This window comes from Nicotiana tomentosiformis, chromosome 7 (genome assembly GCF_000390325.3).
Source record: "Nicotiana tomentosiformis chromosome 7, ASM39032v3, whole genome shotgun sequence".
NCBI lineage: Eukaryota > Viridiplantae > Streptophyta > Magnoliopsida > Solanales > Solanaceae > Nicotiana > Nicotiana tomentosiformis.
Window position 1 is genome coordinate 95,346,095 of NC_090818.1, and position 72,089 is coordinate 95,418,183.

Genomic DNA, 72,089 nt, shown 5'->3' on the forward strand with positions numbered 1-72,089 from the left:
AATAGGCGAGGGTCATGGACCCCTGTAAATAAGTACCGCTTTGAGATTTTGACCATCACTTTATCTCCCACTTGGTATTCAACAAAGCGGCGATTCTGATCAGCATGCTACTTCATCCGCTTTTGGGCTTTGACAAGATAGCTCCGCACTATCTCCAAATTTTGCTTCCATTCTTTTGAGAAGCTAGCAGCCTGAGGAGATTTTGACATGTTTGGTGCATTCACTGTGTGTGGGAGTAGCGGTTGCTATCCAGTAACAATTTCAAAAGCGCTTTTGTTGGTACTTGAGCTCTTTTGTGAATTGAAACACAGTTGAGCAGCATCCAGAAGCTTCACCCAGTTCTTCTGCGATCCGGTCACAAAGTGCCGGAGATATTCCTCTAGCATGCCATTGAATCGCTCCGTCTGGCCATCAGATTGCGGATGAAAACTTGAGCTATGACTCAATTTTGACCCGAGACACTTAAAGAGTTGGGTCCAAAAATTGCTAGTGAAGCGTGAGTCGCAATCACTAACAATGTCTTTAGGTAGGCCCCAATATTTGACGACATGAGAGAAATTGTATCTTCTACTGATATATATTGTGGGGCTGCTATAAAGGTAGCATACTTGGAAAATCGATCCACCACAACCAAGATAGTTGTGAGATCTCTGACTTTGGGCAATCCGGTGATGAAGTCCAGGGAAACGCTTTCCCAAGGTCTTTTTGGGACAGCTAGTGGTTCCAAGAGCCCTGCCTGTGTCAAGTAGTTTGACTTATCCTTCTGGCATACTAGACAAGTCTTCACACACAGAGCGACGTCATCGACCATTTGAGGCCAATAATATGCACGGCGAAGCAATGCCATGGTGCGTTCCTCACCGGGATGACCGGCCCACAAAGTATCGTGGCATTCCGCCAGTAGAGCCCTTCGCAAATCTCCTCCTTTAGGAACATATAGTCGGTTCCCTTTCACTTTCAGGAAAACATCATCGGTGTAGAACTGGCGAGTCTTGCCCTGTCCTACCAAATCAACCAAATACTGTGCAGCAGGGATCCTTGATGAGTAGATCCTGTATCTGGTCTTTTATGGTGGTGGTTACTTCGCTTCCCTTTAGGGCGGCGAGTACACACCGATGCTAGATCAGCTCTCCGACTGAGTGCATCCGCAACATGATTGGTCTTCCCACTTCGGTACTCCAGGTTGAAGTGAAATTCCGCTAGGAGTTCCTACCACCTAGCCTGTCGACCATTCAGCTTTGGCTGGGTCATGAAATGGCTAATGGCTGTGTTGTCTGTCTTGACCACGAATGGGGCTCCCAGTAGATAATGCCTCCAAAGGCGTAAGCAATGAACGACAACCAATAATTCTTTCTCATGGGCGGTATAGCGCCGCTCTGCATCCTTCAGTTTCCGGCTCTCGTACGCTACGGGATGCCCTTCTTGTAGCAATACTCCACCAAGTGCATAGTCGGAGGCATCCGTTTGCACTTCGAATGGCTTGGCCAAGTCAGGGAGGGCCAAGACTGGGCTACTAGACATAGCCATCTTCAATGCGTCGAAGGCCTCTGCCCGCTTGGGGCCCCAATCCCACGGGGTGGCCTTCTTGAGAAGTTCTGTTAGCGGCACTGCAATGAGGGAGTAACTTTTCACAAAACGCCGATTGAAGTTGCATAGGCCAAGGAATGACCTCAAGGCATGGATATCCTTAGGAGGCGGCCATTCTGTAATGGCCTGAATCTTCTGCTTGTCCATCTTGATCCGCCCTTCCTCGATGACATGTCCGAGGAAGTCAATTTGTTTCTGAGCAAAGGAGCACTTGGATAGCTTCGCTTATAATTCGTGCTCCCGCAATCGGGCTAGGACCTTCCACAAATGCTCCAGGTGTTCTTCCAGTGTCTGGCTATATACCACAATGTCATCCAAATAAACCACGACGAATTCATCAATGTATTCTCGGAAGACTTGATTCATCAAGGTGCAAAATGTGGCTGGCGCGTTAGTCAAGACAAAGGGCATAACCAGGAAGTCGTACGACCCTATCTTGTCACACAGGTCGTCTTGTGCTCATCACCCTCTGTAATCCAAACTTGTCAATAACCTGTCCTCAGGTCTATTTTTGTGAATACCGTCGCACCACCCAGTCTATCAAACAAGTCTACCATTAGCGGAATAGGGTACTTGTTTTTCACGGTAATTTTGTTTAGAGCCCGGTAATCCATGCAGAGTCGTAAACTACCATCATGTTTCTTTTGGAATAGAACAGGGGACCCGTATGGGGACTTGGAGGGCACGATGATCCCTGTGTCTAGCATTTCCGTCAATTGTCTCCGAAGCTCGGTGAGTTCGGGTTGTGACATTCTGTACGGCACCCGGGCAGGTGGCTTCGCACCCGGCACCAACTCAATCTCATGGTCCACAGTTCGCCTAGGCGGAAGACGCTTTGGCATGTCTTGTGGCATGATGTCTTCAAATTCCAGAAGCAACTCCTTCACGGGTGCAGGAATGGGACCCGAGGAGCGTTCTATATCTTCCATGCAGAGGGTAGCCAGGAACGTGGGTTCATGTCTTTTTACCCCCTTCTTCAACTGCAAGGCCGAGATGTTCTCGGCTGCCATCTTCATGGGAATGCACGGAATAATGCAGGGCTTGGCCCCATTTGCCCCCATCATCAGCAGCATGTCTGCATACGGTGCGGGCATGGTATTGGTCTGTCTCAGGAATTCCAACCCCACGATTAACTCAAAGTCATCTATGATCACTACGCGCAGGTTGAACTTTCCTTCATAAGGGCCAAGCTTCACTGGTACTTCTTTGGCTATTCCACCCACTGGTTGAGGTGGTGAGTTGATAGCCTTCACACGACCTTTGCCCTTTCCTACGACTAGTCCAAGACGCTCCACCTGAGTCGAGGCTAAGTAGTTGTGGGTGGCACCTGTGTCTATCATTGCCCGAATGGGCTTGCCATTTACCTTCATGTCAACGAACATTAGGGTCCTCTCTTGATGAGGAGGAGTCCTCAAATTCGCCTTCTTATTTCCTTTCCTGGCAATTGGACAGGGGTCCTTCTTCTTGCGGATACCGGCACTGGTACCCGCTAAGGGCTCAGAAATGGAGCCAACAATTGCATTGAATGCACCTACTGGCTCGGTCTGGTCCGCATCATCGGCGTCGTCATCCGTCCCATCCTCAAAAGCTTGATGGGCATTCATCTGTGCATGTGGACATTCATTATTCCAATGTGGTCCGCCGCAATGGCGACATCCTGAGGGGGGCTTCCTCCCCCGATCATTGTTGTTAGATGCAGCACTAGTACTGCCGGAAGAGGGAGTCTTGGATTTGGGTGCACTCCGGTCTCCTCCACTTCTGCTAGGGCCACTAGTGTTTGGTTGGCCCCCTTTGTATCCTCCTCGGACAGGCTGTTGAGGCCTATCCTTCCGGGCTTCCACTTGGTAATCCCCAAGGCACTCTGCTGCTTGGATTGCCTTAGGCAACGTGTCTACCCTTTGTCTCTGCAACTCCATCCGGGCATAAGGTTTCAACCCTTCCAGGAAGGTGAAGAGTTTGTCTTTGTCCCCCATGTCCCGGATGTTCAGCATGAGCGCGGAGAATTCCCGCACGTAATCTCGCACTGATTTGGTCTGGCGGAGCTCCCGCAACTTTCTCCTGGCATTGTACTCAACATTTTCGGGGAAGAACTGTAGGCGTATGGCTGCCTTCAGTTCCGCCCATGTGTCGAGGGCATCTTCACCTGCCTTGATGGCTTCGTACTTCACCCGCCACCAGAGTTTGGCATCACCCTGAAGATACATGGCAGCAGTTGCTACCTTCTTAGCTTCTTCCAGGCTTCCCACGGCATCGAAGTATTGCTCGATGTCGAAAATGAAATTTTCCACTTCTTTGGCATTCCGAGCTCCACTGTATGGCTTTGGCTCAGGAATTTTCAGCTTTTGTGCCATGGGGGCGAGGTTCACACCACCCCCAAATTGGTTTCCGCCTCCTCGAAGTAGGCCTTGTAAAGCAGCATTGACAACGTTGAGCTAGCCTGTCAAGTTGTCTATAGTTTGTTGCATGGCAGTCACCCTGTCTGCCTCTTGTGCCCTGCTGGCTAAATCCTCGGCACGCTCTTGTTGGAGGACCTCAAATTTACCAAAACTTTTGGCTGCCTCTGTGGCTGCCGTTTGCCGGTCTCCTTCAGAGTCGCGACTGATGTTTTCTATGTCAACTTCGGCCTGGATCAGTCTGCGGTCCAGGTCATCCAACCTTTGCAATAGGCTGGTCTTTAGGTCAGGCACCATTTCCACGATGGGCCGTAATGCGTCAACCGTTCCCTCAAGGGTCGCGATGCGATCCCCATAATTCACCATGGTTAGAAATGGTGGTAATTGCAATATAATCTCTCGTCCGTTGTCGAGCCTAGGCTCTGATACCAACTGTTACGTGGCGCCTTCCTGAAGTTCCTTAGAAGGGCGACGTAAGGCTAAGCAACCGATGTCAGTTCGATTGTTGTCCGCCAACTGAGGTCCCCTCCGTACGCTAGACTAGATTGTCAGTGCCGTACGGGAAAATCAATGTCGTGATCAATTGAAAGAGAGAGCAGAAAAGAGAATTGAGAATGAAAGAAAGCTTGATTGCATTGAATGAAAGCTATTACAGAAAAACAACACGGTGTCGGGGGGGAGAGACACTAGTACAGAGAATTGTTTGCTTGCTTGAAAGTTTGATTGCTTGGTCCCCCTTAATAATGCTTAGGAAAAAAAACCAAAGTTACATGACTAGACCTATGAAAGCTGAAAAATCACACTTAAAGAAAATACAGCAAAACTACTATATATTTACAATAAAAGGACTTAGTCTTCTACAAAGCAGAAACAAGTCCGTTTGCAGCAACTTTGTATTTAGCATCAGGGTCTGCGCGCGCGGCGCTGTTGGCATCTGCCTGTGGCTGGGCGCTGGCGATGGCTATCGGTGGGACGACAGAGGCACATGCGCGCTTGTCACTTGGAGCTGCCGAGATCACGGGGCCGACCGTAGCGACGGGCATTGGGAAGCTGGCCAGGACGCTACGGGGCGCGTCCAAGGGGTCATGGGGCATGGTTGGAAAGCCGCCCATGACATAACGCATGCATGGTGCTAGGCAGGGGACCCACATGGTGTCAAGAGGGTTCATCGAAAAATTATACCGGGTACAGATACAAATGTCATCTAAAATAGAGAACAATACAATAACAACAACAATCATCCAGTATAATCCCACAAGTGGGGTCTGGGTAGGGTAGAGTGTACGAAGCCTTACCCCTACCCTGGAAGGGTTCAGTGTTCGATCCTGCAGCACAACAATTTTCCTTGCTTTTGGGCAGTTTTTTGGCGTTATGTTTGAATGGCGCTTGATGTTTGGCATATTTCGATATGTGTTGATGTTACTTTGCCCATGTTTTAACCACTTTTTGATGTTATTTAATCTTTAAAACACCCAACATGGTGTAATTATTGGTTTGATGACTAATTAAGTTATGTGTGATGATTTAAGGTGTTCGGAGTGCAAAATATGAAGAAAAGGTGGTTTAGCCAGAGGAAGAAGGGTTGGATGCGTCGCATCCAACCTAGGAAAACATCATCCTGCATGCAACCTTAGCAGTGAAGTTGGGCCATAGCGTCCGCCATCGCGTGCGAAACTGGGAAGTAGAAGAGAAGGCTGGATGCGTCGCGTCCACCATCGCGTGCAAAGCTGAGAAATAGAGGACAAGGTGGATGCGTCGCATCCACCTTCGCAGAAGAAAAATTGAAATGGAGGACAAGGTGGATGCGTCGCATCCACCTTAGCATCAATCCCTGAAGCCGAATTGGACTAGGAATAGGAGAGCTTTGGCCCACGACTTTTGTACGCAATATATAAGCTAAAAATGCCTCTTTTAGGTTATCAAACATATTGGGAAGAGGGAAAAAGCCACGACAAAGCTGTGGAGGCCGGAATTCATCGAGTTTCATCTTTCTCCCACCAAATTTAGTAATTTTTATGTTTCTTTATATGATTTGTTGTTTGGCTACCATGTCTATGTGGAGCTAAACTTCACGTTCTAGGGTTGTGGGTCTTTCATGACTATTGTTATTCGGATATTGATTTTGACTTCTTGATTTATCATATTAGTTTATTTATTCAATCTTGCACTTAATTATTTAATTGCTTGATCACCAATTGAATACTATCTACGAATCTAGAATTGAACTCGAAAGTGGGAATTCTATATTGCATATAGGATTGAGTAGGGCAAGTTCTTGAACTCGGGCATCGGGGAACGGATTCGTAGTTAGGATAGACATATACCTAATTGCCTTGCTTGGTTGATTTACAGAAATTATAAATGCGTTCTTGTTGATTCTAACTCCATAGACATATAGGCGTTAGGTTAGCTTGAATAGGCGAGTAAGAACTCGACAGATTCTTATGAGCATTAACCCTGTCAACCAATAAGCTAGATAAATTAGTCGGTCAATTCAATTGAAGAATACAATAGGATTGTTAGATAGCCCATAACCCTAGATCGTTTTCATTACATTGATATCATTAAAATCTGCTCTTTCTCTGTTCAAAGTTTATTATTTATATTTTTCTTATTTAATTAGTTTAGAATAAAATATTTTTGGAGTTAATTCTTGTTTAGATAATTGGGATAGTCTAATTTAGTTAATAGTTAATCATAAGTCCTCGTGGGTTCGACATCCGACTTTTAGTCACTTTATTACTTGACGACCGCGTATACTTGCGTGAGTGTGTTTGGTCGCAACAAGTTTTTTGGCGTCGTTGCCGGGGACTTAGAAATTTGCTATTTTTCTAGATTAGACATTTTTTTTATCTATTCATGTTTTTTTTATTATTTTATTTTAGTTAGTATTTTTTATTTATTTTAGCATGGCATCTTGGAATAAAAATTGTTCGAATGATGGTTATTCTTATTTTGATGATCCTTGTCCATATTGTGGAGGACCCCACTGGTGGAAAAATTGTCAGAATGTTCCCAGGAGCGAGTTGTGCGCACAATCTCAATCCTTTGAGTGGAATATTTGTAATATGTGTGGTGGTCAAGATGGCCATTGGGATGGTTGTCCTAATTTTGTTCATCCTTCTCTGAGCCCTTATTATGATCTTTCTAATGATATTTCTGAGTTTGATAGGGGCAATGAAGTGCAGGATATGGAACCTGATGCATATATTAGGGATATTCTGAGGCAAGTAGCAGAGCAACAGGATAAACTCAAAAAAGATATGAAAAGAATGAGGGCAGCAATCACAAGAATGAAGGCCAATATGGAAGAATTGAATGAAGAGAGCGAGTACCAGCAAGAGAAAATTTTTGAAAAAGAGGAGATTTTGAGCCAAACTTGGCTGGCAGAACAGGCTGAAAAGTTAGAAATATATGAAGCTCAACATGAGGAACTTACTGATGGGATGAGACACTTTATAGAGGGAAGATCTAAACTGGGACAAGGGATCTATAAATTTGTCACTACTATTCACGACTTGCAAGATAAATTAAATGCAAAGGTTGTTGCGTCTATCGCCCAACAAAATAGTAATGAGTTGTCAGAAGCTGAAAAGGAGCTTATACGCCAAATTGAGGAGCTAAAAGTGGAGAGCCAATCATTCGAGCATATTTCTGTTGATGATGCCCATGTTGAGAAAAGTACACTAGAGCCATGCGAGGTAGCAGATAATGTTATATTTGAAGACTCTAATGTGTGCACATATGAGGATATAAATAGTAATACAATTCTAAAGTTGGGGCGTGTTGGTCCTCATTCTAAACATTTTTCGACATTGTATTTGGATGATGACATGGAAATCGAGTCATCTAAGCCTTTGGAGGAGTCAATGGAAGAGGAACATGATGCCTATATTTTTGAATTTGTCATGCCAAAAAGCAAAAAATACATTCCTCATCTAAAGGCCGAGAAGTGTAGAGTGAAAAATTTATTACTTGGCCTGGTTATCTTTGTAGCCCCACCACTGGAGCATAGCCGCAAACTGGATGCCATGTTAGGGGCTCAATTCATAAGTTCGAGGTGGAGGCAAAAAGTGGTTCACGTCATGCCGCTACGTTAAATCAGGCGCTTGTTGGGAGGCAACCCAGCGTTACTGCTTTCTTTTATTTTTGTTTACTTTTTATTTTATTTTATTTTTATTATTTTGTAGTATTTATTTTTGTTTTGTAGGATTATGAGCATAGGAAGCAAAGCCATTAGAAGAGTGCAAAAGCGAGCTAGATGGTGAGGACTAAGTGTGGGGTGCCCACACAAAGGACGATGCCTGGGAGAAGTCTGAGTACCTCGTGAGCCGCTATTGCTTCGGCCTTTGGCCTACCAGGGAGTCTCGTTTACCCTCTTATTATTTATAATGTGCATTGAGCACATTGCAAAATTTTAAGTGTGGGGTGAGGAGATCGTTTGGATGAGTTTCTGTGCTATTTTAGCTTAGTTGTAGTACTCATTCTTAAGTGTAGTAGCTTTTGTGAAAAAAAAAGAAAAAAAAAAAGAAATTTTAAAAAAAAAAACGAAAAAGTAGAAAAATTAGACTTTTCCCGACGATTGATCTCCTAGACAGTTTTCTTGAGGGATTAAAGTCTAAACAAAAATTCAAAATATGTCTTTTAGCTTTCTTTAGGTAGTAATAATCCCCTGTGGTTTTTTTTTGTGCCTCGGTCCTTTTCCATGGGATGTAGTTTGAACCGGGTAGTTTTTTTCTTTTAGAGTAGAGTAGGAATGTAGGGAATAAAAGGAGGAAGAATGATGATGCCTTGTTAAAATGGATAGCATGTTTTGTGGCGCCTATTTCTCATTTTCTTGACTTGTGTTCACTTTGCGCTTAATGCTTAATATCTCGTTGCTCCGTGAATACTTGCATTGTTTGAGAGTCGAAATGTGACCGTCCTTAGCGAGTCATGTGCCATGTGTGGTGAGGTTTTTGTGTAGTCCATGTAGTGTACTTGTGTCTAGAACTTGCCCGGTATGTGAGTTGAAGCGAAATTTTAGGTGATGCTCGGTTTGAAAAATGATTTTAGGCTTTCTTTGATCTTTTTGAGCTTATTGCTTATCACAAATAAAATCTATCCCTAGTTAAACCTTTTGAGCCTGTAGACCTTTTATTTGGTACCCACATTACAAGCCTATACCCTTTTTATTCTTAATTGACATTGTTTTGATCCTTTTACCTCTTAAAGCACTTTAATTGTTAGATGAGCGCTAAAAGAAGTAAGAAGGGAATAAGTGTGGGGTGACTTTTGAGTGAAACCAATGAAAGAAAGAAGGGTGCACTTATTTTGTAAAATAATACACCACTAGCGGAAATTAAAAGAAAAAAAAAGAAGAGAAAAATCTGGAAAAAAAAAAAAGAAAGAAAAATATAGATGAATAAATTGTTGTCTTGTTCTTGCTAGTGGGTATGAATTAAAGTAGTGCTTAAAGAAAGAGGAAATATTGTTGGGGTGATATTATTTGTGAAATTGAAGTGGTGTTGAAGAATTTGCGCTTAAGTTATTTGATGATGTGTTAAAGTGCTTAGGAGGGTGAATCACTATTCCTTAAATATATCCTACCCGTCCCTTAGCCCACATTACAACCATGAAAAAGTCCTAATTGATTTTAGATCGAGCGAGCTTACATTAGTAGAGATTTACATTAAGGGCAAGCCTATGGTACCAACTGCATGCATGTGACTTCTTTTGTGAGAGTGAGCGATTTTCTTTGTGAGCATGAGATTCGAATGTGTGGATTGATTCTACTCTCTTTGCTTTTGTTGTGAGGGCACATGGTTTCACGAGGGATAGGTAACGTTACTAGACTTCTCTATGATGTTGGTTGTTCAAGCCATGAGTGCATTGTGACATTGAGTCGGTTTTTGAGGTTAGGATTGTTGTGAGCATGTTGTCTTTGTTCGAATATGTTTAAAGAAGGGCATAAGAAAAGGGAAGTGTGTTGATGCATAGTCTAGAGCCTAATTGTAGCAAATAACCATGGTCATAGATGTAGTGTGCTTTGAATGATAAGAGCTTAATTTTATTTTGTTTACTATAGTGATGGTTTGTTCGAGGACGAACAAAGGTTTAAGTGTGGGGTAGTGATGTTTGGCATATTTCGATATGTGTTGATGTTACTTTGCCCATGTTTTAACCACTTTTTGATGTTATTTAATCTTTAAAACACCCAACATGGTGTAATTATTGGTTTGATGACTAATTAAGTTATGTGTGACGATTTAAGGTGTTCGGAGTGCAAAATATGAAGAAAAGGTGGTTTAGCCAGAGGAAGAAGGGTTGGATGCGTCGCATCCAACCTAGGAAAACATCATCCTGCATGCAACCTTAGCAGTGAAGTTGGGCCATAGCGTCCGCCATCGCGTGCGAAACTGGGAAGTAGAAGAGAAGGCTGGATGCGTCGCGTCCACCATCGCGTGCAAAGCTGAGAAATAGAGGACAAGGTGGATGCGTCGCATCCACCTTCGCAGAAGAAAAATTGAAATGGAGGACAAGGTGGATGCGTCGCATCCACCTTAGCATCAATCCCTGAAGCCGAATTGGACTAGGAATAGGAGAGCTTTGGCCCACGACTTTTGTACGCAATATATAAGCTAAAAATGCCTCTTTTAGGTTATCAAACATATTGGGAAGAGGGAAAAAGCCACGACAAAGCTGTGGAGGCCGGAATTCATCGAGTTTCATCTTTCTCCCACCAAATTTAGTAATTTTTATGTTTCTTTATATGATTTGTTGTTTGGCTACCATGTCTATGTGGAGCTAAACTTCACGTTCTAGGGTTGTGGGTCTTTCATGACTATTGTTATTCGGATATTGATTTTGACTTCTTGATTTATCATATTAGTTTATTTATTCAATCTTGCACTTAATTATTTAATTGCTTGATCACCAATTGAATACTATCTACGAATCTAGAATTGAACTCGAAAGTGGGAATTCTATATTGCATATAGGATTGAGTAGGGCAAGTTCTTGAACTCGGGCATCGGGGAACGGATTCGTAGTTAGGATAGACATATACCTAATTGCCTTGCTTGGTTGATTTACAGAAATTATAAATGCGTTCTTGTTGATTCTAACTCCATAGACATATAGGCGTTAGGTTAGCTTGAATAGGCGAGTAAGAACTCGACAGATTCTTATGAGCATTAACCCTGTCAACCAATAAGCTAGATAAATTAGTCGGTCAATTCAATTGAAGAATACAATAGGATTGTTAGATAGCCCATAACCCTAGATCGTTTTCATTACATTGATATCATTAAAATCTGCTCTTTCTCTGTTCAAAGTTTATTATTTATATTTTTCTTATTTAATTAGTTTAGAATAAAATATTTTTGGATTTAATTCTTGTTTAGATAATTGGGATAGTCTAATTTAGTTAATAGTTAATCATAAGTCCTCGTGGGTTCGACATCCGACTTTTAGTCACTTTATTACTTGACGACCGCGTATACTTGTGTGAGTGTGTTTGGTCGCAACAGCGCTCAAATTTATTTACTTCAAGTTAAAACTTAATTCAAACTTAATTTTTTCTCTCACTGATTTCTAGTAAAACATGCAAGAATATTTGTTGAAATGATTTATTATTTTGTAGTTTACTTTAGTTTGGTCTATATTGAAACGTTTATCTGTTCTATATTGTCTTCTTGGTTTATATTATTATTATTATTATTATAATTTTGCTTATAAGCTTTCTTTATCTAATTATTTGTGTTAATTTAGTTTATTTCACAACTCATTCGTTACGATTTTTTTCCTTGTAAACAACAACTTTATTTTTGTTATGTAACAAGGAAAGGAATTCAGATTTTAATTTGTTATATGTTGCAGAGTTTAATATACTTTTAATTTGTTAACCAAGCTTAAAATTTTTAAAGAAAAATTTGTCGAATTAAATAGATAAATTTAAATTGATCTATAGTTCTGTAAAAAAAAATGCACTACTTGTTAAGAAAAAAGAGTGCCGACTTAAAAATGATGACTTCATTTTGAGGTGAAAAATAAAAAGAAAAAAAATAGAGTAAGTAGCAAATCTTGCTTGCTATGGCTCATACTGGCTGAGGTGGTGAGTTGATAGCCTTGACACGACCTTTGCCCTTTCCTACAACTAGGCCAAGGCGCTTCACCTGAGTCGAGGCTAAGTAGTTGTGGGTAGCACCTGTGTCTATCATCGCCTGAATGGGCTTGCCATTTACCTTCATGTCAACGAATATTAAGGTCCTTTCTTGATGAGGAGGAGTCCTCTCGTTCACCTTCTTTTTCCCTTTCTTGGCGATTGGACAGGGGTCCTTCTTCTTACGGATACCAGCACTGGTTCCTACTAGGGGCTCAGAAATAGAGCCAACAATGGCATTGAATGCACCAACGGGTTCGGTCTGGTCCGCATCATCGACATCGTCATCTGTCCCATCCTCAGAAGCTTGATGGGCGTTCATCTGTGCATGTGGGCATTCATTATTTCAATGTGGTCCGCCGCAATGACGACATCCTAAAGGGGGTTTCCTCCCCCGATCATTGTTGTTAGATGCAGCGCTAGTACTGCTTGAGGAGGGAGCCTTAGATTTGGTTGCACTCCGGTCTCCTCCACTTCTGCTAGGGCCACCAGTGTTCGGCTGGCCTCCTTTGTATCCTCCTCGGACAGGCTGTTGAGGCCTGTCCTTCCGGGATTCGACTTGATAATCCCCAAGGCACTGTGCTGCTTGGATTGCCTTAGGTAACGTGTCTACCCTTTGTCTTTGCAACTCCATGCGGGTATAAGGTTTCAACCCTTCCAGGAAGGTGAAAAGTTTGTCTTTGTCCCCCATATCGCGGATGTTCAGCATGAGCGTAGAGAATTCCCGCACGTAATCCCGCACTGATTTGGTCTGGCAGAGCTCCCGTAGTTTTCTCTTAGCATTGTACTCAACATTTACGGGGAAGAACTGTAGGTGTATGGCTGCCTTCAGTTCTGTCCATGTCTCGAGGGCATCTTCACCAGCCTTGATGGCTTCGTATTTCACCCGTCACCAGAGTTTGGCATCACCCTGAAGATACATGGCAGCAGTTGCTACCTTCTTAGCTTCTTCTAGGCCCCCACGACATCGAAGTACTATTCAATGTCGAAGATGAAGTTTTCCACTTCTTTAGCATTCCGAGCTCCACTGTATGGCTTTGGCTCAGGAATTTTCAGTTTTTGGGCCACAGGGGCGAGGTTCACAATACCCCCGATTTGGTTTTCACCTCCTCGAAGCAGGCCTTGTAAAGCAGCATTGACAACGTTGAGCTAGCCTGTCAAGTTATCTATAGTTTGTTGCATGGCAGTCACCCTGTCTGCCTCTTGTGCCCTGCTGGCTAAATCCTCGGCACGCTCTTGTTGGAGGACCTCAAATTTATCAAAACTTTTGGCTGCCGCTGTGGCTGCCATTTGCCGGTCTCCTTCAGAGTCGCGACTGATGTTTTCTATGTCAACTTCGGCCTGGATCAGTCTGCGGTCCAAGTCGTCCAACCTTTGCACTAGGCTGGTCTTTAGGTCAGGCACCATTTTCACGATGGGCCGTAATGCGTCAACCGTTCCCTCAAGGGTCGCGATGCGATCCCCATAATTCACCATGGTTAGAAATGGTGGTAATTGCAATGTAATCCCTCGTCCGTTGTCGAGCCTAGGCTCTGATACCAACTGTTACGTGGCGCCTTCCTGAAGTTCCTTAGAAGGGCGACGTAAGGCTAAGCAACCGATGTGAGTTCGATTGTTGTCCGCCAACTGAGGTCCCCTCCGTACGCTAGACTAGATTGTCAGTGCCGTACGGGAAAATCAATGTCGTGATCAATTGAAAGAGAGAGCAGAAAAGAGAATTGAGAATGAAAGAAAGCTTGATTGCATTGAATGAAAGCTATTACAGAAAAATAACACGGTGTCGGGGGGGAGAGACACCAGTACAGAGAATTGTTTGCTTGCTTGGTCCCCCTTAATAATGCTTAGGAAAAAAAACCAAAGTTACATGACTAGACCTATGAAAGCTGAAAAATCACACTTAAAGAAAATACAGCAAAACTACTATATATTTACAATAAAAAGGACTTAGTCTTCTACAAAGCAGAAACAAGTCCGTTTGCAGCAATTTTGTCTTTAGCATCAGGGTCTGCGCGCGCGGCGCTGTTGGCATCTGCCTGTGGCTGGGCACTGGCGATGGCTATCGGTGGGGCGACAGAGGCACATGCGCGCTTGTTACTTGGAGCTGCCGAGACCACGGGGCCGACCGTGGCGACGGGCGTTGGGAAGCTGGCCAGGACGCTACGGGGCGCGTCCAAGGGGTCATGGGGCATGGTTGGAAAGCCGCTCATGACATAACGCATGCATGGTGCTAGGCAGGGGACCCACATGGTGTCAAGAGGGTTCATCGAAAAATTATGCCGGGTACAGATACAAATGTCATCTAAAATAGAGAACAATACAATAACAACAACAATCATCCAGTATAATCCCACAAGTGGGGTCTGGGTAGGGTAGAGTGTACGAAGCCTTACCCCTACCCTGGAAGGGTTCAGTGTTCGATCCTGCAGCACAACAATTTTCCTTGCTTTTGGGCAGTTTTTTGGCGTTATGTTTGAATGGCGCTCAAATTTATTTACTTCAAGTTAAAACTTAATTCAAACTTAATTTTTTCTCTCACTGATTTCTAGTAAAACATGCAAGAATATTTGTTGAAATGATTTATTATTTTGTAGTTTACTTTAGTTTGGTCTATATTGAAACGTTTATCTGTTCTATATTGTCTTCTTGGTTTATATTATTATTATAATTTTGCGTATAAGCTTTCTTTATCTAATTATTTGTGTTAATTTAGTTTATTTCACAATTCTTTCGTTACGATTTTTTTCCTTGTAAACAACAACTTTATTTTTGTTATGTAACAAGGAAAGGAATTCAGATTTTAATTTGTTATATGTTGCAGAGTTTAATATACTTTTAATTTGTTAACCAAGCTTAAAATTTTTAAAGAAAAATTTGTCGAATTAAATAGATAAATTTAAATTGATCTATAGTTCTATAAAAAAAAATGCACTACTTGTTAAGAAAAAAGAGTGCCGACTTAAAAATGATGACTTCATTTTGAGGTGAAAAATAAAAAGAAAAAAAATAGAGTAAGTAGCAAATCTTGCTTGCTATGGCTCATGTTGATTTCATGTCGGCTACTGTTGTGTTAATTTGAACCCGTTTATATAAAATTTTGGATCCGTCATTGGTGTCGGGTCAGACACGGCTGTCCAAGAGACATACTTTTACCAAGTAAATGTATATATTTCGTCAACGGATAGCTACGATACTTATCTGGCAATTTATATCAATTTAAAGTGTCTACTCATGTATTTCAGATTACCAATTCAATTATTATGCACCACTTATTAGTTACATGTAGTTATCATGGTCCTGTAAACAGCTGTTAGCCTGTCACTAGCTACTTGAAAGTTAAAGTCACGGAAAAAACTCAGAAATTGTTATTAACACATCACTCCGAAACATCAACAAAAGAGTAAGTATTTTGTACCAGTGTTTTAAAAGGCGTGGGCGTAAGGCGAGACGTTTTACATATACCTCAGCGAGACATAAGCCCTGAGGCACGGGGCGTAAGCCCCATAGGTATTTAATTTTTTATATTTTATAAAATAAAATAATGACAGTAAATATTTATAAACATGTAAAATTACATAAAAATTGAAGAAAACTATAAATATGTGAAATATATATGCTCCATCCCCACAAAAAACTAGTCAAACAATCTATTATACGCTGCTTACAAGCAATATTTTAAAAGACGGGGGCGTGAGGCGGGGCATTTTACTTGATATGGGGTGATGCGTAAGCCTGGAAGCGGGGAGGGAGGGGGGGAAGGCGTAAGCCCCATGGATCTTTAAAATTTTTAATTAATAAAATAACATAATAGCACAAAAAAATATAAAATATAAATTAAAAGTTAAAAATTAAAAGAAAATTAAAGGAACTCATAGAAAAAAAAATATCTAGCATGATTGTTAAATATAACTAATCCATACAAATCACGTATAACGTCTTTAACTTTCAAATAATTAAAAACTTATAATTTCTTTAAAAAAATGATCAAACTCCACATTTTACCTTCCTAAAAGTAAATAATTACTAAAATCTTATTAGTACGATAATTAAAATATTACTCTTCATGAATAAATACAAATTAGTTTAATATATCAAATTAATAAAAGTGTATAACAAGGAGGGACAAATGAACTAAGACACGACCAATAATAAGTGAAGATATAAATTCGCAATACTATGTCTCATTATTAGAGTTGTGCTCAATCTTCATATTTCTATTGATGAATAGAAATTTTATCATTAATTTGTTAAAGAATTTTGAAGGTCAACGATATTAATTAGGAAATTCGACATGTAATTTGCGTTAGAACTGTTAGGCGAGCCCCGAGCGTTGGGCGTTAGGCGTGTTTAGGGTGCACGATCGGGCGCTTGGGGCGAAAGGCTCACAGAACTAAGCCCCATACATGAACCCCAGAGCGTTTTGCAAGTGCCCCGCCCAGGGGCGAGTCCCAAAAATACCTTTTAAAATACTGTTTTGTACATCAACTTAAATCAGGTCAGGAAACATCAAGAAAAAAGCATTGAATTGTACCCAACTACCAGCCGTACCTAAGAATGCACCTAATGAACTAATTCAAGCTAGCTTGGATCAGAATCCTTACTCCTCAGTTAGAAAACTCCTCTATATATATTAGGAGCTCTTTCACAACCTTTATGACACACCAATTAGAACTTGCAAAAATTAAACACTTCCATTGCAACACATTATCTTAAAATTAAACTAGGCTCATTCAAAAATGGCTAAATTAGCATTGTTGGTGATGGGAACCGTACGCATAGCCACGATGTATCGCGATTATGCTACAGGAATCATACGCATAGCCACGATATTATTATTAATCACGCCTAAAGCAAGTTACGATGTTTGTGATTTATTTCCTAATCTAATTTGAAATTATTGTGAGGCATAATTTATGGATATAACATTGTGGACAGAAATGGATGCGGCATGTGATGTCAAAATTCAAAAAATACAAATAAAATTATAATAAAAAGCCAAAAAAAAAAAAGTTCGAACACTTACCAATGTTAAAATTATTACTCACGTATGCTAATTTTATCTAAAGCCGCAATTCTCTTAATTCAAGTTTACGAACAAAGACCAACGCCTAACCCAACAAAACCAAAGTTTATACAAACACACACAAACCATTTAAATGCAAAATTGTTTGATCAATTCTATTTATGAGTCTAACTAAGATAAAAGTTTAACCAAAAATCAATACAACTCAATATTCTCTACTGTTGACATTACAGGTTTTATTCAATATAAGATCCCATTTGAGATTTCATCAAACTAAAATAAGATTAACTTCAAACATTAACCCAGAAAACAAAGAAATAATCAGATTAAACGACCAAGCATCAATAAAAATGAAATAATATTTTATGTCGTCTATTCATTTATGCCGACAAATAACGAGACACATAGATGAAATAACCGGTGAAAAAGATGGAAGAATATATCTTCTATTGCTGAAATTTTAGAGTGGATACAATGGAAATAGAAGCTCTAGAACAGTAATCCTCAAGCGAGCTACAGACTAGAAACTTGGACCGAAATCGATGTTGCCGAACGGACTCATCTCTACTAGGTTTGGGTGGTGGTTTCAAGCTGATTTTTGCACTGGGTTGGGGCACTTTTGTGATGATATAAGGCTGATTTTACGTGACTGAAACAAAGGATTGTTAACCGGTAATTTTCAATCAAAGAAGGAGTGGTTTTGGGGTTGGTTTTGTGATCGTTTTACTGCTGCATTTTGGGTGAATTTGAGATCCGTTTTGGGGATATATAAATGGTACTTTGGAGCTAGAGAAGGTGCTTTCTCTTTTCTCTGTATTTTGTGTGTTTCTTTTTAGTTCAGAGAAATAGATGATGGAGAGTTCTCTTATAAGGGGTGTCGGCTGGCCTTTTGTCAAGGGAAGGGGTTCTGTCCGTTCTCCTCCTCATGGGATTGTGGAGATGATGTGTTTTTGTTAGAGAGAGGTGAATGGGGGACAAGCATGGGGGACAAGGGAAAGTGAAGTGGGAATAAAGAGTAGGGGAACAAAGAGTGGGGAGCAAGAAAAAGTGGAGTGAGAAGTGAGGTATTGGTGATATGAGTGGGAACAAATTCAAGCATGGTCAAAAATTAGGTGCTCACAACATGTCCCTCTTTGTTTGGAAACACGAAGAACTTTCAGGCAAAGAAAAGATAAGCGATATGACTAATTTTTGGACATACCATTATTCAAAAAAGAAGAGATAAGTGAAAAGAGTGCGACCGAGTCTTGGTTATGGACTATAAGGGAATCATGTCGTGTGTAGCTTAAGAAGAGTGATGTAATGATGAGTTGGAGAGTCGAGTGATGTTCGGTCGAGGCTCCGGTCTATGGTCTTATTATTACATCAAAATCAAAAGAAACTAAACATGTCTTATCAGCTATGAATTACAAGATTCCTATTTATAAGTCTTCTAAAACTTGATCTTGAGTCTTCACGCAGACTCTGATCTGAACATTGATGCATGCTAGCTGCAGGTGCTAGTTCATTCCTCTGCAACTTCTTCTGATCAAAACGGGAAATTTAAAGCTCGTTACTTTAGTCATGTCTTGAGCTTTTCATATCCTTTTCATCTGCTTCTGCATTTGAATTCACTTCTTTTTCTTTTCTTTTCTTTATTTTGGATTGAGAATTCTTCTTTTGGTCATCTTAAATCCTATGCCCTGAGGTAAAACCTGTTCAGACACCAAAACAAACAAAGGAATGAAATTTTTTTGCCCCAGTGTTCACTAGAAAATTTTCGTGAGTTATTGTAACAAAATTCTAAACTACTTCTTTATTGAAAGTAATAAAAGATCGGGAATGGTGTACCCTGAAAATATCATGATGATTTTTTTTTTCAATGGTGTTCCCTTATTATCAAAAAATGTCTCAACCAAGGATTGGTGTACCTTATGTTGGAAAAATGTGGCAATGGAATGGTATACCCTATATTGGCAACGATATCAGGGAGTGGTGTATCCTGCATTTAAGATCAAATCAACTAGGGAGAGGTGTACCCTATGTTAGAGAACACAGCTAGGGATTAGTGTACCCTATACTTATAAGAAGACCGGGAGTTGGAGCCCTATATTACTGAAAAGGAAATATAACAAGGGGTTGTCGCCCTGTATTACTGAAAAAGAAATATAACCAGGGGTTGGCGCCCTGTATTACTGAAAAAGAAATGTAACCAGGGGTTGCACCCTGTATTACTGAAAAGAAAATGTAACCAGGGGTTGGCGCCCTGTATTACTGAAAAGAAAATTCAACCAGGGGTTAGCGCCCTGTATTACTAGAAAGGAAATGTAACTAGGGGTTGGCGCCTTGTATTATTGAAAAGAAAATGTAACCAGGGGTTGGTGCACTGTATTACTGAAAAGGAAATGTAACCAGGGGTTGGCGCCCTGTATTACTGAAAAGGAAATGTAACCAGGGGTTGACGCCCTGTATTACTAAAAAGGAAATGTAACCAGGGGATGGCGCCCTGTATTACTGAAAAGGAAATGTAACCAGGGGTTGTCGCCCTGTATTACTGAAAAGGATATGTAACCAGGGGATCGCTCCCTGTATTACTGAAAAGGAAATGTAACTTGGAGTTGGCGCCCTGCATTACTGAAAAGGAAATGTAACCAGGGGTTGGAGCCCTGTATTACTAAAAAGGAAATGTAACTAGGGGTTGGCGCCCTGTATTACTGAAAAATGCTGAATCCCCTAGGCGAAAAGGTTTTACCTGGGTTAAACTACGAAAAGCAAATCCGAGCGAAGAGTACTTCTACTCGAAAATACGAGCTGAATCCCCCTAGACGAAAAGGTTCTACCTGGGTTAAGCTACGTAAAAATAACCTAGACGAAGAGTACTTCTACACGAAAATATGAGCTATATCCCCTAGGCGAAAAGGTTCTACCTAGGTTAAGCTACAAAAAACAACCTGGGCAAAGAGTACTTCTACCCGGAACTGTGAGCTGGATCTCCCTAGGCGAAAAGGTTCTACCTGGGTTAAGCTACGTAAAATAACTTGAGCGAATAGTACTTCTACCCAGAACTATGAGTTAGATCCCCCTAGGCAAAAAGGTTCTACCTGGGTTAAGCTACAAAAAACAACTTTGTCGAAGAGTACTTCTACCCGAAACTGTGAGTTGGATCCCCCTAGGCGAAAAGGTTCTACCTTGGTTAAGCTACAAAAAATAACATGGGCGAAGAGTACTTCTACCTGGAACTATGAGTTGGAACCCCCTAGGCGAAACGGTTCTACCTGGGTTAAGCTACATAAAGCAAGCCTGGGCGAAGAGTACTTCTACCCAGAACTATGAGCTGGATCACCCTAGGCGAAAAGGTTCTACCTGGGTTAAGCTACGTAAAACAACCTGAGCGAAGAGTACTTCTTCTCCGAAACTATGAGCTGGTTCCCCCTAGGCGAAAAGGTTCTACCTAGGTTAAACAACAAAAAACAGCCTGGTCGAAGAGTACTTCTACCCGGAACTGTGAGTTGGATCCCCCAAGGCGAAAAGGTTCTACTTGGGTTAAGCTACGTAAAACAACTTGAGCGAAGAGTACTTCTACCCGGAAATTATGAGCTGGATCCCCCTAGGAGAAAAGGTTCTACCTGGGTTAAGCTACGAAAACTAGCCTGGTCGAAGAGTACTTCTACCCGAAACTATGAGTTGGATCCCCCTAGGCGAAATGATTCTACCTGGGTTAAGCTACGTAAAAACAACCTAGGTAAAAAGTACTTCTATCCGAAAATATGAGCTGGATCCCCTTAGGTGAAAGGTTCTACCTGGGTTAATCTACAGAAAACAACTTGGGCGAAGAGTACTTGTACCCGAAACTGTGTGCTGGATCCCCTTAGGCAAAAATATTCTACCTGGGTTAAGCTGCGTACAACAACCTGAGCGAAGAGTACTTCTACCCGGAAATTATGAGCTGAATCCCCCTAGGCGAAAAGGTTCTACCTGGGTTAAGCTACGTAAAACAACCTGAGCGAAGAGCACTTCTACCCGGAAACTATGAGCTGGATCCCCCTAGGCAAAAATGTTCTACCTGGGTTAAGCTATGAAAACATCCTGAGCGAATGACACTTCTACCCGGAACTATGAGCTGGATCCCCCTAGGAGAAAAGGTTCTACCTGGGTTGAGCTACGAAATATAACCTGGGCGAAGAGTACTTCTACCCTGAACTGTGAGCTGGACCCCTAGGCAAAATGGTTCTACCTGGGTTAAGCTACGTAAAAATAACCTAGGCGAAGAGTACTTCTACCTGGATATATGAGCCGGATCCCCCAAGGTGAAAATGTTCTACCTCGGTTAAGCTACGAAAAACTTCTGTAATAGTGATGCATGCTTAAACTAAAAGAAAATAGAGATCTTGCGAAACTCACCTTTGGTGACATTCGTTCTTTAGGAATCGCCATTTTGCACTTCTTTGTTCCTGCTGCAAACAAAGAAAAATTGTGAGTTTTAAAAAGTGGTGGTCGGTTTGTGGCCTTGATGTCTTTGGCAGCTTGGTTTTGTGCCCATCTTTTTTTATAATGATTTCCTGAATACCACGGTTGGCCGCGTGAGACATGACCTTTTCAACTTTATTTTTACTTTGTGGCATTTCACTTTCGACTTCTTTCCTCAACACTTTCAATTTCAGAGCATTGGGGAACCTTTGGCTTTTCAAACTTTGCCAAAACGGTTAGCCACCTGGGACTTAACCTTTTCAACTTCATTTTGCCCTTGTAGGCACTTTCAATTTGATTTCATCCTTATAAGAATTTTTTATTTCGAAGCATCGGCCGCCATGGCCAGTCGGGGTCAACTTGATGCCCCTGCCAAGTCTGGGTGCCTCTTGAATATTAGCTTGTATCAAACGAAAGCCCTGTAAATCAGTCTTGCTATCCCTTCTTTGCCTTAGTTTTGGAACAAAGTTAGACCGAAAGGAATTCAAAGAACAACAAACAATGGAATGGACAATGAATTAAGACAAGAGGTATCCCTTTCAGGGAAAGGAAAGAAGGACTTATCTGGAGTACATGCGGACTTCAATGAACATGACATGCCTTTTGGACGGGATGCCTGATCTGTGAAAACTATCCGACTCTTAGAAATTCCTCATAACTTTTGCCTCAAAATCGAGAAAACTTGCCCAGGACTGTGTCGATGCCAATGACTATGATGATTCTCTTTTCGATCAGTAGCTCCCTTTGTGGGTTTTCACCAGTTGACCTCCCTCTTCTCACCATCACCTTATAGTGCTCCTTGCGAGTTTTCATTAAAAAGACTCTCATTTTAGTTTCTTTACTCACCATTTCCTTATGGCGCCTATGAGGTTTTTACCAATAAGACTCTCTCATTTTATTTCTCTCATTTTGGTTGCACCAGATCCAAGTGACTGTATTCTCCAGTTTTGAACATTCTCTTTGATTGATCGAAAGGACTTGAAAAGGATTTGGGTAAAAAGGATTTGGATTGAATTACAACTTTGGAACCTTTAAGACGAAACCATCGCCGAACCAATGTAACATCTGCCTCAGTTTCAGTTTTTTTTTTTTTTTTTATGACTGAAACAAAGAGATAGGCTGCCTATATATCCATTCAGAATCAAGTTGAATGTAGTTCAAGGAACTTTGTTTTTTATTTTCTTTTATCTTTTTCTTTCTTTTTTTTTTTTGTTTTCTTCTACCATTTTTTTTAATAACATCCTCAGGTTCCAAAGAGGGTAATCAAAGAAAAGTAACCGGCTCAAAAGGGTTAGCAAAGGGTTGATGATGTTTGGATAACGAGAATGAAAGCCTTCGTCATCCCAATCAGAGAACATTAATGCTACATAGAGGGTCAAACATAGTACCTTTTGGCCATGTCTGTATTGACAACTGTCTCGGAGACATTTCCTTCGATATCTCCCAAATACAACGCTCCCTCTTGGCAGTAATCTTGTTATAATGTATGGACCTTTCCAATCTGGAGCCAATTTTCCTTTGGCTTCTTCATGATGCAGGAGGATACGTCTTAGGACGAGTTGCCCCACTTTGAACTTTCTGGGCCGCACTTTCTTGTTGTAGGCACGGGCCATTCGTTGTTGGTACAATTGCCTGTGGCAAACTGCGGCCATCCGTTTTTCATCAATCATAGTTAATTATTCCAAACCGGTTCTTGACCCAATCTTTATCCTCAATCTCGACTTCAATAATGATCCGAAAAGAGGGAATTTCAACTTTTTTCGGTTTTATTTGGACTTGGCTTAGGCCTAGTGTTCCAATTCTTTGTTTATTTTCTCACAAGCCTTATCTTCAACCCATTCTGCTTCTTGATTCATTATTTCAATGTCTGGCAACATTTTAGGATCTAGGCATGAAGTCCGCAAGCATGTCATGTCATTAAAATCTTCACTAACAGAACTTGAAAAGAGAATAAGAAAAGTGACAAGATTAAGAAAAGATATTCCTGGACAATGAAATATTAATTTCATTTGATTTTTATTTTATTTTTTTGATTTTTTTGATTCTGAATTTTAAAGATAGAATGGTTTACATTGGAAAGTAAGACAATAAAGTAAAATATCTGGATCACACCCTGAGATAATCCGGACACAGAAAGGACAGCAAGACTGGCTACCGAGACTCCCGTCTGATGCGGGACTTTCAGGCTTGGCTTTTCTTATGTCTCGGCAATGGCCTTCAGTGCCGGATCAAATTCCTCATTTTCACAGATCATTTCGACTACTGGCCCATTGGTGTGAGTAGGCAGAGGATTGTTTATCATATTAGGGGCCTCTTCATCCCTAAGCATTATTGCCTTGACCTCGATGAGGTCCTCCACTGCTCTCTTAAGAGTCCAACAATCTTCCGTATCATGTCCCACTGCTCCAGAGTGGTATTCACATCTAGCATTAGCCCGGTGCGAGGGGGACTCAGGGTTTGGACGGTTCGGGGCTACTGGTTGTCGTAGACTTAGCCTGACTAGCTTTTGGAACAAGTTTAAGTATGATTCACGAACATGGGTGAACTGATTTCATTTGGGGAGGCTCTTTTTTTTTCATATCTTGATTTCTTTTTCTTTCTCTTTTTGTTGTTTTTCGCTCTTTATTTTTCTCTGTTATTTTTTGTCACTCTTTTCTTTCTTTTTCACTCAATTGTTTTTGGTTTATTTTTTTCACTCAATTTGTTTATGACTATGATCGAATCCGATGAGGATTGCCTACGTATCATGACGCCGCATGAATCAGATCATTACGTAGTTCAGGGAAGATCAGGAATAGTAAATAAACTAACTCTTTTGTTTACTCATATACAAAACAAATCACGAAAGCTTCTAACAAAGAAAATATTTTGAAAGGAAAACTTCTTTACGAATAAAGAAAATATTTTTGAATTTTGATTTTTTTTAATATATTTGTTTTTGTTTTTTTTTGGTAATTTTCGAAAGAAAGAATATTTTTTTTTGGATTTTGATTTTTTTTTTTGAGAATTTTTTTATAAGAAAGACTTCTAACGAAGGAAAAAATATATATTTTTGGATTTTGATTTGATTTTCTTTTTCGAATGAAAGACTTCTAAAAAGAAAGAAAATATTTTTGATTTTTTTTTATTTGGAATTTTCTAATGAAAGATTTCTAAAGAAGGAATCAAATGAAAATATTTTTGGATTTTTAAAAATTGGGGTCGAAACCGATGAGGTTTGCCTAAGTATCTCATATTCGGTGAGAATCAGACCAGCATAGTTCGGTCAGATCGGGAATAGACTAACCCACTTTTCTTTTTCCATTTTTTTATAAAGACTTTTAAATATTATTTTTTATTTTTTTATGAAATTTTGAATTATTTGTTTTTAAAAGAAAGAATTCTAAAGAAGGAAGAAAATATTTTGGATTTTGATTTGGATTATTATTTTTTTTTTTGAAAGATTTTGGAATAAAAATAGGAAAATATATTTGGATTTTTTTTTTTTTGGATTTTCTTAGGACAGAATTCTAAAGAGGGAATTAAGGAAAAGAAAAATATCTTTGAATTTTATTTTTTTTTAAAATTGGGGCTGGAACCGATGAGATTTGCCTACGTATCTCACATCCGGTGAGAATCAGACCCGCGTAGTTCGATCGGTGTTGACATAACAGAAAAACATGATTTTGTTTTGTTTTGTTTTTTGAAAATATTTGGCTTATTTTTAAATGACTCTTCATTTTTTTTAAAAATATTTCGGCAGAGTTTCAGGATTTTTCAAATACCTGAATTTTTCAGAACCGGGTAAGTTTCTCTCTCCTCACTCTTGGTTTTTCTTGATTTTCTTTCCCTATTCTAAAAGATGGTCAATATTCAAGCTGAAATAAATAAGTGCACAAGTAGCACGTTAAATGCATCATGATGGTCTTTTGAATTAGGTACACCTGTCCTAGACGATCCAACCCCTGTGTTGAGTCCCCAAAGTCAAATGCACGTGATGCAAACAAACGTACCTACTAGGGATCTGACATGAGGTTTGTTCTTCTAGGTTTAAATCCTGGTGGAGAAGGTATCTAGACTGGCTTACTCGAGCGGACAACTCGAGCCGAGTAGCGTCAAGCGTCACTAGTAGTAGAACAACACTAGCTAGCTAACGGCTCTCCCGCCTAAACCTGTGTGACTAAATCCTTCACCAGAAGCTGGTAGGCTTACTGACTTTATCTCAAGACAGAAATTTTGTGATGCTGGTAAGCAAACACAACATAACTAACTATTAGAAGACTTAGAGAGAAGAATAGTTTCGTAACAGTTCTATATACAGTTCAAGCAATATCAAAGTGGTAAAAAGCGGCATTTAGCACATTAGGCTCAAACACGTAAAAAATCAGATAATAAACAAAAGCCAGGTATAAAAGTTATTCTAAGCTCGAATTCTGAACCCTGAACCAGAAGTTCAAGGTTCTTGTCCTTAGCAGAGTCGCCAGAGCTGTCACACCTCCTTTTTCCCGAGGGGAGTTTTTCCAATTAAAGTGACATTAATCGAAATGAGATTATTTATTTATTCAGAATCGCCACTTGAAATAATTTATGGTGTCCCAAGTCACCGGTTTAATCTACGTAAAATAACCTAAGCGAAGAGTACTTCTTTTCGAAAACTATGAGCTGGTTCCCCCTAGGCGAAAAGGTTCTACCTGGGTTAAACTACGAAAAACAGCCTGGTCAAAGAGTACTTCTACCCAGAACTGTGAGCTGGATCCCCCAAGGCGAAAAGGTTCTACTTGGGTTAAGCTACGTAAAACAACCTGAGCGAAGAGTACTTCTACCCGAAAACTATGAGCTGGATCCCCCTAGGAGAAAAGGTTCTACCTGGGTTAAGCTACGAAAACTAGCCTGGTCGAAGAGTACTTCTACCCGGAACTGTGATTTGGATCCCCCTAGGCGAAATGATTCTACCTGGGTTAAGCTACGTAAAAACAACTTAGGCGAAAAGTACTTCTACCCGGAAATATGAGCTGGATCCCCCTAGGTGAAAAGGTTCTACTTGGGTTATGCTACGAAAAACAACTTGGGCGAAGAGTACTTGTACCCGGAACTGTGTGCTGGATCCCCTTAGGCAAAAATGTTCTACCTGGGTTAAGCTGCGTACAACAACCTGAGCGAAGAGTACTTCTACCCGGAAACTATGAGCTGAATCCCCCTAGGCTAAAAGGTTCTACCTGGGTTAAGCTACGTAAAACAACCTGAGCGAAGAGTACTTCTTCTCGGAAACTATGAGCTGGTTCCCCCTAGGCGAAAAGGTTCTACCTGGGTTAAACTACAAAAAACAGCCTGGTCGAAGAGTACTTCTACCCGAAACTATGAGTTGGATCCCCCAAGGCGAAAAGGTTCTACTTGGGTTAAGCTACGTAAAACAACTTGAGCGAAGAGTACTTCTACCCGGAAACTATGAGCTGGATCCCCCTAGGAGAAAAGGTTCTACCTGGGTTAAGCTACGAAAACTAGCCTGGTCGAAGAGTACTTCTACCCGGAACTGTGAGTTGGATCCCCCTAGGCGAAATAATTCTACCTGGGTTAAGCTACGTAAAAACAACCTAGGTGAAAAGTACTTTTACCCGAAAATATGAGCTGGATCCCCCTAGGTGAAAGGTTCTACCTGGGTTAAGCTACGAAAAACAACTTGGGCGAAGAGTACTTGTACCCGAAACTGTATGCTGGATCCCCTTAGGCAAAAATGTTCTACCTGGGTTAAGCTGCGTACAATAACCTGAGCGAAGAGTACTTCTACCCGGAAATTATGAGCTGAATCCCCCTAGGCTAAAAAGTTCTACCTGGGTTAAGCTATATAAAACAACCTGAGCGAAGAGCACTTCTACCCAGAAACTATGAGCTGGATCCCCTAGGCAAAAATGTTTTACCTGGGTTAAGCTATGAAAACATCCTGATCGAATGGTACTTCTACCCGGAACAATAAGTTGGATCCCCCTAGGAGAAAAGGTTCTATCTGGGTTAAGCTACGAAATATAACCTGGGCGAAGAGTACTTCTACCCTGAACTGTGAGCTGGACCCCTAGGCGAAATGGTTCTACCTGGGTTAAGCTACGTAAAAACAACCTAGGCGAAGAGTACTTCTACCTGGATATATGAGATGGATCCCCCAAGGTGAAAAGGTTCTACCTCGGTTAAGCTACGAAAAATATCTGTAATAGTGATACATGCTGAAACTAAAAGAAAATAGAGATCTTGCGAAACTCACCTTTGGTGACCTTCGTTCTTTAGGAATCGCCATTCTGCACTTCTTTGTTCCTGCTGCAAACAAAGAAAAATTGTGAGTTTTAAAAAGTGGTGGTCGGTTTGTGGCCTTGATGTCTTTGGCAGCTTGGTTTTGTGCCCAACTTTTTTATGATGATTTCCTGAATACCACGGTTGGCCGCGTGAGACATGACCTTTTCAACTTTATTTTTACTTTGTGGCATTTCACTTTCGACTTCTTTCCTCAACACTTTCAATTTCAGAGCATTGGGGAACCTTTGGCTTTTCAAACTTTGCCAAAACGGTTAGCCACCTGGGACTTAACCTTTTCAACTTCATTTTGCCCTTGTAGGCACTTTCAATTTGATTTCATCCTTATAAGAATTTTTTATTTCGAAGCATCGGTCGCCATGGCCAGTCGGGGTCAACTTGATGCCCCTGCCGAGTCTGGGTGCCTCTTGAATATTAGCTTGTATCAAACAAAAGCCTTGTAAATTAGTCTTGCTATCCCTTCTTTGCCTTAGTTTTGGAACAAGGTTAGACCGAAAGGAATTCAAAGAACAACAAACAATGGAATGGACAATGAATTAAGACAAGAGGTATCCCTTTCGGGAAAAGGAAAGAAGGACTTATCTGGAGTACATGCGGACTTCAATGAACATGACATGCCTTTTGGACTGGATGCCTGATCTGTGAAAACTATCCGACTCTTAGAAATTCCTCATAACTTTTACCTCGAAATCGAGAAAACTTTCCCAGGACTGTGTCGATGCCAATGACTATGATGATTCTCTTTTCGATCAGTAGCACCCTTTGTGGGTTTTCACCAGTTGACCTCCCTCTTCTCACCATCGCCTTATAGTGCTCCTTGCGAGTTTTCACTAAAAAGACTCTCATTTTAGTTTCTTTACTCACCATTTCCTTACGGCGCCTATGAGGTTTTTACCAATAAGACTCTCTCATTTTATTTCTCTCATTTTGGTTGCACCAGATCCAAGTGACTGTATTCTCCAATTTTATACATTCTCTTTGATTGATCGGAAGGACTTGAAAAGGATTTGGGTAAAAAGGATTTGGATTGAATTATAACTTTGGAACCTTTAAGACGAAACCATCGCCGAACCATTGTAACATCTGCCCCAGTTTCAGTTTTTTTTTTATAGTTATGACTGAACCAAAGAGAAAGGATGCCTACGTATCCATTCAGAATCAAGTTGAACGTAGTTCAAGGAACTTTGTTTTTTATTTTCTTTTGTCTTTTTCTTTCTCTTTTTTTTTTGTTTTCTTCTACCATTTTTTTTAATAACATCTTCAAGTTCCAAAGAGGGTAATCAAAGAAAAGTAACCGGCTCAAAAGGGTTAGCAAAGGGTTGATGATGTTTGGATAGCGAGAATGAAAGCCTTCGTCATCCCAATCAGAGAACATTAATGCTACATAGAGGGCCAAACATAGTACCTTTTGACCATGTCTGTATTGACAGCTGTCTCGGAGACATTTCCTTCGATATCTCCCAAATACAACGCTCCCTCTTGGCAATAATCTTGTTACAATGTATGGACCTTTCAAATCTGGAGCCAATTTTCCTTTGGCTTCTTCATGATGCAGGAGGATACGTCTTAGGACGAGTTACCCCACTTTGAACTTTCTGGGCTGCACTTTCTTGTTGTAGGCACGGGCCATTCATTGTTGGTACAATTGCCCGTGGCAAACTGCGGCCATCCGTTTTTCATCAATCATAGTTAATTGTTCCAAACCGGTTCTTGACCCAATCTTTATCCTCAATCTCGACTTCAACAATGATCCGAAAAGAGGGAATTTCAACTTCTTCCGGTTTTATTTGGACTTGGCTTAGGCCTAGTTTTCCAATTCTTTGTTTATTTTCTCACAAGCCTTATCTTCAACACATTCTGCTTCTTGATTCATTATTTCAATGTTTGAAAATATTTTAGGATCTAGGCATGAAGTCCGCAAACATGTCATGTCATTAAAATCTTCACTAACAGAACTTGAAAAGAGAATAAGAAAAGTGACAAGATTAAGAAAAGATATTCCTGGACAACAAAATATTAATTTCATTTGATTTTTATTTTTTTTTTTGATTTTTTGTGATTTTGAATTTTAAAGATAGAATGGTTTACATTGGAAAGTAAGACAATAAAGTAAAACATCCGGATCACACCCTGAGATAATCCGGACACAGAAAGGATAGCATGACTGGCTACCGAGACTCCCGTCTGATGGGGGATTTCAGGCTTGGCTTTTCTTATGTCTCGGCAATGGCCTTCAGTGCCGGATCAAATTTCTCATTTTCACAGATCATTCCGACTACTGGCTCATTGGTGTGAGTAGGCAGAGGATTGTTCATCATATTAGGGGCCTCTTCATCCCTAAGCATTATTGCCTTGACCTCGATGAGGTCCTCCACTACTCTCTTAAGAGTCCAACAGTCTTCCGTATCATGTCCCACTGCTCCAGAGTGGTATTCACATCTAGCATTAGCCCGGTGCGAGGGGGACTCAGGATTTGGACGGTTTGGGGCTACTGGCTGTCGTAGACTTAGCCTGACTAGCTTTTGGAACAAGTTTAAGTATGATTCACGAACATGGGTGAACTGATTCCATTTGGGGAGGCTCTTTTTTTTCATATCTTGATTTCTTTTTCTTTCTCTTTTTGTTGTTTTTCGCTCTTTGTTTTTCTCTATTATTTTTTGTCACTCTTTTCTTTCTTTTTCACTCAATTGTTTTCGGTTTATTTTTTTCACTCAATTTGTTTATGGCTATAATCGAATCCGATGAGGATTGCCTATGTATCATGACGCCGCATGAATCAGATCATTACGTAGTACAGGGAAGATCAGGAATAGTAAATAAACTAACTCTTTTTTTTACTCATATACAAAACAAATCACGAAAGCTTCTAACAAAGAAAATATTTTGAAAGGAAAACTTCTTTACGAATAAAGAAAATATTTTTGAATTTTGATTTTTTTTAATATATTTGTTTTTGTTTTTTTTGGTAATTTTCGAAAGAAAGAATTATTTTTTTTGGATTTTGATTTTTTTTTTTGAGAATTTTTTTATAAGAAAGACTTCTAACGAAGGAAAAAATATATATTTTTGGATTTTGATTTGATTTTCTTTTTCGAATGAAAGACTTCTAAAAAGAAAGAAAATATTTTTGATTTTTTCTTTATTTGGAATTTTCTAATGAAAGATTTCTAAAGAAGGAATTAAATGAAAATATTTTTGGATTTTTAAAAATTGGGGTCGGAACCGATGAGGTTTGCCTACGTATCTCATATTCGGTGAGAATCAGACCATCGTAGTTCGGTCAGATCGGGAATAGACTAACCCATTTTTCATTTTCCATTTTTTTATAAAGACTTTTAAATATTATTTTTTATTTTTTTATGGAATTTTGAATTATTTGTTTTTAAACGAAAGAATTCTAAAGAAGGAAGAAAATATTTTGGATTTTGATTTGGATTGTTTTTTTTTTTTTGAAAGATTTTGGAATAAAAATTGGAAAATATATTTGGATTTAGTTTTTTTTTTTGGATTTTCGTAGGACAGAATTCTAAAGAGGGAATTAAGGAAAAGAAAATTATTTTTGAATTTTATTTTTTTTGAAAATTGGGGTTGGAACCGATGAGATTTGCCTACGTATCTCACATCCGGTGAGAATTAGACCCGCGTAGTTCGATCGGTGTTGACATAACAGAAAAACATGATTTTGTTTTGTTTTGTTTTTTGAAAATATTTGGCTTATTTTTAAATAATTCTTCATTTTTTAAAAAAATATTTCGGCAGAGTTTCAGGATTTTTCAAATATCTGAATTTTTCAGAACCGGGTAAGTTTCTCTCTCCTCACTCTTATTTTTTCTTGATTTTCTTTCCCTATTCTAAAAGATGGTCAACATGCAAGCCGAAATAAATAAGTGCACAAGTAGCACGTTAAATGCATCATGATGGTCTTTTGAATTAGGTACACCTGTCCTAGACGGACCCAACCCCTGTGTTGAGTCCCCAAAGTTAAATGCACGTGATGCAAATAAACGTACCTACTAGGGATCTGACATGAGGTTTGTTCTTCTAGGTTTAAATCCTGATGGAGAAGGTATCTAGACTGGCTTACTCGAGCGGACAACTCGAGCCGAGTAGCGTCAAGCGTCACTAGTAGTAGAACAATACTGGCTAGCTAATGGCTCTCCCGCCTAAACATGTATGACTAAATCCTTCACCAGAAGCTGGTAAGCTAACTGGCTTTATCTCAAGACAGAAATTTTGTGATGTTGGTAAGCAAACACAACATAACTACTTATCAGAAGACTCAAAGAGAAGAATAGTTTCGTAACAGTTTTATATATAGTTCAAGCAATATCAAAGTGGTAAAAAGCGGCATTTAGCACATTAGGCTCAAACACGTAAAAAAAAATCAGATAATAAATAAAAGCCAGGTATAAAAGTTATTCTAAGCTCGAATTCTGAACCCTGAACCAGAAGTTCAAGGTTCTTGTCCTTAGCAGAGTCGCCAGAGCTGTCACACCTTTTTTTTCCCGAGAGGATAGGGGAGTTTTTCCAATTAAAGTGACATTAATCGAAATAAGATTATTTATTTATTCAGAATCGCTACTTGGAATAATTTATGGTGTCCCAAGTCACAGGTTTATTTTAAAATCCCAAATTGAGGAAATTGACTCTATTCATGGTCTGCAAACACAGAAGACCGGGTAAGAAATTTTATTAACCCGGGAGAAGGTGTGAGGCACTTTCGAGTTCCGTGGTTTTAGCATGGTCGCTTAACAACTAATATCTGGCTTAATTATCTAATTTATTATATATTTTAAACCTATTTTGCATTTTGTTTTACTTTCAACCGCTTTTAGTTATTTATGGAATTTGTCTAAACAAGTCGCGATGTCGCACACTCATTTATTTTTGTACACATTGCGAACCGCGCTACGTGAAACGCACCCGCGATTTACAACATGTTAATTTTTATTATTATTTGAAGTTCTGGTCGAGTCACGTGAAACGTACACTCGAATTGGGATTTATGTATCGCGACTATGCCACGGGATACGTACCCATTGCTACGATGATTATTATTAATCGCGCCTAAAGCAAGCTACGATGTTTGTGATTTATTTCCTAATCTAATTTGAAATTATTGTAAGGCATGATTTATGGATATAACATTGTGGACAGAAATGGATGCAGCTTGTAATGTCAAAATTTAAAAAAATACAAATAAAATTGTAAAAAGAAAAAAAAAGTCCAACACTTTCCAATGTCAAAATTACTACTCACGTATGCTAATTTTATCTAAAGCCGCAATTCTCTTAATTCAAGTTTACCAACAAAGACCAACGCCTAACCCAACAAAACCAAAGTTTATACAAACACACACAGACCATTTAAATGCAAAATTGTTTGATCAATTCTATCTATGAGTCTAACTAAGATAAAAGTTTAACCAAAAATCCATACAACTCAATATTCTCTACTGTTGACATTACTGATTTTTATTCAATATAAGATCCCATTTGAGATTTCATCAAACTAAAATAAGATTAACTTCAAACATTAACCCAGGAAACAAAGAAATAATCAGATTAAACGACTAAGCATCAATAAAAATAAAATAAAATTTTATGTCGTCTATTCATTTATGCCGACAAATAACGAGACACATAGATGAAATAACCAGTGAAAAAGATGGAAGAACATACCTTCTATTGCTGAAATTTTAGAGCGGATACAATGGAAATAGAAGCTCTAGAACAGTAATCCTCAAGCGAGCTACGGACTAAAACCTTGGACAGAAATCGACGTTGCCGAACGGACTCATCTCTACCGGCTTTGGATGGTGGTTTCAAGCTGATTTTCATACTGGGTTGGGGCGTTTTTGTGATGATATGAGAAAATGAGAGAATGATTTGAAGATTTCCTTCTTTTGTATATTCAACAGAAACTGTGTTTTTTCACTGTACATACCTAAGATTATATACAAAAGGGACGAAATTGTACATAAAATAAAATATAAGGAAGGAAAAAATAATTAATTAAAAATACATTGTATAATGTGCTAGCACTATGGGAATATTATGGAACAATGTAAGAATGAGAATAAACAATTAAAGTACATGGTGTAATGTGCTGAGCACTAGGGGAATATTTTTGAACAATGTAGTAATTGTACTTCTTAATTAGAAAATCCTAGACATTTTTCTGCAAAGTTTCATCGTCTCCAACATGATATAAGGCTGATTTTACGTGACTGAAACAAAGGATTGTTAACCGGCAATTTTTGATCAAAGAAGGAGTGATTTTGGGGTTGGTTTTGTGATCGTTTTACTATTGTATTTTGGGTGAATTTGAGATCTGTTTTGGGAATCTTTAAATGGTACTTTGGAGCTAGAGAAGGTGCTTTCTCTTTTCTCTGTATTTTGTGTGTTTCTTTTTAGTTCAGGGAAAGAGATGATGGAGAATTCTCTTATGAGGGGTGCCGGCTGGCTTTTTGTCAAAGGGAGGGGGTTCTGTCCGTTCTCCTTCTCATGGGATTGTGGAGATGGTGTGTTTTTGTTAGAGAGGGAGGTGAATGGGGGACAAGCATGGGGGACAAGAAAAAGTGGAGGGGGGACAAAGAGTAGGGAGCAAGGAAAAGTGGAGTGAGAAGTGAAGTATTGGTGAGATAAGTGAAAAAAAATTCAAGTATAGTCAAAAATTAGATACTCATAGTGTGCATGGCAGCAGTAGCTGTGATGCTAACGCCCCAAGCAGACGCTGCCATCTCTTGTAGGCAGGTTGTTACGAGCTTGTCACCTTGCATCAGCTATGTGAGGCAAGGTGGTGCTCTTCCAGCACCATGCTGCAGTGGGATTAAGGCCCTCAACAGCCAAGCTACCACCACTCCTGATCGTCAGGCGGCGTGTATCTGTATTAAATCTGCTGCTGCAGGTGTCAGTGGCATCAACTTCAGTCTTGCTGGTAGTCTCCCTAGCAAATGTGGTGTCAACCTTCCCTACAAGATTAGCCCTTCCATTGACTGCTCCACGTAAGTATTCACTCCGTATCAGTTTCATTTATGTTAATTTTAGCTACAACACTTGTTACGAAATTTTAGAATATATGAGAAAGACTTTTAAACTAAATATATGTATGGCATAACAAAAATTATTATTTCCGCTTTTCTTAATTATTTTGGTTGATTATGAATATTGCAGGGTGCAGTAAGATTTGTGAAATAATTTATGCATGGTAGCAAGACGCAGAATATATAGGGCATACAAGATGGAATAAATAATACTAGTTGCTTGGACTAGATGGATGAAGTTTTCGCAGCACTCTTTATGTTTCCTTTAATTTGTTCGGACGTCAATTTTATAGTCTAGTAGTTGTGTGTATGTTCATCATCTTGCTATTAAGAGCTTCATAAAATTGTACCCTTTCCATTTCAATCTATTGAATATATGATATCCTGCTACTTTTAGTAATTTATGCTCTAGTGGAATGAGTATCCATACATGACTTTCTTTCTTTTAGGGAGTCTAGCATTAGATCTCTTTAAACGGGCCAATTCTTAAGTTCTCTTAATTTTAGCAGTACTTCAGATTCTGCTCCCAGCTTTCTACATATGCATCTTCTAAAACCACGATTTTTATCGGTTGTAGAAAAGAAAGAAACTTCATAAAAGTAGAAATAGGAAAAAATAAAAATGCCAAGAAACTTTCTTCTAAGGATATAAAATAATTGATATAAGGCTTTATCTTCTTTATACTTAATTTTGAGCGTAACTACAAAGCGTTTCCATCTATAATCATATTATAACCTCGAACTTGCCCCTCCTTTCTGAACACACACCAAAATTTAGAAGCAACCCGGAAAGTTGGAAAAACTAGTTCTATGAGAAATGAAACAAGGAAGTTGGAAACCATATTTAAGTATTCACAACTCACAAGTATAAATATGCATGAGCGGATCCATAATTTTAACTCATTGAACGTTTAAAATTATGGGTCCAAATATTTTATAGAAAATTATAATAATGAAAATGAAATTCATATTAGCTCTATTTTATGTAAATATTTACACTATTTTATTTCATCAATATGTAAAATTCGTATACATGTTTATCTTTTCTATTACGATTAAACAAAATTATGTTTATATTTATACTTGTTACTAACATACAGAGGGGGTAATTTCTTAAACTCCTGTGCGGCCAAATTTTGACACATAACTGAAAGGGAGAGGGTAATTATTAAATCAAATAGAACATCAAGGGGTCCTTAACGTACTAGGCTACTAGCACATTCCCTCAGAATGCATCTGATCTGTTCCATCTTTCACCTAACATGACATGAACATGTTATAGCTGGAAGGGGTAGTTGGAAAAGTAAAAGAAATTACAGAAATGCAAGAACTTATACTGTTCAGGGGTCATTTGGTTGTAAAGTGGGATATTCAGGGATTAATAATTTTCAAATTATAATCCTGAGATTCTTATTCTACATTCTATTTGTGATAGTTAATACCACTAATTTGGTATAAAATTTGTATCAGTATTAACTAATATCCATAATCAAACTTGGGACAATTACAACCCAAACTCTATCTTGAGATTATAATCCTAATCCTGATAACCAAACGACGCCTAAGAATTAAAAGACTTACAGTTCTCCCACCCAGCCAACAAGTTATGATGGATAATGCCATATACGAAAGTACAACTGGAAACATCTAAAGTAAAAGTTCTAGTATCATAAAAGTAAAAGATTATCTGGACTGTTCACAACAAATCATATCACTAATCCCTACACGATTTCCTTAAATAGAAGAATAAAGCTAGTATTATCATTAATCTTAGTGAACATGACCATCAAGGTTTTTGAATATGGACACAGGACAGTAGAGTTTTATCTAGTACTATTTGCATCTAGAAATCATGTAAATCCCTATATAGATTCAACGTAACGTTTTATTTTATACCAGTTCATAGAAATATACTACCTTTTAGCGAGAAATATTTGGTATTAATTGGAAAAGGAAACAGTGTCAATTAAATTGGAACATAATGTGTGTACTAATAATTAGACCACCAAGATATATAAAAAGGGGAAAACAACAAAAGCAAATAAGAAGATGAAAGGAAAAATAGCCAAGACTTAACAAAATCTAGCTAGTGATTCGTACACTAAAATTAAATTAGGTCCCCCCCCCCCCGCCCCCCCCCCCAAAAAAAAAAAGGGAAAGATACATGAAGAGCAAAGCATTAAATTGTACTCAACTACCAACCGTCCAAGAATCCAGCTAGTGAGAATAATAACTCTGCAGACAACAATATACTTAGTTACAAATTCTTCTATATAATAAAGAGCTCTTTCACAACCCTTCTTCACACACCAAGTAGAATTTGCATAAACAAAACACTATTTCCCTTGTTAGCAAATACTCATCTTAAAACTAGCTCATTCAAAAATGGTGAAGGTAGCATTGTTGGTAGTAATGTGCATTGCAGCAGCAACGTCTGTAATGCTAACTCCTCATGCAGATGCTGCCATCTCATGTGGGCAAGTTGTTACGAGGTTGTCACCTTGCATCAACTACGTGAGGCAAGGTGGAGCTCTTCCAGCACCATGCTGCAGTGGGATTAAGGCCCTCAACAACCAAGCTACCACCACTCCTGATCGCCAGGCGGCGTGTAACTGTATTAAATCTGCTGCTGCAAGCATCAGTGGCATCAACTTCAATCTTGCTGGTAGTCTCCCTAGCAAATGTGGTGTCAACCTTCCCTACAAGATTAGCCCTTCCATTGACTGCTCCACGTACGTATCTAATACGCACCTTTAATTTTGTAATACTACATGAGTACTGCAGGTTAACACCCTCTTCATTACGCTTTTGAAAATTAATAATCCTGGCTGCACATAAAATATATAAATATTTTTGTCATTTCATTCTTCTCTTTTTCAATTAGATGCCTTTCGCCTCTCCAGAAAAAAAAATACTGCCACCACTTTTTCCTCCATTCCTCCTTAGGACCTATTATTGGTTTTCTCCTACAATTGAGTCTCATAAGTCACGTGTCAAATAAACAAGTATGCCTCACATAATAACTACTTTGGTTTAGATGTACAAATTAATATGACTCTCAAGTAATAAAAATGCGAGGTTAACTTAAAGGGCAAATCATGGAAAAACAGTCAATATGTTAGCAAAACCCAAAATTTAATTTTAAATGTATACTAATTTAAAGACTGAATCTATGATTAAAAAAAAATGAATTATAAGATTGAAACTGCTTTGAGCTTCAACTTACCAGAAATTACACCATTGAGTTTGTTCATTTTTCTCTAATTCTTCTTTGGTCGTCGGTTTATAAATGTTGCAGGGTGCAGTAAGATTTGTGAGTGACCTTATTAAGGGTAGCAGGATGAAGGATATGGGACATACGAGATGGAATAAATATGATGAGTTCTTGGAGAAGATGGATGAAGCTTTTGTTGCATCTTCTAATGTTTCGATCATTTCTAGTTTAGTAGTACTCATGTATGTTCACTATCTTTCTCTTCAAAAGATTGTACCCTTTCAATTTATTGAATACTATGATATCCTGCTACTTGTAGTAATTTCTTCTCTTTTTTTTCCAATTTTATCTCTATTTACCCTCAAAATTGGATAACAATTGAATTTGTAAGTGGTTTTAAGGATACGTGAACTAACTTGACACAAAACGATAAATTAAATTGTAATTAAAATAAATAATGATAAAGTAAATGCAAACCACACGAATTGAACAATCTTAGTCATGAGAGGTTAATCACCCTCGAATCAGGTGCGCTCCGATCGGTGCCAGGATACAGAAGAACAAGAGCTTAAAATAATAATGGTATATAGCTTTGGAATGTGTGTTACAATGTATCTAATGAATTATCAGACCCCCTTTATATAGTAGATGAGTCCTACTTTAGGTAAAATTCTATAAAAGGTAAAAAATCTCTTGATTTGATGATTGTCGGTGCCTTGTTGATACGTGCCGAGATTCCCGCCGTAATATCCGACCGATCACGAATATTTCGGTCTTCTGTTGGTTATGCCAACAACGTTTCTTCGAGCTCGATCGGGGCTAAGGTCGACTCCGGGATTACGGACTCAATGTTCTCGAAGGCGGGCGTTATGACCCCGGGTTCTAGCTCGGTGGGACTCGGGTCGATCTTCAGTCTTTGGTTGTCATGTTCCTAACTTGTCATGTCGTAGGCGAGCTCGATTTCGACCGTACACAGATAGTCCCCTCGTTTTTCGGAGAGTAGACGACGAGAAACGACATGAGCTTCCGATTCTTTCTTTGATATCACCCGACAAAAACGACAAAACCGTCAAAATGTCTCGTCAATCTAGTCTTAATGGCATTAAACGCTTGTCAATTGCTGGTCGGCCACTCCTAAATATGAATCGTCATTGGAAAACTATAAATACCCCCTCATTTGTTCATCCAAACTTTACATTCAAACCTTCTGCCCTCGTTCCTAAGAAATTTCAATACTTCCAAGTACTTATATTCTCGTTACTTTGAGATTTTTTATAAGAACTCTCATTCGACTTTTTCTCAAACCATTGAGTGAACTCTTTTAACTTCCTCTTTTTTCTTATTTCCTCTCTATAAAGAAATGCCAAAAACTTCAAAAACCGTTTTCCAAAAAGAAACTCCTTCTATCTCGCGGCCGGCTACCGAAGAGACCATTTCATGCACTACTGTCAAGGAACCAGCACTGAAACATCCTCTAAAAATGTTCATCCCGGGGGGATGCCTGGTAATTGCTGATTTTAAAGTCGAAAAGCCCTCCTCCGTACTAGGCCGGTGTGAGGAGGTCTCGAGGTACATCTGCTCGATCACCGAGGATATTCTATCCGAAGTCAAGAAAGATTGCAGCTGGGATGACAAACATGTGGTGGTTCCCGAACCTAACGAAGCTATCACCACCCACGTCGAGGGATTCTTAAGTGTTTACACTTATCCCTTCATGTTGGGCCCCTTGGACCCGGTTATCGTCGATTTTTGCAAAAGATACGAGGTAACCCTCAGTCAAATTCATCCTTCCTTCTGGAGGATCGTAATTCTCCTCCATTTCTTTGTAAGCAATATTGAAAGGTGCCCTTCTACGATCGATCACCTCATGCGCTTATACAGTCCCCGACTCTATCAGAGGGGACTGATCAAGCTCGCCTGTCGGGCTAGTAAGGCCGCATTCTTGAGTGTCAATGAAGATAGGGATCGAGGTTGGCTAGGTCATTTCGTCCGAGTGAGAACCTCGGACTTGATCCCGGTCGAGCATATGTCGTTCCCTGAGAAGTGGAACATAAAACGCAAGTATATAATTTTGCTTCCAAAGTTTTATTTAATGCCTTTTTTCTTCCTTCTTATCGATGTTTTGTGATGGTGCAGTTGTTGCTCGGATCCCGAACGCAGTTCCTCGACTCAAGGAGTGGGTCGAGGGCATCGTATCGCAAAGGCCTTATTCTGAGCGCTCATGGCGCGAGCTTTCAAAGGGTCGATGGGAGGCCCGTTCGCACGGTGAGATCTCTTTCATAAGTGATATTTGGTTTCCCCTTTGCATGATTAAGTCCTTACTTATTTTATTTCCCTTTGCAGGTTTACCCAAGGATATCCAAATAAGGCCCCCATCCGGTAGTGATGATTTTTCCACTGCGTCCCCTGCTCCGAAACATGGTGAAGAGAAGAAGAGAAAAAGGGCTCAGAGTTCCCCGAGCTTGGAGAAAAAGAAACCAAAGAGGAGGCTTATCTGTAAGCCAAAAGAAACCTCCAGCTCCCGAATACTTGAGTCGGAATCCTTCTACCGGCTCTAGAATGAGTCGGAAGAGGAGGAAATTTTAGTGTCCCGGGAGCCATCGGTCCCTAAAGAACGGGCATCAACCGAAGAGGGGACGATAGAGGCCAACCCTTCCCAAACTCAAAAGGTCGACGCATCAGTGAGGGTCGAGAACCCTCAAGACGCCGGTTCTGCTCCATCAGGTGTCATCGATATAACAGAATCTCCTTCATTCACGGACTCAATGTTCGGTGAATCTCAAGCAGCGAAGGAGCGTTCAAATGAGGGGGTCCAAGGAGCGAACGATCCCCTCAAAAGCTTTTTTGATAGCGTGGACTCTATTACCACGGAGGATGTCACCGTTTGGGTGGTTTGGAAGTACCAAGAAGAAGTCCACCCTCGAGGACATGAGGATCTAGCTCGAGCCCGAGATTGGTCAATCGATTTCCTACCCTAAGTGTCAATCCCGGTCGGAAGCGGTCGATCATTATCTCTGTTCCGTAGGACGCCCGGGTCCTTTCCACGCCTGTTGGGGTAGCTAGTTACCTCCGGTGCCTGGTGACTGATGAAGATCAGTCAAAGATAAACGAGGTGGAATCTCCATGCTTATTCAACGAAGCACAACAGGCATTGAATCGGGTAAGGTGTTACCAAACCTTTTCATTTTCCAGCTTTGGTTACTTAATGATCTTAATATTTTTTCTTGTATCTGCAGGCCTCGGTGTTTTATCATGAGACCTTCCTCTGATATCGAGAAGAGTTGAGTCTCCTCGAGGCCGAAGCCAAAGAGCTTACTAAGAAAAGAGATATGTACAAACTTCTCAGTGAGCAACGTGAGGGGGAGGTTAAGAGCCTCCGAGCTAAGCTGGAGGTGGATCGAAAGGAGCATGCCGACTTGGTCGAGCAGGTAAAAATATTTGAGCCTAGTGACGAAAAGCTAAGCTCGGTGACTAACGGTCGGAATCCGCAGGTCCAACAAAAAATCGATCAACTGCGAGCTGAGATGGATGCTGTCAAGGCCGAGACCGATGAATAGAGGGGCAGGATGGATCGTCTGGCCTCGGAAAAAGAGTCTGCCCGGGCTCAACTGACTTTCGCCGAAGTCCAGCTTCGAGCAGCAAAGGAAAAGGTCGAGGTATAGGCCAAAAAGGTTGAAGAGCTCCAGTCTCGGCTAAGTCCGGCTGCCTCAAATCGAAAAGTTATGGCCAAGGAACTAGAAACGACCAAGTTAGCGGCCGCGGTGGTTAAAGACGACGCCGACTAGATGGTGGCCAAATATAAGGCCGATGCCGAGGCGGCCCAGGACCGCTTGAAGGGCATTGTTGATTATAAGAAGCGGCAGTCGCGAAGAGAGGCCTCAAGGAGATTCATGCTCGGGGTTTTAATCTATCGATTGAGATTGAAGACGCTTAGGGGCTCGAGGCCTAGGCCAAGAAGTTGACCTACCCAGAAAAAGAAGAAGAAGAAGAAGACTTCGAGGGCTCCGATGGACCCGGGGGTGGAGAAGACCGGGCTATTTAGATGCCTTTGTAAAAAAATATTTGTTTTTTTGTTTTTTTTTTGTACTTGTGTACTTTTGTATTTTTTTAGGGCCATTTGGCCTTTGTAAAGACAGTATATAATATACAAGGCTTTGTTTTTCCCTTCGACGGTTTAAGAATTTTGCTTTCCTTTGCTTTATTCATTATGTTTTGCAAAGATCGAAATGCCTTAGCATAAAATAGTTAAGTCATGTTCGGAGGTTCGAACAGGCCTTGCCTTAGACATTATTTTGTTTAAGGCATCGTGGGGGTTTGGTATGACCAGAAACGTTTTACCCCAAATTACTTATGATTTTTTGGATTATAGTTTGCCGAAAGTAGCCTTTAGAACCGGTTATGAAATTTTGAAGGCCTTATTTTTTATTACGGGCCTCGAACGTCTCTGAGCCATTTTAATATGGCCGTAGCCTTTAGCTCGGGTGTTTGCCAGTGGGCTTGTTACTCCGAGTTATCCGGACTAGCCTAAGATAATAGTTTCCGAATGGGAATGGCCGTAGCCTTTAAGGTTTGGGTGTTGCCTAATAGGGCTTGTGCCCTCGGGCTTTCTCAGCCCGAGCTGTCCGAGTTTGTTTTTGGACGATAGTCCCCGATTGGTAGTGATCGTTTGGACCTGGGTAAACGTGGCCCTTGGGCTCGATACCTTTAAGGGATCGGATGTAGGAAATTCCTTAAGATGAAAAAAGAAAAAAGAGAAATTCTTTAAGGGACAAGATATTTACCCGCAAAGTAGAAACTTCTTTTTATTCTTGTGCGTAATAGTTACACATGTGTACAAGTTTTGTGCCAGGGCTCGAGCAGTCTATGCCGGCACGATAATTTGACCGTTTGGACCTTACAGTAAATCATGTCGATCGATTCGAGGCCATTCAATCATAAAGTTTCCTTCCTTGTTAAAGTCGTTATTCGAGGGTGATGCCCCCAGTGTTCGGGGCCGAGCGTAGAGAGGCCTCGAATACTGTTGTCGTGATTTTCGATACCGGTTCGTAACCGGCCTTCAATTCTAAGTTAGCACGATTTACTATTGCCTCGTTAAAAACCTTGCCGGAAAACCCATTTGGGACAAAACGGTTCAAGGGAAAAAGAGTGCAACGCGTGCCTTCAGGCCTAAAGATTATATCGTTCTTTGATGATTGCCTGCAAGTGTTAGTTCGTAATGTAAATAAATAAAAGGAAATAAATGGGATCGTACCTTAGCAGTAGTATCGCTTCAAGTGAGTTATGTTCTAGTTGTTGGGTAGTTGCTCACCGTTCATTGTTCTGAGCTTGTATGATCCTTTACCGGTGATCTCGATAATTTGATAAGGTCCTTCCCAGTTCGGCCCCAGCTTTCCTTCGTTTGGGTTCCGGGTGTTTAGTGTGACCTTCCTTAACACTAAGTCCCTGACATTGAAGTGTCAATGGTTAGCCCTTCGATTGTAATATCTCTCGATCCGCTATTTTTGGGCAGCTAACCAGACAAGGGCTTCTTCACGTCTTTCATCTAATAGATCTAGGCTCGTGTTCATATCCTTGTCGTTCGATTCCTTGGTTGCGTATCAGAACCTGAGACTTGGTTCTCCGACTTCGACTGGTATTAGAGCTTTGGCATCATAAACCAGTGAGAACAAGGTGGCTCTGGTACTGGACTTCGAGGTCGTACAGTATGCCCATAAGATTTCGGGCAAGATTTCCTTCCATTTTCCTTTGGCGTCGGTCAATCTCTTCTTGAGGTTTTGGAGTATTATTTTGTTGGTTGATTCTGCTTGTCCGTTCCCACTAGGGTGGTAGGGTGTTGATAGGATCCTTTTGATGTTATGATCTTTGAGAAACTTGCTAACTTTGCTGCCGATGATTTGTTTCCCATGTCGCACACGATCTCGGCCGGCATTCCAAACCAGCATATGATGTGGTCCCAAATGCAATCGATGACTTCCTTCTCCCTAACCTTTTCATATGCCTGGGCTTCTACCCATTTAGAAAAATAGTCAGTCATAAACAATATAAATTGAGCCTTACCGGGTGCCCACGGAAGGGGTCCAACGATATCCATCCCCACTTCAGGAACGACCATTGCGACAAAACCGAATGCAACAGCTCCTCGGGTTGGTGAATCATCGGAGTGTGTCTTTGATATTCATCATATTTTCGTACGAACTCCTTCGCATCCTTTTCCATATCGATCCAGTAGTAGCCAGCTCTGATCACTTTTCGAACCAACGATTCGGTGCCTAAATGATTTCCACAGGTGCCTTCGTGGATTTCCCTCAAATCGTACTCGGTGTCCCCTGGTCCTAGGCATATCATGAGTGGGCCATCTAATGTTCTTCTTAAAAGGGTTCCATCTTCGGACAGGCTAAACCGAGCTGTCTTTGTACGTAGGGCCCTCAATTCCTTAGGATCTGACGGCAGTTTACCGATCTTCAGGTATTCTATATATTTATTTCTCCAATCCCAAGTTAGGCTCGTTGAGTTAATCTCGGCATGACCTTCTTCCACTACCGATCTCATAAGTTATACTACCGCCCCCGGGTTGAACTCGTCGTCCTCCACCGATGACCCTAGGTTAGCGAGGGCATCGGCCTCACTATTTTGATCCTGAGGTACGTGTTGCAAAGTCCATTCTTTGAATTGATGTAATGTTACCTGCAATTTATCCAGGTACCTTTGCATTCTCGTTCTTCTCTGATCTCGAACGTCCCATTAACTTGGTTTACCACAAGGAGGGAGTCGCACTTAGCTTCAATTACCTCTTCCCCCAAACTTTTGGCTAGTTCTAGACCTGCAATCATGGCCTCATACTCGACCTCATTGTTAGTCTATTTCACAGTCCTAATAGATTGTCTAACTACGTTGCCTATTGGTGGCTTCAATACGATGCCAAGTCCGGACCCTTTTGCATTTGAGGCGCCGTCCGTAAAGAGGGTCCAAATCCCCAAGGAGGTTCCTGAGTTGATTAATAACTCTCTTTCGACCTCGAATATTAGGGTTGGCGTAAAGTCAGCCATAATGTCTGCCAAAATTTGAGACTTAATGGCGGTCAGGGGTTGATATTCAATATCGTACCCACTGATTTCCATGATCCATTTGGCCAACCGGCCCGAGAGCTCGGGCTTATGCATAACAATTCTTAATGGGTAAGTAGTCACGACACATATGGGGTGACACTGGAAGTATGGTTTAGCTTTCCAAAGGCGCTTAGCAAAGCGAGCACCAACTTTTCTAGGTGAGGATACCTAGTTTTGGCCTCACCTAGGGTCCTGCTAACATAGTAAATTGGAAATTGCGTACCTTGCTCTTCCTGGACCATGACTCCACTTATAGCTATCTCCGATACTGCCAAATACATGTATAGTTATTTGTCTATCTTCGGCGTGTGGAGCAGCGGTGGGCTCGATAGAAACTGCTTGAGTTCCTCCAAGGCCTGTTGGCATTCGGGGTCCATGAGAAGTTATTCTTCTTCTTCAATAGTGTGAAGAACCGGTAGCTCTTGTCGGAGGACCTCGAGATGAATCGCCGAAGGGCAGCTATGCGCTCGGTTAATCTTTTTACGACCTTCACATTGTCCACAATCGTGATATATTCGATGACTTTGATCTTGTCGGGTTTGATCTCGATTCCCCGGTTGGATACCATGAATCCGAGGAATTTACCTGACCCAACTCCAAACGCATATTTCTCCAGGTTCAGCTTCATACTGTATTTCTTCAATATGCTGAAGGTTTCCTGCAAATGTTTCAAATGGTCCTCTGCTCACAAGGACTTAACCAACATATCGTTAATATAAACCTCCACTAATTTTCCTATTTACTCTTCGAACATCCGATTTATTAGGCGTTGGTAAGTGGAACCGGCATTTTTTTTAACCCGAATGATATCACGTTATAACAGTAGGTGCCGTATTTAGTGATGAAGGAGGTTTTTTCCTGGTCACCCAGGTCTATCCGTATTTGGTTGTACCCAGAGTAGGCATCGAGAAAACTGAGGATCTCGTGGCTGGCCGTGGCATCGATCATGCGATCGATGTTGGGAAAAGGGAAAGAGTCCTTGGGACATGCCTTATTCACATCCTTATAGTCTACACACATTCTTAATTTATTCCCTTTTTAGGGACTACCACTACGTTCGCTAACTAATCCGGGTATTTAACCTCCCGAATGGAACCTATTTTAAGGAGTTTAGATACCTCGTCCTTGATGAAAGCATGTTTGATCTCGGACTGGGGTCTCCTCTTCTGCTTCACCGGATGGGATTTCGGGTCCAGGCTTAGATTATGAGTGGTTATTTCTGGCGGGATCCCTATCATGTCAAGGTGGGACCAAGCGAAACAATCTATGTTAGCTAGACTGAATGAGTTTTTTCCTGGGCTCGGGATTTAACCCCGTGCCTAGGTTTACCTTTCGATCGGGTAGGTGCTCGACCAATATGACTTGTTCTAGCTCCTCAATCATCGATTTAGTGGCGTCAGAATCATCGGGGGATATAAAAGACCTAGGTACCCCGTAAGCATAATCATCGTCTTCATCAGTCCCTTGTTTCTCCGATTCGGTCGGAGCTGGTGTCGGTAATTGCTATTTAGTTTCTAGCTTTGTGACCGAACTCGACCCCTTTGTCATTGCAAGTGCGGATATCGGAATTGCCTCTTCGGCCGCAAACATCTCCTTTGCGGCTGGTTGTTCTCCGAAGATTGTTTTAATTCCGCCTGGTGTTGGGAATTTTAACACTTGGTGCATAGTTAAGGGTACTGCTCTTATATTGTAGATCCATGGCCTTCCGAGCAAAGCATTGTACCTCATGTCTCCTTTGATCACATAAAACTTAGCTTCCTGGATGGTCCCGGCGTTGTTCACCGATAACGTTATCTCACCCTTAGTAGTTTCACATGCCATGTTGAATCCATTTAGAACTCGGACTGCATGCATGATTTGATCTTGTAGACCGAGCTGCTTTACGGCCATCGATCGGATGATGTTAGCCGAGCTACCTGGATCAATTAACACACGTTTAACCCAAAATTTACTTACGAGTACAGATATTACCAGTGTATCATTGTGGGATTGTACAATCCCTTCCGCATCCTCGTCATTGAAAGACAAGGTTCCTTTTGGTATGTAATCTCGAGTTCGTTTCTCCCTTGTGATGGACACTTTGGTATGTTTCAACATCGGCCCTGAGAGACATTGACCCCACCAATGATCATGTTAATGATGTGTTGAGGTTCTTCTTGTTCGGTTTGTTTGTTAGAATCCCTATTCCTGAAATGATTCTTGGCTCGGTCGCTCAGGAATTCTTGAAGATGCCCGCTGTTAAATAGTCGGGCTACTTCCTCTCTCAACTGTCGACAATCCTCCGTTCTGTGATCGTGAGTGCCGTGATATTTACACATATGGTTAGGATCCCTTTGGTTGGATCGGATTGTAGAGGTCGAGGCCATTTGGTATCTTTGATGGGTCCGATAGCTGATACAATGGCGGCAGCATCGACATTAAAGTTGTATTCTGATAACCTCAGTGCTTCTTTAGGCCCGATGGGCCTGTCGAAGCTGATTTTGCTCATGAGTCCCCGGTTGCTCTGACCTCGAGCACTTCTCCTTTCATTTCTCATAGAGTTCCGCCCGGACCTACTGCTTCTTCGGTCTCCATTATACGGCTGGTACCGATCCCTGTTTGGTCTCAGTTCATGATCGATGTCTCTCTTGACTCTATCAATGTTTCTGACGGGATAAATAGACTCCGAAGGGGACCTGAGTTGATCATCTTCCACTCTGATCTTCGATTAATATCGGTTATCCACGTCGGCCCAAATTATAGCCAGATATTCTATCAGCTTTTATTTCAGCTGTTGTGAAGCCACCGAGCTTCGAACGTTGAGGCCTTGGGTGAAAGCCTGAACGGCCCAATCATCAGCGACATGTGGCAGGTCTATTTGTTTCATTTGAAACTGGGACACGAACTCTCTGAGCATCTCGTTATCCTTCTGTTTTACTTTGAAAAGGTCCGATTTCCTGGTTTCGACCTTGATGTCTCTGGCGTGTCCTTTCACGAAAGAATCCGCAAGCATAGCAAATGAGTCAATAGAATTAGGAGGTAAGTTATAATACCATATCATAGCCCCTTTTGACAGGGTCTCTCCGAACTTCTTCAATAGGATAGACTCGGTATCATCATCCTCTAAGTCATTTCCTTTGATGGCACATGTGTAAGAGGTTACATGCTCATTTGGGTCGGTCGTTCCATTATAATTAGCAATCTCGGGCATGCGAAAAAGGTTTCTTAGGAATCGGCTTCGGAGCCGCGGTCGAAGGAAAAGATTTTTGCACGAACTTCTTGGAATCCAGGCCTTTCAATATTGGCGGTGCTCCTAGGATCTGGTCTACCCTTGAATTGTAGGTTTCTACCTCTTCGTCATTAGTTTCGATTTTCTTCTACCCTGATTCTATCCATTTTGTCAGCTCTTTGAGCATCTTTATTGTCACGCCCCAAAACCGAGGAGCGCAACCGGCGCTCAACCGAGTGAACCCGACCGAGCAAGCCTGTTAGATTTTATTCTACCCAAACTCATCCACAAATGGAGATAATACATATTTTCATTAATTAGACAAATGGTGTTCATGTCTACAATACCAATTCATTTTCAATAGCTTCATCATTTTTAAAGTCTCAATTGACGAATAATACAATCACAACATAACATATTTTGCCTTTCCCAGCACCAATACACAACCCACACTATGTCTATGGAGCCTCTATAGATAAAGAAGAGTACAATGATAATGCCGGCAACAAGGCCCCGGCTATACCTCAAACAGAATACACAAAGTACAAAAGATTCATGAACCCGGAATGAAGTGGAGCTCACCAAGTTAGCTGGGAAGAAGGTGCACTGCTATCACTGACCAATATCTCCTGATGTGGAACCACCTGCATCCATTGAAAGATGCAGCGCCCCCGGCAAAAGGGACGTTAGTACTGTCGAATAGCACTAGTATGTATAACTAAACACCCTCTCAATAGAATGACAAATAATACAAATAAGATTATCATAATATCAATGAAAGCCTTAATCAACATCAAACCTCAATTTAGGATCAAGACAGTGTTCAAATTAATTTCCATATCTCACATTGGGAGATTTTTAGTATCAATATACCATTGTCCACAATACCATTATTCACAATACCTGTACCATCGTTATCTTAGCACGAAGTCCGATCACGACCCGATTGGCTAGGCCATCTCATTAGAGACATCAACCACAATTTCTCTCAATATCAACACCACCGTCTTTAACACGGAGTCCGATCACGACCTGATCGGCTAGGCCATCCATTAGGGACATCAACCACAATTACCATTTCAATTACAGTTTCCAGCACAATCACCACCATGTGTGCGGCATGGTGTCCGATCACGACCCGATCGGCTAGGCCGTCTTATTTGAGACATCAACCTTTTTATATCAATCATCTCATTTCATAATACTTTCACATCTTTTCATTTCATTGGCACTAGTGGCCATAATTATAAGATAATTCTTGGCACGTTGGCTATATTCAGTATTTCATGCTCACATTATCAATTTCAAATATCATCCTCATCATCAACAATAAACACAATTCAAATCAAAGTGTGTAGCACACATGTGAGCAATTTAGAGTCTAATGCACATAGAGATATTTCACAAAATTTGGCATAATAACCTTCATTTGAACTTGACTTAAAGTCGAAACATTATTAATGCACAGCCCATATTTTAACATATCCTCAATTGGTAACATAACATGAATAAAGCATTTGGGATGCTTGTTGAACATATATCTTTTAACCCAATCTTACTCGGAATAGCCAGTTTTATAATGAATCACTCGGGACTTCATAATTTATATGAATATCATGGGATTCAATTCTAAGAGAAAAGTTTAGTCAACATACCTCACTTGAGCTTCCTTACACTCTAAAATATTCCGAAATTCTTAGCAACTTCAATCTCTTTTAGAGATATAACAAATTGAATCAAAATTAGGAAGATGATCATGGTTCTAGCTCACTTGAGCATTTTATCAAATACTAGGTGTGCATAAGGTTTCAATGTCCTTTTTATGAAGGACTTCATCATCCCACAACCCAATCTTTATCATTTTTAACTCAACAATCTTCCTACACCCTTTGGTAACACATGCATGTAAAATAAATAACTCTCATGCCCAGAAATTTATCTTGCTAGTTACCCATTTTCAGAAAATTTCGAAATTAGGGTTTAGGGTGTAGAATCTTACCTCTAGGATGAAGACCTAGTAAGCTTCCCTTCTTAATCTTCTAAAACTTGAGCAAGAATTGAAGAAAAATTATGGAAGAACACCTTCTCACTCTAGGGCACTCTCTCTCACTCTAAAATATCAAATTATGTCTCAAAAATGGCCCAAAGAGTGTATTTAATGAAATAGGGTCGGGTTTTAAAATCCAAAAATGGAGCTCCGGAACAAGGTATGCGATCGCATAACTGATATGCAGACCGCATATTGGTCGTATATTTGGTTACAAAATAGCCAAAAGAACTGCCTGTGTATGCGGTCACTATGCGGTCCGCATAACTGTTATGCGATTGCATAATGCACCGCATAACAGTTATGCGGTCGCATAGTCGACCGCATAGTTGCTTCCAACTGACCCAATCAACTGCCTCACTTTGCGGCCATTATGCGGTCCGCAGAGTGGTTCTGCGGTTGCATAATGGACCGCAAAAATACACTTTTTTGCCAAATATTTTTCTTTACTTTCCGGTGCATTGTTCAACCCAAAAGTTCGAGCCGCGGCGAGCTCAAACACGTAAGCCTAGTCCGGCACCATGAAACATTATTTTCTTTTCATATTTTATCGGGCTTTACACTTAAGTACTTCAAAATTTTCCGGGGTGTTACATTTATGATCTCTGGGTTAGCCTCTGATTCATGTTCATTTGACCTTTCTACGACTGGTTCATCCCTGTGGGTGACTTCTCGGGGTGGATCGGGTTCAACCTTGCTCGGTGCACGACTTTGGTTCTGTAATTGAGCTATCGCTGCCTGTTGAGCATGTAGCATTTCGAATATCACCCGTAAACTGATTTTGTCTCCTCCAATATTTTGTGTGTTTTGAGCTGCCGATTGGGCTCCACCACTGACGCTGTTCTCGGGGTCGGTAGGCAAGTTTGTGTCGATAGCCACATGTGAATTAGCGTCAATCGGGCCCGCGACCGGAATTCCGATAGGATCAACGGGCGGTACCTCGTCACCGGGCGCTATGTTGTTATTTTCACCGTGATGGTCGGACTCGTTGTCAACATGTAGGGTTGCTGATTGAGAGTTCGACATTTTGAGTTTTAACCTGAAATTAAAGACACTTCAAAGAACAAGTGTAAAGTAGTGCGTGTTATGGAGATTTGTATCAAATAACCACTATTATTCTTAGCCCCACGGTGGGCGCCAAACTGTTTACCCTCAAAATCGGATAACAATTGAATTTATAAGTGATTTTTAGGATACGTGGACTAACTTGACACAAAACGATAAATTAGATTGTAATTGAAATAAATAATGATCAAGTAAATGCAAACCACACGAATTGAACGATCTTAGCCTTGGGAGGTTAATCACCCTCGAATCAGGTACGCTCCGATCGGTGCCAGGATACAGAAGAACAAGAGCTTAAAATAATAATGGTATATAGCTTTGGAATACGTGCCACAATGTATTTAATGAATTATCTGACCCCCCTTTATATAGTAGAGGAGCCCTACTTTAGGTACAATTCTATAAAAGGTAAAAAATCTCTTGATTTGATGATTGTCGGTGCCTTGTTGATACGTGCTGAGATTCCCGCCGTAATATCCGACCGGTCACGGATATTTCGGTCTTCTGTTGGTTATGCTAAAATCGTTTCTTCGAGCTCGATTGGGGCTAAGGTCGACTCTAGCATTACGGACTTAATGTTCTCGAAGGCGGGCGTTATGACCCCGGGTTCTAGCTCGGTGGGACTCGGGATCGATATTCAGTTTTTGGTTATCATGTTCCTAACCTGTCATGTCGTAGGCGAGATCGATTTCGACCGTACACGATCTTCTTTAAAATTTCAAACGTGAATCTTTGCAAACAATATTTTAAATGCATCCATTATGTTGTCCGACCACATAACATTAAAAATTCTTTATAGACAGAGAGTTAAGAGTTTAACAAAACATTACAAATTTCGGATCCTAAACTACTGTTGTCCAACTACATATCATTGAAAAGCTCACCAGCATCAAGGATATGTCTGGTGCTTAATCCTTACAATATTGAATATCGGGTTTGTCATTGAACTCCAGATTCTCATTTCTCTACTGGCCATTCTCTTATTCTAGCCTACAATTATCAAGAGCTGTAGCTTCAACATTTTCAGTTGAATCCCGATATCTCTATTTCTTTCTTCTTCTATTATACCCATTCTTTATAACCCCACAATACTACACCGTAACAATTTCAGTATTAATTAGTTCATAATTCCAAATAGAAATTCAAGCAAAAATAAATATATAACATATCATAATTCATTAACCAACTAACGAATAAAGTTTCGTTGAGTACTTGTACCGACCTTGACGGAGGTGACGGGGAGAACATTACCTTTTGAGTGCACTTCTATTAAGTATTCACATGTTACAACTTAATTAAGCAAAACAATCCACGTGATTATGAATTTCCTCTGAGATACACTCAGTTCCTGAAATGGGCACTTTGCCATACTGCTTCTCTGACTCTTGCAACAACAAACAATTTCAACTTCTCTCAATTCCTCACCTAATTGCCACATGTAATGGAGAAGATAGTCCAATAAGCTTGTTCCCAAGTCATCATGGTAAAGAAAATTCTTCATCGCATAAAAGGAAGTGCATTTATTTTTACTCTCTTCACCGCTAACCTTTTGGGGAGAGATACTGTTTCATCAATCGAGTCACAGTGTTCCAACATATTCATACCTACTGATTATTCACAAGGTGGTGACGAAAGGAATAACTTGTACAAATCTAAAGTTAACTTTCTTACTACCTCTTGATACCTTAAGTGGTCGTTTGGTACATGGGATAAGGATAATAATCTCGGGATAAAGTTTGGGATAGCTTTTATATTAAAATGATGGGATTAGCTATCCCATACACAAAAGGTGGACAGGGGCGGCCCGATGAATTTTGTGACCTAAACCCAAATTTTACGAGGGGCCTTAACTTTTAAAAAAAAAAATTAGTATTATTTTTTATTTGAATTCTATTTTTCTAACTTTTTTTTTATGCAAAGTTATTAATAATTTTCTTATAATCAATTTCTCCTAATAAGTCTTTCTCAATTGACAATATATCTAATACATTTAACATCTCTTGGGATATTGTTGATCTTTGGAAAGATTTTATCAATTTTAATTTTGAAAAACTTCTTTTCGATGAAGTAACGGTAACATGAGTTATTAACAATATTCTATCAGCAATATAAGCGTTTGGAAAAGAATCAAATCTTTTTATTTGATTGCGCATATCAATTAAACTGTTATTTTCTATTTGTACTATTTTTTAGCACTATTTATTCAAAAATAAATCTAAACCATCAATATCAGATTGATTGTTATGCTTTAAGGAACATTCAAGATTAAGGTAATGTTAATTTTTTAAATTTTCTATCTAGGATTTTTACCGCTAAATAAAAAAAATTAAAAATATATTCATATGCTTCGAATTGTTCAAATCTATTTTGAAGTGAAAAATAGCCTAGTCTACTATCTATAAAAAGTAATCAATTCTAAAGGACTCTTCGAGAGATTTTGAGATTTCATTATCAATATTCTCATCAAATTATTTCTTCCTATATATCACAATGCAATTTTCTTGGCAAAAATCATAGCAGTTGCAAATTCTTCTTCTCTATATTTGTAAAACAAAGAAATCAAACTTTTTCACTTCACATATTTTTTTTTTAAACTTATATATAGTCTATTAGTTATAACAAAAATTGGGGTCTCCACAAATGTGGGGCCTAAAACAGTTGTTTTACATGCTTTAGGGAAGGGCCGCCCCTGATGGTGGGATATGGGATATCATTGTACAAAACAACCCCTTAAGGTTGAAGTTTCATTAAAAATATAACATAAAGTAGCATCTTAAAAAAATAAGGAAGAATACATGCAGGCATGGAGGTCTCCGTTCCAGAAAGAATCAATAACCACACACAAATAAGTCAATAGTCGTGGAAGAATTTGCAAAGCAAATAGCAGCAGAAGGATTTTGAAAACCACATATTTAGTTTGATAATCAATTCCTACCCACAGTTTGAACTCATATACCCACTACCCAAATTAAAGAAAGTATCTCCTATAATTCATCAGAAAAGCATTTGGCGAAAAAAGTTGGTAGTGTAGAACAAACTAGATTGTAAATAAAAGATCATAACCAATCATGGTTATGAACAAATGAGGGAAATATTGTTAATTCAGTTGTCTAGGCATATTAACAAACACCCTCGGTCAATTACTGCGCAACACAGATTCAACCAACACGTGCACATCTAGAAACTAGGGGATTTTAATTTTTAAGACACTTCAAAACGTACACTTCATTCGTTTTAATTTATGTGACCTTATTTCTTTTTTAGTCCGTGCCAAAAAGAATGACCTCTTTCCTTATTTGGAAACAATTTACCTTTATGCAATGATTTATAACCACACAAAATATATGCGCCTCATTTTACACCAGAAGTTCAAAAGTTTTCTCTCTTTTCTTAAACTCTGTGCCCACTCAAATGGGTTCACATAAATTGAAACGGAGGGAGTATTAATTTTTAAGATAAAAGTGTTAAGAATAGGGTAGAAGTGACACTTTTATGATTAGTGTTAATGACATAATTTTTAAAAACTCCAAAATTTTCTTATTTACAAAAAAGTCTCCTTCCTCCTCCATCCTTATTCCTCCTCCCACTCCTCCCCTCCTCCTCCTCCACCTTCTCCCTCCACTCCTCCTCCTCCCCTTGTTCCTCCATCTCGCAACGCTCCTCTCTATCGCCCGCCACTTCTAATCCTCAAACATTTAGGAATATGTTTCAAATATTTAGAGAAATGTTTCAAACATCTACTGAAATGTTTCAAAAACATCTGCACAGATGTTTCAAACACTTGGGGAGATGTTTGAAATATCTGTGGAAAAAAGATCAAATATAAAAAAGAAAGAAGCAGAAAAAATATCACGAGGGAAGTTTCAAACATCTCGGGAATGTTTGAAATATCTCGGGGGATGTTTTGCATAATACTCATATATGCGATACTCACTTTGTAATATTTTATATTTTTCTCTTTCTCTCGTATATTTTAAATTACTAGAAGAAAAGAAAAAGTAAAAAAAGAAGAAGAAGATGAAAATGAGATGAAGAGGAAAAGAAGAAAAAGACAAGGAAGAAAATGAAGATGAAGAAGATGACATAGACGAACCAGCAGCAACGGAAGTTGAAGAGAAAGAAGAAAGTAAGGAAGAAGTATGAGAGAATGAGGAAGAGAAAGAAGAAATAAGGAAGAAGGAGAAGAACAAGTAAAGATGAGAAAGAAGAGGGAAATGAAAATTTGAAATAATTGGAATGAGTATGTTTTTTAAAAATTTTGAAAATTTTAATATTTAGCCATAATTTTTGTTATTTTTAATCTGGCCCGGAACTCCTTTAATGACACATTTTTTATTAACAAAAAAATGTGTCCTAAATTGTTACACAAAGACTTCAAAAGTCTTTTTTACCTCCTTCTTCCCCACATAAAAAAGAACAAAAAATAAATCCAGACACCTGGAAAAATCCTATTACCAATAACCACGGTCATCTTGAAACATAAAGAAGAAACATCACTAGAACTGAGAAAAATAAAAACACAAACGGAGACAACGTAGAACTGAAATTGAGAAATCTAAAGGAAAAAAACTGTGAAGCCCAAAGAAGAACAAATGAAACGAAGAAGATGAACAGTAGCTTCTGAATTCTATAGAAAAATAGAGAGCGATCATACCAAGAAAATTTCACAAACTTTCAACACAGGACCTTCGCATTTTTGCCTTCTTAAGTGGGAGGCTAAATTCTTTTAGTGAGACGGCGTTAAATGGAGTACTAAATACCTTAAGGAAAAGGGCCAAATATATCCTTTACTATCAAAAATTATTTAATTATATTCTTCGTTTTATTATTATAGCGTGTTTGGCCAAATTTCTTTAAAATCAAAAGTACTTTTTTTCAATTAAATTTTTTTTTAATTGAAGTGTTTGGCCAAGCATTTAGAAGAACGAAAAAAGTGTTGTTGAGTAGAAGGAGAAGTAATTTTGGAAAAATATAAAAAAGTAGTTTTACCCCCAAAATACTTTTGAGAAACATATACTTAAAAATAGTTTTTAAAACCTTGACTAAATACTAATTGATGCTCAAAAGTGCTTTTCAAATTAATTATTCAAAAATAAATTATTTCTCACCAAAAGGACTTTTAAGAAAAATACTTTTGAAAAAAATATTTTTTAAAATAAGTTAATTTTTAAAGTTTGGCCAAACAGGTTATTAGTGTATTTGTACGCCAAATGTTACACTTTGATTCAAGAATGCCCTTAATTTGGACGAATAGACACATGCTAGCTCTGGATTAACCATTCCACAAATTTAAATATCTAGTTCAATTAAAACTAGAGTTGTTAGGGGGTCGGGCTGGGCTTGAAAAAATTTAGACTGGTCGGTCTCGGTACCAGTCCTACCATCGGGCTAAAACTACAGGTCTTATCGGTACCAGTCCCAACCGGTGATAGTTTGAACCGGAACGGTATCGGACTTTATTGGTCGGGTTGGGCCGGACCGATTTATTAAAAAATATATTTAATTTTTAAAATTTTGTATAACAATCGTAATTTATATTAAAAGAAAGTAAAAATGTAAAAAATAACTTATAAAAATAATATTTGGATAAAAACTTCAAAAGTTTTAAAAGCCTTATATTTCAATATTTCATTTAGAATTTAAGATAATAAAGTGAACATAAAAAAATTAACTTATAACTTGCAATTATTTTTAAAATTTAGACTTGCATATTAAAGTTTACATTTTACAACAACTAAATTAAAGAAAAAAGAATATTCAAATTTAAATTATTAAATATAGTCTTCAAACTTCAAAGGTTTTGCATTGCCATAGTAAGTTCTTCATAGTCAATATGAACTTCATGGCTATCTTCTAGGGTGTTGAATTCAGATGTTTTACCATTTGTTAATATATTTTGAAGTTTCCCGTCTTCTGGTTTATCAACGTCTTCAAGTCCTTGATTTCTTCGCTCCGATCTGATCCTATCTCTAAAACATACTAGAACTTCCAAAGCATTGCTTCCCAATGAGTGTCGAGTGTCTCCTAGCTGTTGTCTTGCTTAACTAAATATGCTCTCTGATACAACGGTTAAAATTGGCACATTTAGCACATCCCGAGACATTGCCGAAAGAATGGGAAACTACTTTTCATGTTCCTTCCACCATGTCAACGGTGAAAATTCCTTTGTGCGAGGCTCTGTTTGGTTTTACAAGTAGACTTGAAGTTCATCAATGTTCCTTCTACTAGTTTGAGTGGAAAAAAATATAGATCAAATATTAAAATCATCAAGGCCCTCATCTTCATCCATAGTAGTAGATGTTGAAGTAGAAGTAGTACAAGGAAAAGTGGGATTAACATTTCCTACAACATTAGCAGCATTGTCAATTAAATTTGCATAATAATTATATAATTATTGTAAATAATCATTTAGCTTGATCATATATATATATATATATATATATATATATATATATATATATATGGGATTTCAGTTGTTCCAATCTCCATATAAGTATACAAAGCATTGATTAATTGGTAACAATTAGACATTTTAATAGAAGGAATTAAAACAACACCAATTAGGTAAGTATGAGAAATTGGAAAAGAAATATTTTTTTGAATTTTGCTTGCATTTTTGAACCGCATCCTTATATTTTTCTTTCTTCTTTAAAATAGAGAGTAAAAGAGAAATTTCAGCTATATGTACTAAAATCATAGTAACATTAGGATAATAATCTCCAGAAAACTCAACAGTAGCCACATAAAATTTATGTAAAAATTTAACAACATCATTAAAGTTACACCCCGTACTTCTGTGATGTCGTATATTGTGTAAATGAATTTCTAAGCATAATTTAAATGACTTTAAAGTTATAGTATGACTATATATGATGTTTGTATATAGAATATAAAGTTTGGGAAAAATCGGATTTAAGTTGCGGAAAAACCGACTAAGGATTTGCCTTGTAACGAATATTTTTGAGTAATTAATTTCGTGTGTTATAATGTAGTCTTTCAGGGGACATATTATATACCAGATTGAAAGTTTTGGAATGTAGTTTCTAACTCTCTTGACCGTTCGTTCATACGACGTCCGGATAAAGAGATATGAGCGTCGGACATATGGCCGGTGAAGCACACAAGTGATTGACTTTTCAACCTTACTATAAATAGAAGATTTAGTCTTCTTTTTTCTCATTTTCCAGAAAATTCACGCACAAGCAAAGATTCCATGTCTCTCCAAGAAGTTCATTAGGTTTTTGAAGTAAGTCCATCATCCGCAACTCAAAATCAAGAAGCGAACACATCAACGCGATCCTTACAACATAGGTAAGATATTACCGCCCTCCTTTCTCCTTATAACTCGAGTTTTGAAAAGAGATTCATGAATAAGCAAGCTTTTCACCTCTGTATTTTAGCTATACAAGCATAAGAAAGGGTGTGGATCAAAAGGAACAAGGTTTGGAAGCAAGAACACAAGAGGTATGTAGGGTTTTCGTTTCTTTTTCGGCATGATTTGATTTAGCTATGTTCTAGCCTTTTTTCTTCATATTTTAAGAGTTGTTCAAGGAAAATTTCAGTATGTATTGTCCTTGAATAGTATTCAATTCCATATGTGAAGTATGGCAGAAACTAGTTTAGGTTGGAACTTCAAAACACAACAAAAACAAAAAGGCGAATCGCCCATTTGGCCTATGCCATCCGGACTTCCGTTTGTTATGTTCCTTTGATGTTTTTATGTATAACTAAACCCTATATGATCCCAATAGCTTCATTTAAGATTATATAAGCTTAATTATCATGTGTTGATACTTAGATTATTCCTAAATCATATTTAGAATTTCGTGTCACAAGTTAGTCATTTTGAGCCGACATTACGTTCATAATTTTGTTTTGTCGATCGTTTGACACTGTTGTGGATAAGGTATCTATTGTCATGTATATTGTGGTGTTTGCTATTTTTTGGGATGATCCAGGTTTAGGGAAAACTCTGCCGAAATTTTGTAAATCCGAAGAGTTGGACAAATTTTGAGTTTCCTGATTCTAAATTGATTCTAGAGGGGTCCTAATGAGTTAATTAGTTGTAGTATCTCATGTACATACTTAGTTTCTCCTTATAATGGGGATATGCTCCTCTGTCTAACTTATGGACGACGAGCGTTAGATTACGTTTATGATTTCCTTCATGATCTCTTAAGTCCATATGATGTTGCCACATGTTTTATGCCTCATTCATGCTTACATTGATTATGTTAGGGGGATATGGCCCATAACGCCAGTGAGGCCTACTGATTATATGCTAGGGGAGATAGCCCATAACACTAGCCGGGCCTATTGATTATATATTTACCTACTTAGGGATATAGCCCATAACGCCAGTCAAGCATGTTATATACGTTTATATAGCTACAGTTTGCATTGCATGATTATACATGAGGCTAGTTGAGATGTATAGTTACCTAATTGGGGGGATATAGCCCATAACGCCAGACAGGTAAATTAAGATATTAGTTCAGTTTCAGCACAATTTCAGCTTAAACTTTGGTTCAGTTCCAGATCAGTTGCTAGTTCAAACTCTTGTTTAGCTTTCAGCTTATATACAGATTTCTAGCTTACAGTCATACTTTAGTATGCTTTACATATGCTTTCCACCTTACATACTTTGTATAAATCGTACTCACGCCCTTTCCTAGGCACTGTGTTTCATGCCGCGCAAGTACAGATAGATCAGCGCTTGAGCCACATCAGTAGGCCATCCACCAACAGTTGGAGTCACTCTGCTTACTCACAGAGTTACTACTCTTTTGGTATGTGTATAGTCAGCTAGTTGGGGTATGGCGGGGCCTTGTTCCGTCCAGTACTTGTTCAGTTCAGCACTCCTAGAGGTATGTAGATATGCACCTGCGCAGTTAGTATGTTTTTATATGTCAGCTTGTGTTAGCCTTGTCGTCTTTCAAGATTGTACAATTTTTATCAGCTATGCTTATGCATGTTCAGTTTATCAGTTTATATTCATGATTAGTAGAATAGCAGGTTTAGTGATGATCGGCACTTAGTGTCAGTTATCCATCGCGGCCCTAGGCTTGGTCGTGACAAATATGGTATCAAAGTAGTTCAGTCCTAAGATGTCTACAGGCCGAGTCTAGTAGAGTCTTGTTCAGGAGTATGTTGTGTGCCATACTTATGAACAGGAGGCTAAAGGGCATTATAGGATGGTTGTCCTTCCTTCTTCTCTAAATCATGTGATAGAGCTATGTTATAAGAATTCAGCCTTCTAACGAAACATTTTATATGTAGTGATATCGCCGGAGAGGCTCACATCTACTCAGAAGGGCAAAGCCGTTGCTGGCCAGGGTACTAGCAGAGTACCCCCTGAGTTAGATGAGCATGAGGAGTCCAGGCATGAGACATCCAGAGCTTCTGTTACACCCCATATTTTCGTACGTGAGAGTACGTCGTAAGTCAATTCATGTAAGCTCAGAAATGAGATCATCTTTGAAAGTACATAAAGTAAGTTAATCATGTTAACTTGAAGGTTACAAATTTTTAAGATTAAGAACTACAAGTACTAAGAGGGTTGGAAGGCTTAGAAGTTAAACGAATTGAAGAAAATAAGTTTCGTCGTAAGTTGACAAGCATGTACTTTTGGGGTGAGACTAGGGTTCACAAAATGATAAGAAGGTTATGTTATGAGTTACTTTAGTCTTATGATAGTCGTGTGTTATGTTTTGAAGTCAAGCGAGTTGTGGAACAAAAGTTTACAAAGATCATCACAAGTTACATTCATAAATATGCTGAAACTTAGGTCCAATGTAGCTGATCATTTCTCCCAATGTACTTGGATTTACGGGATGATCTACCTACCAAATTTCCGTTGTACGAGTCTAGTTTCCAATGGATTAAACCGTTTATTGATACAACATTGGAGTAGAGAGATATTTACTTTTTTGCGAGACTGCGCAGACTGGTAGGTGACAAGTAGGTGCATCACCTACTTGCCAAAATAAGAGGCCTCAATTAAAAGCTTCTAAAGTCGGCCAAGAGGAGAATTTTAAGGACCTATTAACTCATTTCTTTAACTCATTTTTAAGACCAACAAAATCATATTGAACCCCTGCAGCTCCTCCCCAAGAATCCCACACAAACAATAGGTAAATTCGGGTGATATGATGTAAGTCTAGTGGCGAAAACCCCGGATAGCTTGCTAGTTTCTCTTTCTCCTTCTTGTAGATGCATTGGGGGACTGATTTTGGATGAATAAGGACTAGGTTTCGTGGGTTCTACTCAGTCCAAGGTAAATTTATGCTTCTCCTTCCATTATCTATGCTTGTACGAGTTGTAGGTCGATCGTAAAGACTAGACCTGGCGAGTTTCGAAAGAGTGGTATGTTGTTTGTTGTTGCATCATTCTTGGATGGTTGTGAACTTATTTTTAAGTTGAATTCATGGATGGTTTATAGGATAATAAGCTTAATTATTTATTTTTGGTTGTGTTGCTCAATTTGAAAGAAAAGACAAGTCGAAACGTGTTTTAGTAAACTGAAAAATCAGTTTTGAGTTGCTAAACTTGTGGGATTGTTTTGTGTTGTTGTTGCGTTGTCTCTTTTGCTACTGTTTTTTGGATTTTGGGAGGATAAAGGGAATGGAGAAAAACCATATAATGGCAGGGTGGTTGGTTGGTCATTCGTCATTACATTTTCGGGTTGTTTGACACTACTAGGATTGTCATATTGTGTATGAACTGATTGGGTGTGTGGGCTGTTTTGTGGTATTTTGTGATGGATAGAATGTTGGGAAATGATGTATACATGTTGTCTTTATTGTGTTCTTGTTGTTGTTGGTGTTATGCCGAATTGTGAGGAAGTAAAGATTATAGGTGGGATGCTGCCTGTTTTATTATAAAATAAGCTTGTCGTTCGTTGTGCGATAGTTGTACCTTTCATAACTTGATGGTAGTATTGTTATCATTGTTGTAGATTAAGGTGCAACGAGACGAGTTTAACGTGATTATTGGACATATTGTGATAAGGCATGTTAAGGCTAAACTTTTTCTTCATTTTGGCATGATCCCCTAACTACATGTGTTTGATAACGAGACATAAAGAGAAGTTTGTATTCCTGAATTTATGTACATTATCCTAGTCTCATAAGTTATCATATTCTCCCTTATCGGGACTTTATATTCACTTGAGTATTGTCTTCTTCCAGTCAAGAGAGCAAAGGGTCTATATATATATATATATATATATATATATATATATAATATACACACACACATAGAGTATTACAATATTTTCACCACCATCGAGCTATAATCGGTAGGCAGGACCCTATTGGGAAACCTCTTATCAGATGGTAAGTTATATACCGAGCCTATTGTGGCCGAGCACCTATGAGCGAGTCCATAATGACCGAGATACAGAGCCTAGTATGGCCGAGTGCCTATGAGCAAGCCTACTAAGGCAGAGCAGTTACACATACCGAGCCTTATAGGGCTGGACAACTATTTTACTTACTATATTGAGAGAGTTGAGTCAATATCAGTAGGTAAGCATATCTTCAAATTATCTTTGACTCCTAGTTACTTTCAGTTATTATATTATCAGTTCAGTTTCCGTTTTCTATTATTTTGTTACCTTACATACTCGGTACATTATTTCGTACTGAAGTCCCTTTTGTCGGGGATGCTGCATTTCATGCCTGCAAGTCCTGATAGACAGCTGGATAAACCTTCCCAGTAGATAGTGTCCAACGTCAACTTGGTTGGTAAGCTCCACTTCCTCGAGGTTACCAGGTCTAGACCTTGGAGTACATTTTATATATACAAGTTTGATGGGTAGGTCGAGGCCCTGTCCCGACCATGATACAGTTCAGTTATCTCTAGAGGCTTGTAGACGAGTCCTGTATATTTCGTAAGTTAGTATTGTGGCCTTGCTAGCCCTGTGTGCATGTTTAGTTTTGTATTGCTAGTTGTAGACATTCATGGCGGCCTCGTCGGCCTGCACAGTTACATATATGAGCTTTTGGATCTGTTTAGCCCTCAGATGAGAGGGAAATTATTTTCAGATGATTCAGAATATGGCCTTATCGGCCTAAGTTGAGGGTTACCCCTCCATAGTTCACAGTTATAGAGCGGTACGCTCGGGCTGAGTATGGCATCGGTTGTGGCCACGCCTCTTCAGGTTTGGGATATGACAAACTTGGTATCAGAGCAGTTCTATCCTAGGGCATCTATAAGTTGTGTAGTAGAGCCTTGTTTATAGATGTGTTGTGCACCACATTATATAAATAGGAAGTTACAAGGCATTTAGGAGTCTGTTACCCTTCTTTCAAATGCAAATCGTGCTATAGAGCTACGTTATAAGAGTTCGAGCCAAGACGTATGTTTGCTAATGATATAGAGATGCTTTCAATTAGAAAAATTACAGCTAGCCAGAGAGCTAATACAACAGCAGGTAAGGGCATTAGCAGAGAGAGAATTCTTGACGACGTGGCCCTGTTTAAGGTCCTATTAGATTATGCATACCAGATGGTGCACTCTAGAATAGTACAGTCGGATATTAATACTAGAATGTTGAAAAATATCAGAAGACATGAAGTGGAATCCTAGAAGGGATAAATATTTACCTTAGTATGGCTCCCGTCCCTAATAAAGAGAGAATGTTAGGTGATCCGAAGAGCCAGTGAGATGGAGCAAGGGGAGCTAAAAGTGAAATAATGTTTTGTTGAAGTTCTCAGAATAAGGTAATAGACAAAGATATTAGCAGGAGAATAGGACGAGAGTAAATGAAGCATTATGAGTAAGATGTGATATATGGGTGATAACGGTAAATTAAAATATGACAGGATGATAGAGTCTATAGTCAAGTGAAGGAAAAGATAAGAGGTGAAGGACCTTGAGACAATAAAACAGTATAAGCCATAAAGTCATACCCTCACTTTGAGAAATGGGTTGGTGACTACAACGTGATTACTAGAAGGCTAAGTTAGGCCCATGTAGTAATAAAGATCAGCATGGGCTAGTGAACAAGATAATACCGAAGATGAATTAGGGACTAGAGGATTTGATAATAGTCGACATTGTGGGAATTTCAGAGACCGCATTCCGATAATAATATAATGGACAATAGAAGATTTACCTTTAAAAGTCATTCAGGAAGGCTCTTCCCTAAAGCAAGCACTGTGAGCGGAGTTAAGCTTAAGGGACTAAGTGTGCTAGTTACACTAGGCGTCACCCTCACGCGTAAGAAATTCAGTTATCCCTGGTACAAGAAGGGTTATTGCAAGGCGAGTAAGGGTTATAAAAAAAATGGAAAGACGCCGAAGATGAAGAGGTAAAACATATGCATATAAAATTTCAGAGCATTAAATGCTATTACTCCCCTAAAGGGGGGAAGATTATGTAATATGGTATTAAGGTGGAGTTAAGTGGTTCAGGTAACTATGGAATAGTAAAAGAAGAATGCGACAAAAATGTGAAAGGGATGGGACTGCGCTTATTCAAATCCTACAGTTATATTAGGACCCCAAAACATTATGCAAGTACGATGCCGGGAGAGGCAGTGAGGGTTCCCGGCGAGGATGTTATTGATAAATAAGTGTGCATGGATACATAACGAGTTAGTACTAGTGGTAAGTTAAGACAAAGGACATAACTTAAGAGAGAGTACACGGGATATAGATGTGATAATGGAACAATGAGTAGTTAGCAGTTGATTCAGGAAGAGCCTAGTTATGGCTAAACAAGAGGTCTCAGATAAATCAGTAGATCATGCAAGATAAATGTAGTGAAACCCAACATAGGAAATTTAGTCGTTCAGATACGATATCATAATCCTTGAGAAATATTCAGATAGGAGTTGGGGTAGTTAAAGGTACCGTATAAGTGTTACGGAAATAAGAGAGAGTGCCACTAGGGAGACAATCGAAATTTCAATTCAGAAGCAAATCTACAAGCACAAGGGCGCGGAGGTAAGTAACTAAGGATAATTATAGGCGAGTAAGAACATCAGAAATTCTGTGGGGTATACAATGTAATAAGCTCGCAGCTTTACAAGAGTCAGAGGGTTTTCCCTAAGTACTACAACACAAGACTAGCTGAGGAAATAAGGAAGAAGGCTTTAACATAAACATAGTGACCTAAAGAAGAAATGATCTTGTAACAATAGTCTCACTATAATATTGTACGCACTCCATAAGAAAGTGTCACCTATCATGACTAAGGAACGGGAAGTAAAATCCAAAATAATATTCGAGATCATAAGAGTTACACGAAATTTCAATATTCGTGGGCACTAAGATAAGCCAAGTATTCATGCAGGAAATGGAAGAATAACTAGGAAAAGTAATTTCTTGTATTTAAAGACAACTAAGAGGCATGAAAGGAATTATTCGATCAACGACCCGGAGTTAGTTACGTTATGACTGCACTTAAGATTTTGGAGTACTATCCATACAACATATATGTTGGCATTCATACAGTTATGGGAGACTTTAGTATACGTTAAAAGAAAGAATTGAGTCCACGTTACAGACAAAGGCTTGAATTGTTAGGAGGTGTCCACGTTACAGACAAAGGCTTGAATTGTTAGAAGGTTATATCATGGATGTTCAATAGCATCTACGAAAGGCTAAAGTAATAACTAATACCCTAAGCCGTAGATCGTAAAATAGCTTACGCCTACTTAAAGACTGACAGAGAAGAGGGAACTAAAGAGTTACATTAGCTAATTGAATCAAGATCCTGATTATTAGACCCATATAATTATAGAAATCATTATTCAGAACATTGTAGAATCACTCTTAATATCAGAAGTACAAGAGAGATGTTAAGAGAATTATGGTAGATGACGGAAGTGGAGCGTGCATCATCCATCCCCGAGTCCTTACACAGATGAGACTCGAGGATAAGATAATGTCAAGTTGCATTATACTAACCGGTTTTAACAATGCAGTTTAACAGGCTTTGGGAGAAATTACACTCCCCGTTGCCGGCGGAGTAACTCTAGAGATAAAATTCCATATCATGGACCAGGACACCGCATACAATGCTATCATGGGACGACCATGGATACACCTCATGAGAGTCGTCCCCTTCAGTCTATACCAAGTGATCAAATTTCTAACACCTTGGGGAATATTCAGCATACGAGGGGAACAACATACATCCCGGGAATGCTACAGAATTGCCATAGACAACACGACAGCTCAACAAAAGAAAGAAAAGGAAAAAGATAGCATAGCAATCAGTAGGGTCAAGGTCGCCACAAGGCGAAGCCAAGGAAGTCATTATGGATCCCGAGATGGTCGAAGCTGCTGAATCAACCATAGAAGAGCTCAACCCTGTTAAACTAAATCATAGCGACCCCAGTAGAAAGGCCTACATTGGCTGTAAACTCCGAGAACCAGGTAAATTTAGTCAATTCTTAATAACTAACGCAAACCTTTTTGCCTTTTGTCATGCAGACATGCCAGGTATCATTAAAGAAATCGCCACACAAAAGCTGAATATCAACCCCTTTTACCCCCAGCAGGTCCGACGGAAGTTCAACCTCGCCATCAATGAGGTCATTCGCGAAGAAGTAGAGAAGTTATTGGCAAACGGCTTCATCAGGGAGGCAGAGTACCCCAAATGGATAGCCAATGTGGTGATGGTCAAAAAGAAAAATGGGAAATGGAGGATGTGTGTGGACTTCACAGACCTAAACAAAGCATGCCCAAAAGATTCATTCCCACTGCCATGTATCGAAACTCGAGCCCGGGGAGCGCCTCCTCGTTTACCGCGCCATCTCGGATGTAGCAATAAGTGTAGCCTTGGTTCGAGAAAATAAAGGTACGCAATCTCTAATTTATTATATCAATAAAATACTTGTCGACGTTGAGACGAGGTACCCTCACCTCGAGAAACTAGCCTTGGCCTTGGCCATAGCTTCACGAAATCTTAGACCCTATGTTCAATGCCACCATATCTCAGTCGTCACCACGTTTCCTTTATGAAGTATATTACATAAACCCGAGTTGTCGAGGAAGCTGGCTAAAAGGGTCGTCGAGTTAAGTGAGCACGACATCACTTATAAGCCTCGCACAGCGATAACGTGGCAAGTACTCATTGACTTCGTCGCAGACTTTAGTGCAAAAGTAATATCCGAGGCTGAAAAGGAAGCCACTCAAGCTTCTTTTTAGACACAGGACCTTTGGGTCCTGCACACCAATGGCGCATCCAAGCATGCGGGTCCGGGCTGGGACTCGTACTCGAGGTTCCCACCGGTGAGATAATTCACCAATCCATAAGATGCCCGAATATGACTAATAACGAGGCCGAGTATGAGGTCATAATTGCAGGATTAAGACTGGCACTCAAGTATGGAGCGAAGTGATTAAAGCTTCATTGTGATTCTCAGCTCGTAATCAACCAGGTCACTGGGACTTTCCAAATCAAAGAGTAGATGTTGCAGAAATATCAGACCAAGATCTGCAGATTATTACCCAGTTTCGACGAGTGCCAGCTCGACCAAATTCCACGAAATCAGAATGTCGAAGAAAACGGTCTCGCCAAGTTGGTTGCCGCCACCAAAAGTGTAACCCCCTGGAGATAAGAGTGTAGTTCACCTCCTCAACTCGCCATTGGACCATATCGAGGTAAAATTTGTAAATCTAACTTAGGACTGGCGCAATTGTATTATAAACTATTTGCAGGATGGCACCCTCCCAAATGACAAAAAGGAAGCCAAAAAGCTGAAAATGCAAGCTACCAGGTACAGCCTCATTCACAACGACTTATACAAAAAAATGTACGGCGATCCATTGGTAAAATTCTTAGGCCCGAACCAAATGTCGGGTTGTTTATGCACTAGAGGTGCAAGTATTATAGTAGGGCTTCAAGGTGTGGATGTGAATTCCACCTATGTCGAAGGAAGGTTATGAAAGAGATAGAAGATGCGATACGAGATTTAAAGGTAAGTATGGTAAAGATAAATAAAGTACGATATACTCAAGTGTAGAAGGTTGTGAATAGTCCATACTCCGGATAGAGGGCTAGAAGCATTATGATTCTGTATCCAAAATAATAGTGGTATTGTTAGTGCGATATCTTCCAGCCTATGGTTTCCAGGTATCGAGAGGTCTAGTTGAGAGAGTAAAGAAGAGTTAGAGACGACGTGATGTCTCACTTGAGGTTCCAGAATAACATAAGAAAATCTATGTGCTAGCAAGTTAAATAAAGTTTGCGAGTAGTATAAATAGATATGTGAAGGTCGTAAGCTAAAGTATTGTAGAGCGATAAGGTTTTAGGTAGGCAGAAGTAAGGATACAAAAAGGTGAGTGAGAAGGTAACGAGAATAGGTAAGTCCTCGGGATTAAACCCATCAAAATAAGAGAACTGATGGTTTCTGTAAGTTATAGAAAGCTTTGTATAGCCTGAATGAAATTGAAGGAGTTTAAGACTAGGAGCATTTAGAAGAGATGGAATGCTGCCCTAGTGGTAGAATAAGGGTGTAATTATGATAAATGATAAGAGGGTGACATTTAGGCCTTCGATTGAGTATTGATTCAAAGAGAAGGTATTTCATGAATTGCATGGGATTAGAATACCCCTATAAGATGAATCACGTTAGGATGTCATGAAATATGGTTATTGAAGTTTTGTATCATCCTTAGGTGGATCAAGCAAATAACTTCATATGTTTCCTAGATTTTGACGTGGGTCCTAGTCACAATGTATTGCTTAAGAGGTTTCAATTTATCAGTGGTAGATTATAGATCAACATTAAGGTGAATCAACAATAGATGGATCAAAGTTCCAAAGCATGAGAGGAGATTAAGATACCATTCTTTAGATGAACAGTAATAAGAAAGCATTAAAGGACTTAGATTTATACATATATGATAAGCAGCGAGAGAGTAACACGGAGTTGGTAGCAGACCTCGGTAATAATAAAAATTGAAGTAAGTGTTATGGTATAGTATGACCTACCTAGATATAGTAAAGCCATAAGCACAAATAACCGAGGCTATGAAACAAGATATAGCAATAGTCGTAAGTTTGACAAAGTACCAAGCAAAGGACTTCAATACACCTATAGATGCCTAGAGGGACAGCTTGTCATAGTTCTGTATATGTTGACAAAGTGAGACCTAGAGATTGGATAATAGCTGGAGGAAAAAGGAGAGGAGAGTCGCATAGGTGCACATACATGGATAGAGTCATTCAGGCTACAAGATAGAAGGTAGCAGCAGTAACGAGATTGGAAGAATTCCGACCACAGGTCATGGTGCGAGAAAGAGGCCTAAAGGAGGGAATGCCCTGGGCTTTGGATTTACTCACAGAATAGTTGCCTAGATGTCAAGAACAATACTAAAGTGTTCATAACAGCTATAGGTTATGAGACTGATAAGCGCATCAATCAATATTCGAGGACGAATATTCCAAAGGGGGGAATGATGTTACACCCCAAATTTTCATACGTGAGAGTACGTTGTAAGTCAATTAATGTAAGCTCAGAAATGAGATCATCTTTGAAAGTACATAAAGTAAGTTAATCATGTGAACTTGAAGGTTACAAATATTTAAGATCATGTTGGAAGGCTTAGAAGCTAAACGAATTGAAGAAAATAAGTTTCGTCGAAAGTCGACAAGTTGGGAATGTTATAACATGTACTTTTGGGGTGAGACTAGGGTGTTCAAAATGATAAGGAGGTTACGTTATGAGTGATTTTAGTCTTATGATAGTCGTGTGTTATGTTTTGAGGTCAAGCGAGTTGTGGAACAAAAGTTGGCAAAGATCATCACAAGTTACATTCATAAATATGCTGAACATTAGGTCAAATGTAGATGATCATTTCTCCCAATGTACATGGAATTACTGAATGATCTACCTACAATATTGAAGATCTATGAGTCTCGTTTTCAACTGATTAAACCTCTCATTGATACAACATTGGAGTAGAGAGATATTCGCATTTTCGCGAGACTGCGCAGACTGGTAGGTGACAAGTAGGTGCATCACCTACTTGCCAAAAGGAGAGGCCTCAATTAAAAGCTCCTAAAGTCGGCCAAGAGGGAACTTTTAAGGAATTATTAACTAATTTATTTCACTCATTGCTAAGACAAAGAAAATTAGATTGAACCCCTGCACCTCCTCCCCAAAAATCCCACATAAATCGTAGGTAATTTCGGGTGATACGATGTAGGTCTAGTGGCGAAAACCCCAGACAACTTGCTAGTTTCTCTTTCTTCTTCTTGTAGATGTGTTGGGGGACTGATTTTGGATGAATAAGGACTAGGTTTCGTGGGTTTTACTCATTCCAAGGTAAATTTATGCTTCTCCTTCCATTATCTATGCTTGTACGAGTTGTAACTCGATCGTAAAGACTAGACCTGGCGAGTTTCAAAATAGTGGTATGATGTTTGTTGTTGCATCATTGTTGGCTGGTTGTGAACTTATTTTTAAGTTGAATTCATGGCTGATTTATAGGATAAGAGGCTTAATTATGTACCGTTGGTTGTGTTTCTCAATTTGATAGAAAAGATAAGTCAAAACGTGTTTTAGTAAACTGAAAAATCAATTTTGAGTTGCTGAACTTGTAGGACTATTTTGTGGGTTGTTTCGTGTTGCTGTTGGGTTGTTTCTTTTGCAACTATTTTTATGGAGTTTGGGAGGATAAAGGTTGTGGAGAAATACCACATAATGTCAAGGTGGTTGGCTGGTCGTTCCTCGTTACATTTTCAAGTTATTTCACACTACTAGGGTTGTCATTTTGTGTATGAACTGATTGGGGTGTGTGGGCTGTTAAGTGGTATTTTGTGATGTATATAAGGTTGGAAAATGATGTATACGTATTATTATTGGTGTGTTCTTGTTATTGTTGGTGTTGTGCCAAATTTGGAGGAAGTAAAGATTATAGGGAAGATGTTGCCCTTTTTATTATAAAATAAGCTTGTCGTTCGTTGTGCGATAGTTGTACCTTCCATAACTTGATGATAGTATTGTTATCATTTTTGTAGATTAAGATGCAACAAGATGATTTTAACGTGGTTATTGGACAGATTGTGATAAGGTGTGTTAAGGCTAAACCTTTCCTTCATTTTGGCATGATCCCGTAACTACATGTGTTTGATAACGAGACATAAAGAGAAGTTCGTATTCCTGAATTTATGTACATTATCCTAGTCTCATAAGTTATCATAGACTCCCTTATCAGGGGACTTTATATTCACTTAAGTATTGTCTTCTTCCAGAAAAGAGAGCAGAGGGGTGTGTGTGTGTGTGTGTGTGTGTGTGTGTGTGTGTGTGTGTGTGTGTATATATATATATATATATATATATATATATATATATATATATATATATATATATATATATATATATATATATATATATATTTTCACCACCATCGAACTATAATCGGTGGACAGGCCCCATATTGGGCAACCTCTGATCAGATGGTAAGTTATATACTGATCCTACTATGGCCGAGCACCTATGAGCGAGCCCAGAATGGCCGAGATACAAAGCCTAGTAAGACCGTCCGCCTATGAGTGAGCCTACTAAGGCAGGG

General features: G+C 39.4%; 2 protein-coding genes across 2 annotated transcripts; both read left to right on the forward strand.

Annotated features, from left to right (window-relative positions):
- The first annotated feature begins 34,524 nt into the window (after positions 1 to 34,524).
- On the forward strand, positions 34,525 to 35,194 carry LOC104102856 (non-specific lipid-transfer protein 1-like). The gene is made up of 2 exons (XM_018773049.3): positions 34,525 to 34,874; positions 35,044 to 35,194. Exons 1-2 carry the CDS (start codon positions 34,564 to 34,566, stop codon positions 35,051 to 35,053), a joined length of 321 nt encoding a protein of 106 aa, XP_018628565.2. The 5' UTR covers positions 34,525 to 34,563; the 3' UTR covers positions 35,054 to 35,194.
- Positions 35,195 to 37,104: 1,910 nt separating this feature from the next.
- On the forward strand, positions 37,105 to 38,448 carry LOC104102857 (non-specific lipid-transfer protein 1-like). The gene is made up of 2 exons (XM_009610698.4): positions 37,105 to 37,644; positions 38,211 to 38,448. Exons 1-2 carry the CDS (start codon positions 37,298 to 37,300, stop codon positions 38,218 to 38,220), a joined length of 357 nt encoding a protein of 118 aa, XP_009608993.1. The 5' UTR covers positions 37,105 to 37,297; the 3' UTR covers positions 38,221 to 38,448.
- Positions 38,449 to 72,089: the final 33,641 nt, after the last annotated feature.

Coding starts and splice junctions, on each gene's coding strand:
- LOC104102856 (XM_018773049.3), top strand. CDS start 34,564: ATGGCAGCAGTAGCTGTGATGCTAACGCCCCAAGCAGACGCTGCCATC.
- LOC104102857 (XM_009610698.4), top strand. CDS start 37,298: ATGGTGAAGGTAGCATTGTTGGTAGTAATGTGCATTGCAGCAGCAACG.